The 72,089-nt window shown below is 37.4% G+C and overlaps 3 protein-coding genes, 1 long non-coding RNA gene and 1 pseudogene across 6 annotated transcripts in view; 2 read left to right on the plus strand and 3 right to left on the minus strand.

Moving 5' to 3' along the window:
- LOC148699121 (uncharacterized) overlaps positions 1-1,852 on the minus strand; it is a 7,260-nt gene extending 5,408 nt beyond the window's left edge. Inside the window, exons 1-3 of the mRNA XM_088681005.1 lie at positions 1,761-1,852; positions 890-961; positions 1-588 (exon numbers count right to left, since the gene is read on the minus strand). The exon at positions 1-588 is cut by the window's left edge and continues 842 nt beyond it. Coding sequence (XP_088537131.1) covers positions 1-584 — 584 coding nt within the window. The 5' untranslated portion in view covers positions 585-588; positions 890-961; positions 1,761-1,852. The remainder of the gene's footprint in view (positions 589-889; positions 962-1,760) is intronic.
- Positions 1,853-21,577: 19,725 nt separating this feature from the next.
- On the minus strand, positions 21,578-27,149 carry LOC137719617 (jasmonoyl--L-amino acid synthetase JAR4). 3 transcript variants are annotated; one of them, XM_068458649.2, is made up of 5 exons: positions 26,788-27,149; positions 25,413-25,723; positions 25,192-25,293; positions 24,208-24,986; positions 21,578-22,425 (listed from the first exon to the last, which is right to left on the minus strand). In XM_068458649.2, the coding sequence occupies exons 2-5, from the start codon at positions 25,703-25,705 to the stop codon at positions 21,887-21,889; spliced, it is 1,713 nt and encodes a 570-aa protein (XP_068314750.2). In that variant the 5' UTR covers positions 25,706-25,723; positions 26,788-27,149; the 3' UTR covers positions 21,578-21,886. The 3 variants fall into 3 exon arrangements, with proteins under 3 accessions (XP_068314750.2, XP_088552917.1, XP_088552919.1); XM_088696791.1 differs by having other exon boundaries at positions 26,698-27,032; XM_088696793.1 differs by lacking the exon at positions 26,788-27,149 and adding an exon at positions 25,876-26,697.
- Positions 27,150-38,657: 11,508 nt separating this feature from the next.
- LOC148699122 (uncharacterized) lies at positions 38,658-39,919 on the plus strand (annotated as a pseudogene).
- Positions 39,920-41,469: 1,550 nt separating this feature from the next.
- LOC148699123 (uncharacterized) lies at positions 41,470-43,832 on the minus strand. The gene is made up of 2 exons (XR_015964184.1): positions 43,561-43,832; positions 41,470-41,765 (listed from the first exon to the last, which is right to left on the minus strand). It is a non-coding gene; the product is annotated as an uncharacterized LOC148699123 (long non-coding RNA).
- Positions 43,833-58,854: 15,022 nt separating this feature from the next.
- On the plus strand, positions 58,855-62,866 carry LOC137720532 (mitochondrial adenine nucleotide transporter ADNT1). Its single transcript, XM_068459618.2, has 8 exons — positions 58,855-59,482; positions 59,919-59,967; positions 60,088-60,251; positions 60,478-60,515; positions 60,859-60,971; positions 61,152-61,265; positions 61,509-61,853; positions 62,494-62,866. The coding sequence occupies exons 1-8, from the start codon at positions 59,322-59,324 to the stop codon at positions 62,575-62,577; spliced, it is 1,068 nt and encodes a 355-aa protein (XP_068315719.1). The 5' UTR covers positions 58,855-59,321; the 3' UTR covers positions 62,578-62,866.
- Positions 62,867-72,089: the final 9,223 nt, after the last annotated feature.

Here is a 72,089-nt window from a genome sequence, read left to right on the forward strand (position 1 = left end):
TGGACAGCAGTCGCCATCGAACGCCATTTCTTCTTAGTACCTTGGCGGAAGAGACGGAGCATCTCCGCCGGATTACCAGCGACATCAGGATGATAACGAGACAAATCCGTAAACTTGCGGTAGTACTCATTCGCCGACATCTTCCGCTGCTTCAGTTCAGTAAACTCCTGTTTCTTTCTATCGATGTACTCAGGGGGCACATACCTCCTTTTGAACAAATCTGTAAAAACATTCCAATCCGTCCTCTGCTCTGGAGTCAACCTACGAAGCGCCTGCTCCCACCAAGCTGCAGACTCAGTATCCAGGAACCATGTGGTCGTCTCGACCCACATCTCCATAGGGAGATTTCCCTGGTTATGCAATACACGGAAGGTCTTCTCTACGTGTTCTAGCCAGCGCTCTGCATTCTCATGCCCCTCACTGCCCTTAAACTTATCCAACTTCAGATTATACATAGTCTCCAGAGGAGTCCTCTGGGGAGGGCGCATCACTGACTGAAGGGCTGTAGCAAAAACTTCCCCCAACTGAGCGACATCGGGGAAGTTAGACTCGGAAGTACGACGTGGTTCCCGACGAGGAGGCATAATTCTGACAGAAGACACCAAAATCATTAGAATACTCACAAGGACACAGGACTGCCAAACCTAGGCTCTGATACCAAACTGACACACCCCGACCGAGATCGGAGCGTGCTGGCCGTCACACGAAGGTGACGTAGCCATGTGCACGTGCGGAAGCTAAAAAAGTAGTAATATAAAGGTACGAATAATTTAAAACTAGCATACAAAGTCCTAGAACAGGTGCTAGCACAAATGAAATAATAATTCAGAGCAGGTCTATAGCAGTCCAAACGAAACGACAATAGTGGTACGCTCGAAGGCGACCCTACAATGGTGAGTGTCTGTCAGAAACGCCGAAAAGCCCTCTGGGGAAACCACCGCAACGGCTAAGCAACTAGAACCTGGAGGGGCGCAAAACAAAAGCGTGAGTGGGCAAAAACAAAGCTTTCGAAAACCATTTATAAAATACTTTCTAACCCCTCGCCGTAAAACCTGTATACTTCCCAGAAAATATATATACGCATAGTACATGTGCTAAGCATGCTCAAATATATGCCATAAGCTTGATAATATGCCATGCCGACATCTCATAAAGATATGCAAGTGCTCAGGTATAATCATATCAACATCGTGTAATCTGGCAGCCGGAGTCACCTAACGTGACCTGTACGGCTGCATATAGAGCTCTAATCTCAATCTCAATATCTGAACCTGACCACGAGTCGGAACCACCTAAAGTGGTCTGTACGACAGGACTGGGTGTAAATAAGTGCTACGATCACGTGAAGCCTGGGCGAATAATCGCGGGTCACCTACGAGTCGGAACCACCTAATGTGGTCTGTACGACAGGCCTGTGCACCTAGCTTGGATCCAAGCTGAGCCTAAGGTGCGAGAGGTGAACATCACGTGAAGGCCTGTGCCCTGCTCAGGGCGGAAGCACTAACACCGGGGGTGCAGGTTATGAGCTCTCTAAACATCTCAAACTACTGCTGAATGTAAATGCGAATACCACTTACCTGGCACTTACCTGTGCGTCCACAGCACCCAATATGCATAAGTATAAATATATGCAACTAATAACGTACTCAACGATGCACGAAAAACGATAATGTAATGCATGGCATAATGAATAAACATTTACTCAAATTCTGGGAAAATATAGTATATAGGTATATACGGAAAACCAAAAGCCCACTCACTGATACGTGGAAGGGTCGTAGCCCCCCTGCCTCGCGTGACCACGCTCGTCCTCGGGGTACGTGTCACCTAAATGCGAAACAACTATAAAAACGTTAACTTTAAAGCACATAACCCATTTCTCGTAAAAACTTCTCATACATTGCTCAAAATGGACAAATGAATATACCAACGTGCTCTACACAACCTCAGGATCACAACCATATTTTTAAAATAATTTTTGGACCCCGCACGCGCCCCCACGCGCCAGGACAGGCACGGACCCACGCGCCCCCACGCGCGGCCACGTGCCAGGCACACTGACGGTGTCAACAGACGCCGTCAGGAATATTCCGTTAAACTGACGGAATATTCCGTCAAAACTAACCGGATCCGTTAACGGCGTTAGGAATATTCCGTCAGAATTGACGGAATATTCCGTCGCCTTCTTCATTCGATCGCCGGCGACGTCGCCGGCGCCGGAAACTGGGAAAACCTGCAACTTGGGTTTTCTCGCTCATTTTTCATCCGTTTTTCGTGATTCTTGGACCAAATGAAAGCCCTAGACTAGTAGAACATGTCCCAACAAGTTTTAAGGGCTAAAACTAAGAGATTATACCTGTGCAAATTCTTCAAAACCGGCCAACTTCGAACAGGACGATCCCGACGTCCAATTTTGTCCAACGAAGCACTCCGAGGCTCCTTGGGACCTCACCAACACATCTACAAGCTTCAAAAGCCCAAAAACTCAATGTACAAATCTTGCATGAACAATACTCAATTCGGCCATTGATGAAACGACGTGAAAACGAAGTGTTTCTCACCTGAAAAGGGTATGGCTGAGCTCGTCTCGACCTCACGAGTCGAATGGTGTAGTTGGTTCCTTCGATCTGTGGTGGTTTGAGTGTTTTTGATGTTTGTTCGTACTTCGAAGGGAGAAGAAGAAGAAAGGAAGAGAGAGAGAGAGAGACACGGGACAGAGGCAGAGGGAGAGGGAGAGTGTGACAGTGTGTGTGTGTGTGTGGTCCAACACCTACCACCCCACACAAACAACCCACAACGTGACAAAGAAAACGAACTAGGGGCAAAATCGTAATTTCACACGTGCGTTTCGAAAGTTCCGGGACGGGATGTCACACTAATTTCGACAGTTATAAACGAAAAATCACGATTTAACGGTTATTTTAACTCCGATTTTGATGATTTTTTACAGCTACACTCCTGACCCTATATGAATACAATGAATGGATTCGATCTTCAAATTAAAATATTTACACAAGTGGATACCACAAAATCTTATGTTATACTTAATGAAAGTATAAATAAACTCTAAGTGTTAGTCAATCTATTGTTTTGATGGGATACAAATTCTCCGAAACTAATTTCAACGATCCCAACCATCAAACTTGTTTGCATATGCTTCGAGATCACATCAGCAAAAAATCACAAAAAACAAACATTCAGAGATCAAGTAACGGGACAAAGCTTTTCGACGGTTATAAACGAAAAATCACGATTTAACGGTTATTTTAACTCCGATTTTGATGATTTTTTACAGCTACATTCCTTGACCCTATATGAATAGAATGAATGAATTCGATCTTCAATTTAAAATATTTACACAAGTGGATACCACAAAATCATATGTTATACTTAATGAAAGTATAAATAAACTCTAAGTGTTAGTCAATCTATTGTTTTGATGGGATATGAATTCTCCGAAACTAATTTCAATGATCCCAACCGTCAAACTTGTTTGCATATGCTTCGAGATCACGTCAGCAAAAAATCACAAAAAACAAACATTCAGAGATCAAGTAACGGGACAAAGCTTTTCGACGGTTATAAACGAAAAATCACGATTTAACGGTTATTTTAACTCCGATTTTGATGATTTTTTACAGCTACACTCCTTGACCCTATATGAATACAATGAATGAATTCGATCTTCAAATTAAAATATTTACACAAGTAGATACCACAAAATCTTATGTTATACTTAATGAAAGTATAAATAAACTCTAAGTATTAGTCAATCTATTGTTTTGATGGGATACGAATTCTCCGAAACTAATTTCAACGATCCCAACCGTCAAACTTGTTTGCATATGCTTCAAGATCACATCAGCAAAAAATCACAAAAAACAAACATTCAGAGATCAAGTAACGGGACAAAGCTTTTCGACGGTTATAAACGAAAAATCACGATTTAACGGTTATTTTAACTCCGATTTTGATGATTTTTTACAGCTACATTCCTTGACCCTATATGAATAGAATGAATGAATTCGATCTTCAATTTAAAATATTTACACAAGTGGATACCACAAAATCTTATGTTATACTTAATGAAAATATAAATAAACTCTAAGTGTTAGTCAATCTATTGTTTTGATGGGATACGAATTCTCCGAAACTAATTTCAACGATCCCAACCGTCAAACTTGTTTGCATATGCTTCGAGATCACATCAGCAAAAAATCACAAAAAACAAACATTCAGAGATCAAGTAACGGGACAAAGCTTTTCGACGGTTATAAATGAAAAATCACGATTTAACGGTTATTTTAACTCCGATTTTGATGATTTTTTACAGCTACACTCATTGACCCTTTATGAATAGAATGAATGAATTCGATCTTCAAATTAAAATATTTACACAAGTGGATACCACAAAATCTTATGTTATACTTAATGAAAGTATAAATAAACTCTAAGTGTTAGTCAATCTATTGTTTTGATGGGATATGAATTCTCCGAAACTAATTTCAACGATCTCAACCGTCAAACTAATTTCACTATCAATTGATGGACAGAGTGTGGAGTGTGTGTGCTGTATAGCGCACAAATATGGCCCTCAACTTTTATTATTTTTTTGCTCTTGTGTAATACAAATTCTTAGAAGTATCCTTCCAATTAATTGAAGAGATCTTATTTTGGGACCAGGAGGTATTATACGGAATATATGTTTTCTTTTTTAGAAGAAAAAACCAGGTGGTTTGACTTGTGCAAAAATGGTGCTTTGCACACCCAAAAACCTACCCTTATATGAGTGTCGCTTATAACCGACACTAAATTATTTTTTTAAATATTTTGAAATCCAATGTCGCTTTAAATTAGTTTTTTTAAATATTTTGAAACCCAGTGTCGCTTTTAAGCGACATATTGATTTAAATTAGTTTTTCGTTTTATAACCATCGAAAAGTTCCATAGAATTTGTATCCCATCAAGTTCAATGGTGTGTGTGTATATATATATATATATATTAAGTAGATTTAAATTTATTTATTTTGTATGTATAACACTTAAAGAAATTGAATGGTATGTATATTGAAACTGATCCAACGGTCACCAATTTTTAAAATTTAATTTAATATATATATATATATATATAATTATTATAGTTTTTAGGGGTATAAAATTGTTACATTAATATATATAATTATTATAGTATTTTTTAGGGTTATAAAATTAATATATATAAAATTATAGTATTTGAAATATTAGGCGGGAAATTTCCCGCTTGTTTGAATGGATGGAGAGACTTAGTGTCGGTTTTAACCGACGCTAGTGTCATTAAAGCGACGCTATGTGAATTTCAAAAAGTGTGTCAGAAGTTGGCGTCGGTTAAAAGCAACGCTAGTTTCATTAAAGCGACGCTAGTTTCATTAAAGCGACGCAAGTTTCATTAAAGCGACGCTATGTGAATTTCAAAAAGTGTCAGAAGTTTGTGTCGGTTTAAAGCGACGCTAGTTTCATTAAAGCGACGCTATGTGAATTTCAAAAAAAGTGTCAGACGTTTGCGTCGGTTTTAACGGACGCAAACTAAGTACCCATATTTAAACCCCTCTCTTTCCCATTTCAACCGTGCTTTCATTTCTCCCCCAATTTCAGACTTTCTTCTTCCTCCTTTTCATTTTTTCCTCAACTCCTTCCCCGTTTGCTTTGGATCACCAGTTTGAAGATCAACATTCTGAAGAACTCCAATTCGAGGAGGAAGAGCTTGAAGGTGGTTCATTTTTAAATTATTATGATTATTAATTTTAGTTTCTATTTTGTATTCTAAATAGTTTTATGCTTAAATTGAAAATTTATTTTTGTTTCTTGGTTTTTAATTGTTTTTTTTTGTATTTATGCATGTTGGATCTGAAGAGCAAGGACACTGGAAATCGCAGATCCATAATTTTTTAAAGGTATAAAACCTGAGTTTAATCTATAGAGATTAGAGCCTTAATGTTGAAGTAGTAAAGTATTGGAGCACTGATCTGATGGCAAGCATGGCAGCATGGAGTTGCTAGTATTATATATGGCACTATGGAGCTACAAAATATGTGGTCTTCGACAAAGGCAAGCACAGGAAAGCATGGAGGATGAATTTTTGTAAATTATATGGAATGTTAGATGTAAAATATTTGTATATTATGGCACTATTTTTCTTTTGAATTATTTTTATTATTGTTTGTTTTGGCCTAAAATTGAAATTTATTATTTCGATTATATAATTTTTTTGAGTTATAATTATTTGAGAACGAATACAGAAACAGATTTCGGCTTTTTTTTAAATTATTATTATCAAAGGTGGTGTCGCTTTAAATCGTCACTAGTTTGCATATTTTATTTATTTAATTATTCTCTAACGTCGCTTTAAACCGTCACTAGTTTGCATATTTTATTTAGTTAATTGTTGACTAGCGTCGCTTTAAACCGACGTTAATGATAGGAGCATATTCATGCAACTTAATTAGCTTGTTCTCGTGCATTTATGTTGTGTTTACTTAGTTATTTTAGTGTTTAAGGCCACTTTTGTGTATTTTCAGATTATAAGGCCAAAGTGTGCAAGAAGATGCAAATTGGAGTCTTTTGGAGCGAAAGAGGAGTGAATGAGTTGAAGACTTGAAGAAACGACGAATTCCTACTCCAACGATGAATTCTTACCAAAACGAGGAATCCTACTCAAACAAGGTTTCCTATTTGATATAGGAAAGTTAACCCTAAGTTTCCCGTTTTGGTAACCTTTCCTAAACTTAAACGTCCGTATTTTCTAGCCACTTTGTAGGCCTTGTATGCACTTTAGTACACAAGACCAAGGCCTTAGCCCAATTCCCTTCCCTTGCCGTGCAAGGGGGGGTAGTTTTGTCTTATTTTATGCACCTTTTTCCTAACCCTAGAGATTTCATTCATACTTCCCATTCACACTAATCAAAAGCCGCACCTAATTTTTAGTCTACACAATTCGCAGCCACCATCTACCCTTCTCTCCAATTCCCTCCTTCAATCCGTGCATCCATACACTAAAACATTGATTCTTCCCATAAGCCGTGCCCCCCCCCCCCCCCCCCATTTAGCCATTCACCATAATAAAGTATTCTATCATTTACCCTAAGAAACCAAACAAAAGTTTCAACCCGTGGCCACCATCCCATTTTATTTTTCTTACCTTTGCCGTGGCCCCCATTTATCATGCACCCAAAAATCCCATAAGCCGTGACCCCCCCTCTCATTGATTCTACACACTAATCAGCCATTTATCCTAATATTTTACAACAAAGCCGTGGCCCCCATTGATTATTGACCCTAATAAACCTTTTCTCCATCACAGCCGCAACCATCCAACTCTAATTCAATCATCCACATCCTTGCAGCCACCTTTACACCCAGATTCAATAATCATTCCAGCCGCACTTCCTCCCCACCAATTTCAGCACCCATCCAACACAGCCGCACCTTTCCTCCACCCTCGCAGCCACATTCTCACCCACTCTCTCCCTATATAAACCACACACACTTCATTCATTTGTCATTCATTCACTCCCCACTCCATCTCATCTCATTTCATACACAACACGTTACAAACACTTCCCCTTAGAATCCAAAACCGTGAGTCCCCCTTACACCACTCCTCATCCATTTCCATCTCTTCCCTATTAATCCAAACACCACTCCCCAAACCATTCACACCATCAAACTATCCTTAGACCTTGTGCTACAACAACGAGGAAGAGAAGAGTGCCTAAACGTTCATACAATTCAAGTTTGAGTTGTTGGAATGTTTAGGTGTTTCTTTGATTTCAAAGTTATGAGGAACTAAACCCCCCTTTAGCTAGGGGGTGATTCAAAATACATGTTTATGCTTGCAATATGAATTGATTACTTTTGGTTGGAATTTCATAAGTTGTGGATTCAATTTGTTTAACCGTTTGAATGAATATGACGCTAGAATATAAGTGAGTTTCACCTAATAGTTACGAACTTATATTCACAAGTAGTGGAGGTTGCTTATAAACAATCGCGTTAAACGAATTCTTGGCATAAGTTTCATGCGTATTCCATAGTAACGAATGCCTCGTCAATGTTTATGATTTCCGTTGAACTTAATGATCTTTGTTGAATGTCTCTATCATGCGTATTCCATAGTTAGGGACTTTGATTAAGAATAATTTGGTTGTAATGCGTATTCCATTCAATCCAACGAATCTAGGGAAATCTGAAAGTTAATTTAAGCGGACCTAATTAACTTGGAGCATTGAGTTTCATAATTTATCGAAAGACCAACCGAAAATCAATCTTGTATGCAAGTGTAACATGTGTGGAGAAAAACCCCTTAGCTATTCCATCATCCATATTTTCATCACATTCATCTTTACTATCTGTTTTAAATTATAATCTGTCCGTTTAGTTTAATCTCGTCCAACCACAATCCCCCCCCTATTTTATTAAGTCTTAATCATTTGATTTGTCTTATTTTATGTTTTTAAGTATTTGGAGTTTTTTTGAATTCTTTGAGTCTAGTTTAGTGTTTTATATTGTTTTTACGTTTTTAAGTCAGTTTCCAAGTGATTTGCAATCCCTCCTAATCCCCGGTCCAGAACGATCCCTACTTACATCATTACTACAATTGTCAAAAAGAGGGTTTAATTTGTGTGCGTATAATTCTCGCATCAAATTTTGGCGCCGTTGCCGGGGATTAGAAAATTTGCTAATCCCTTGGATTGTTTTATTTTCGTTTGTTTTTATTTTTCCAGATTCTTAATTTTGTTTTGTTTCTTGTTTTAGGTACTAGTTCATGACTCGGAGTTCTTATCCGATTCGTGAACATATCCTGGAGTGATTGGGTTCTTTGTCCGGCTGCAAGACGTAAAAGAAAGCGCTACTTGGGAGGCAACCCAATGCACCGAATAAAACAAAGCATGTTCAAAAAAAAAAAAAAAAAAAAAAAAAAAAAAAAAAAAACATGGCAGAACGATGGAGGCTTCACAAAGGTTGCTTACTTAAAGACCCACTACAAGGCAAAACTCTTGAAGCGGAAGGCATCGGAGCAGAAGACATAGGAGCAGAAGGCATCGGAGCTGGAGGCATCGAAGATAGAGCATTTGAGGCCTCAATACTTGGCCAAACGCTGGATGATCCAGGAAAAAGGTGCCTCTGGAGGAAAGACGAAAACCTTTGACGGTCACTTTGAATCCGACCTTCAGACTCTTGCAGTTCATCAAGCTTCCTCTTCATGCCCGTCGAATAGTTGTTGGCAAGCACGTGCAAACTTCTATTCTCATGCTTAAGCAGTTTGATCTCCTGCTTAAGACTTTCCACCTCTGCCATCAATGATTCTACCTGACGGGAGCGGGCAAGCAGGCGTTGGCCCATGTTGGACACAGAACTCGCACACTGAACACTAAGTGCGAGGGACTCTTGAACGGCCAACTCATCGGACCGTCCTGACAGCAGCCTACTATCTTTTGGAGTGAGGAGGTTCCTAGCTACTATTGTAGCTGTTGTGGCGTCTTGCATCACTGAGTCTTCACCTGTGAGAGGACCGTTAGAAGATAAGAAAGAAGGGCGCCATACGTTACCTTGACGCGGTGCGCCCGTATCACTGCTAAGGCTCAATTCCAAGCTAAGGTTCGATGAGTTTGCCATTTTTCAAAAGTGTTCAAAGAGAAGGGATGAAGTTAATTCTCAAAGGGCCGGAGTCGAGTTTCAGGAATGGGAAATCTTCAGAGTGTGTGTGTTGGGGTGATTGATAGCTCTATAAAAAGCCAAGACGACGCGTCCACCGATTCAAAGAGCCGGATTTTCCAGCGTAATTTAGGCGACGCGTTCTCGGCTTTTCAGAAGGCGCGTTCAACTTTGTCAAAAGATTTCTTCTTTTCAGACAACACGTGGAGGCCATCATCGCAACTACACATCTTTAGCCGACAAGCGCAAAGTTCGGCGACGCTTTCTCTGCTTTTCAGAAAACGCGTGTAGCTTTGTCAAAAGGAGCCGCATACGCACTACTACGTGTCGTTCAGAAATCGAAGGGGCGCCTGCTCAGAAATCGAAGAGGCGTCACTATTTCAAAAAGCCGGATTTGCGGGATCAAAACGTCTGTCGACAAGGGTAAAAGAACAGTACCACCACTTGCTATTATCTCTATATATGTCGACCTTCGTTTTTATGGCAAGGAAAACCTGAAGAAAATGTCCAACTCTCTCTCACCTCTGAGGGCGCACTCCCAGCAAAGCCTCTTGAAATACTCAATTTTTTCTCCCCCAAAGAAGATACCAGAAACCTGGAGAACAAATGAGGCAGAAGGAAACGGTCGATCGAAGCATGTGGAGACAACCACAACAAATACATGTGCTGCTTCATTCGCCGTTTCTTCAAAAGCAAAGGTATCTCATATCATCAAGGTCTAAAGCAAAAGTATCTCATATCATGCTCTTTCCCTGTCCTTTTCTTTGTCCTTGTTCTTACTCGCATGGCAAAGTGAAAGAAGCAATCAGCGGGCACTTGGAGTCAGTCTTCCGATCTGGAGCCAACTGCCTGGAATCTATTCCTGATTGCTTACCTAGCGTTGCTCTCGAGTAGTCATCTTCAACGGTTGATACACTTCCGGAGAAGGGACCACTTCTGCAAAGGGGCGCGAGTAAGGCAAGTGAAAATGATACATTGAAGCATGTGGAGACAAACATAGGCTGAGTTATCCTCCAACCCTTTTCAATACGAATTGGAAAGATTGAACAAAGAAACAGACCAAAGGGGTATGCTCAGACCTTCGGGGGAGACCAAAAGAATCCTGCTGCCCATTTCAAGAGTAGCACAAAGGAAAATCAACGATGGGAGGAACCCCTGTGGAATCACCAAGATCAATGCCTCAATGCAATCACCAAGGAGAAGAGGGAATTTACACTCCATAACCAGATTTGCGTCCCTAAACTCTTCTCTTTGTTAATTACATTCTGCCATGTTTAGTATGTTTAGTTGTTTTTTGTGTGTTTACTTATGTTTTGTGTGAATCTATGCTTAAAACATTGAGGACAATGTTTAATTTAAGTGTGGGGGGGTAACTAATGTTGTTGATACAAATTCGTGAGATTTTATCACCCATAACTTCAAATGTTGTTCCTTACTGTTTTAAGGTATTTTTAAGTTGTTTTAGAGTGTTTTAGTATGTTTTGTTTTTATAACTCCGAAAATACCATAAAAATTTGAAAAAAAAAAATTGTTTTGAAAAGCCTAAAAAGAGTGTTTTGAGTCGTTTTTGTGTTTGTGTCTTAGGATACCTTCCAACACAATGATAAGGATTTGGTTTGTAATTACATGACTGTTAAAAAGAGTTATGAACATAGAGAAAAGTTTGATTTACTCTTGGTATATGCTTGGTTATGGTTATAATGTATAACTTCACATGCAATCATAAAAGAAAAATTCGTTTTTGTAACATGCTTGAAGGAAGGAACTCAAACAAACGCTACAACCCTGTGAGACTCGAGCCATTACTTTCTTTGGAGAGTTATTTTCTGTGATTCTTTGTTTTCTTAAGTTGTTGCATGATCTCATTATTCCTTGCTCGGTTGCTACTTAGAATGCAATTGTATCATGATAGAACTAAATGCTAGAACTTATATCCGTTTCATTCAAAGCATGACATTGAATTGCATAACATATATCAAGATGAAGTTGTGTAGTTGCCATCATAGCCAAATAGCCTTACTTTCTATATTTCGTATATATTGTAAGTCTTAACCCCGTTGAGCCTCGTTTAGCCTATTTTCTTTGCTAACCACATCACCCCTTACCTAGCCTAGATTAGGACCATCTGTACCCTTGTTCTTGAAGCATAGTAAGCATGACGGAAAATGAATTCCTTTTGAGTTACATTATGCAAGAAAATGAGTGTGGGGGAGTAAAAGTTTGTTCTTAAGTTTATATATATGTTTTGAGATTCAAAAGAAAAAGAAGAAAAGAAAAAAAAAAAAAAAAAAAAAAAAAAAAAAAGAGTGAAAATAAGTAAGGATGAACTCACAAGCGTTGATGGTTGAAGAAAGGATCCAAAAAAGTTGAATATGGCCCTAAGTTTTGTGTGATTCCCCCTTGGGTGTTCAAAGTTGATTTTTGCGTTCTAAAGGGAATTCTAAATGTCTAATTCATTACTTTGCTCACTATTGCTTAAAGAACCTTTGTTTTCCATACTCCTTCTTTGTTATCCAAACACCCCAAGCCCCATTATAACCCGTGACTTCAATCTTAAGTGTTATGTATTTCAATTGTGGAGTTTGAACTTGGTATGAGCATATGGTGTCACTGGTTCTCGCATCTAAGTAGTAGCATTCCATTCATGAGATCATATCTAAACATGCTTATTAACTCCAGAAATTGCTTCCTTTGAAATACATATATGTGAGTGTTCGTTTTTATGTTTACATCAATCTTCTCACATATAACTAGTTTAGGGTGTGTAGTCAGAAAATCTGTGTGAAAAACGAGTGCATATCTTGTAAGGATTTGAGCAAATTCTCTAAGGCATGTTACTACATTCAAAACATGGTTTTAAATGCTTATTTGTGAAATAATATGTGGTGACTATGAGTAAGAATGTACTTAAGTGTGAAGATGAAAAAAATCTATGGGACTAATGATTTTTAACTTGTCATGTGCATTGGAAATCCATTAGACGATTGTTGGAAGGTTTAGGTTATGTTTTGTTTGTTTTGTTTCGTTTTGTTTAGTTTAGTTGTTTTGTTTTGCTCGAGGACTAGCAAAAGTTAAGTGTGGGGGAATTTGATAGGAGCATATTCATGCAACTTAATTAGCTTGTTCTCGTGCATTTATGTTGTGTTTACTTAGTTATTTTAGTGTTTAAGGCCACTTTTGTGTATTTTCAGATTATAAGGCCAAAGTGTGCAAGAAGATGCAAATTGGAGTCTTTTGGAGCGAAAGAGGAGTGAATGAGTTGAAGACTTGAAGAAACGACGAATTCCTACTCCAACGATGAATTCTTACCAAAACGAGGAATCCTACTCAAACAAGGTTTCCTATTTGATATAGGAAAGTTAACCCTAAGTTTCCCGTTTTGGTAACCTTTCCTAAACTTAAACGTCCGTATTTTCTAGCCACTTTGTAGGCCTTGTATGCACTTTAGTACACAAGACCAAGGCCTTAGCCCAATTCCCTTCCCTTGCCGTGCAAGGGGGGGTAGTTTTGTCTTATTTTATGCACCTTTTTCCTAACCCTAGAGATTTCATTCATACTTCCCATTCACACTAATCAAAAGCCGCACCTAATTTTTAGTCTACACAATTCGCAGCCACCATCTACCCTTCTCTCCAATTCCCTCCTTCAATCCGTGCATCCATACACTAAAACATTGATTCTTCCCATAAGCCGTGCCCCCCCCCCCCCCCCCCCCATTTAGCCATTCACCATAATAAAGTATTCTATCATTTACCCTAAGAAACCAAACAAAAGTTTCAACCCGTGGCCACCATCCCATTTTATTTTTCTTACCTTTGCCGTGGCCCCCATTTATCATGCACCCAAAAATCCCATAAGCCGTGACCCCCCCTCTCATTGATTCTACACACTAATCAGCCATTTATCCTAATATTTTACAACAAAGCCGTGGCCCCCATTGATTATTGACCCTAATAAACCTTTTCTCCATCACAGCCGCAACCATCCAACTCTAATTCAATCATCCACATCCTTGCAGCCACCTTTACACCCAGATTCAATAATCATTCCAGCCGCACTTCCTCCCCACCAATTTCAGCACCCATCCAACACAGCCGCACCTTTCCTCCACCCTCGCAGCCACATTCTCACCCACTCTCTCCCTATATAAACCACACACACTTCATTCATTTGTCATTCATTCACTCCCCACTCCATCTCATCTCATTTCATACACAACACATTACAAACACTTCCCCTTAGAATCCAAAACCGTGAGTCCCCCTTACACCACTCCTCATCCATTTCCATCTCTTCCCTATTAATCCAAACACCACTCCCCAAACCATTCACACCATCAAACTATCCTTAGACCTTGTGCTACAACAACGAGGAAGAGAAGAGTGCCTAAACGTTCATACAATTCAAGTTTGAGTTGTTGGAATGTTTAGGTGTTTCTTTGATTTCAAAGTTATGAGGAACTAAACCCCCCTTTAGCTAGGGGGTGATTCAAAATACATGTTTATGCTTGCAATATGAATTGATTACTTTTGGTTGGCGTTTCATAAGTTGTGGATTCAATTTGTTTAACCGTTTAAATGAATATGACGCTAGAATATAAGTGAGTTTCACCTAATAGTTACGAACTTATATTCACAAGTAGTGGAGGTTGCTTATAAACAATCGCGTTAAATGAATTCTTGGCATAAGTTTCATGCGTATTCCATAGTAACGAATGCCTCGTCAACACTTAAAGTTTTCATGATGCTTAATGATCTTTGATTGTATCTTTATTGTGCTTTTCACGTAAAGGACTTTTGGAGAATGTTGTGAATTGCGTTGCGCTAACCCATCCAATTCATTAACTTAAGGAAAACTTGACGGTTAATTTAAGCGGACCTAATTGACCCGGGGCGTTGAGAATTAATGATTTGTTGAAATGCAATTGGAAATCGTTTTATTATGCAAGTATAACATATGTGGAGATGAACCCCGTAGCTAACTTTCCATCCATTCAATTCCATCCATTTGTTCTTTCTTTTCTTGTTTCTGTTTTCATGTTTAATTTAACTTGTTGTTCAATTATGTTAAACATGTGAAACTAATTTCTTTTTAGTTAGAGGCGAATTTGAAGCCATGGACATATGTTGGTTATGATTTGATTTACTCCAGTTATGAATTCATGAACTTTAGATGTGGGTTACTTTTCTGTTTTGATTAAGAACTTGTTTATGTATGTGGGTTGAGGGTCGACACTTAATTTGCATGTCTAAACTTGATGCTAGGATATAAGGGAATTTCACCTAATTGTTATGAACTTATATTCATGAGTAGTAAAGATCGCTAGTCACGATTGTGTTTAGTAAACCCTAGGCTGGATTAACATGCGTATTCCATAGTTATGAATGCCTAGTCGATGATTATGATTTCCGTTGAACTTAATGATCTTTGTTGAATGTCTCTATCATGCGTATTCCATGGTTAGGGACTTTGATTAGGAATAATTTGGTTGTAATGCGTATCCCATTCAATCCAATGAATCTAGGGAAATCTGAAAGTTAGTTTAAGCGAACCTAATTAACTTGGAGCATTGTCATTCATCGTTTGTTGAAGTCATAACTGGGAGTCAATTTATATGCTTATGTTCATGTGTGGATAAGGAACCCTCTAACTAGTTTTTCATCATTCTATTTCATTAATTTCGTTTTTAGAATCTGTTTTAATTCCAAGTTTCTGTTTTAGTTTAAATTCATCCAAAACCAATCCCCCATTTATTTTAAAGTGTTAGATTAGTTAGAAATACATTTATTTTGTGTTTTTACGTTTTTGAGTCAAATCCAAGTGATTAACAATCCCTCCTAATCCCCGGTCCAGAACGATCCCTACTTATACATATACTACAATTGTCAAAAAGAGGGTTTAATTTGTGTGCGTATAATTCTCGCATCAGTTAACATCAGCGTCGCTTTAAACCGACGCTGCGTAGTGGCGGATTAAGCGAACAAAGCGACGCTGAAGCCCTTTAGTGACGGTAGCAATGGCGTCGCTATTCCAATCCGACATTGCAGTGTTTTATGTCGGATTTTTGCCAAATTTCCGACAGAAATCGGGGTTTCTTGTCGGTTTTTGGTCCGCCGGTGATAGCCTATATTGTAGTAGTGTTGGTACCAAGATTAATGTTGTTATACTAGTAATTATAAGAGAGTGTAATTTTAAGCTAAAGCAAGCATATTTTTTGTGTCCAACTGCACAGGTTCTCTTGTATATTTATACGTTAATTAGAAATGAATAGTTTTTTTAGGCTGGTATTTTACTGGGCACATGATGTTTTAGTGGATGCACCCCTTCAATGGTTAGGATAGCAATACCATTGGAAATACTATATTGCCCTTTATAGGGAGAAATGTTAATAATGAATCTCACACTGATGAGAGGAGAAACCATGCATGTGCTTATTAGTAGTTAGGTTACTTCTCATATTGCCAATTGGTTTTATGATGGAACCTTAACTCACTAGTAAAAAAAACCCTTGCGAGACGAAATTTTGCGCCACGAAACACACATCGTTTCGCAAAGTAACTTTGAGCGATGAAATTTGAACTTCGTCGCACAAAGTCTTGCATAACGAAACAAATATTGTCGCATAAACCAAATTTTAAACTTCGTCGTGCAAAGTCTTTGCAAAAATTTTAAAACCTTTGCGCGACGAATATCAATATTTCGTCGCCTAAACCCTATTTACTTATTTTTTTATTGTTAAACTAAATTATTTTCTTTGTTTGACGAATCAACATTTGATCTTCTAAACCCTATTTATTTTAATTTATTTATATTTTAAATTGTAAAATAAATTTTTTTTTTATTATTTATAATTTTTTTTTTTAAATTTTGCGTGACGAACCTATATTTCGATGCACAAAATCCTTAAATTTGGGTGGGCACCAAAAATGGGATGCGAAATTTTTTTTTTTAAATTTTTTAAACTTTGCATGACCAACACTTCGTCGTGCAAAACCCTAAAAATTTGGGTGGGCGCCAAACATGGGACGCATGAAATTTTATTTTTTTAAGACTTTGCACAACCAATATTTCATCGCGCAAAGTGATACGGTTTTTAAAACCAAAATAACTCCTCCACAATTTTCTCAATATCTTTCTCTATTCTGTTACCTCTCATCTCTTTCCCTCTCCCAAAATCTGACCCTCTCTCTCACACTCACTCCTCACTTAATCTCTCTTCTCTCTCTTCTCTATCTCTCACTCTCACTCACTATCTCATCTCTCTCCCACTATCTCCTCTAACTCTCTCACACTTAGTCCTCTCTCTCATTCTCACTCACTGTCAATCTTGCCAAAAGGTATTTTCTTCCCAAATTTTAATTTGTTTTTCATTAATATGTGTTTTTTAATTAATTGGGTTTGGTGTGGGGTGGAGTTTAGGGTAGGATTTAGGGTATGCCAATTTTAGGGGAGATTATGCCGAATTTTTGGTATTATTTTATATTATTTTTTTGGTTATTTGACAATGTTTGTTTTGTTCATAGGGAATCATCGACACTTTGATGGCAAAAGTTGAGGATTACGACGCTACTGGACCATATCCCCCGCCACTACCACCACAATAGACTTGTATTAGGAGTTTATTATTGTACTTTGTTAATTTACGTGTACATTTTAAATATATTATATATATTGAATAATTTGATCACTATTTTTTGACACGCCCCGACTGAAATCAAGATGTGCTCGCCGTCACGTGAGAATGACGTAGCCATGTGCATAGTGCGGAAGCAAAATATAATAATAAAAGTACAAATAAATAAAAACCAAACTACTAAATAATGTAGTTAACGTACAAGTGCAAGTGTGAGTGTGAAAAACAATATTTAGAGCACAGAAAGCCTATTGCATTCCAAATGAACAAATACTAACTAAACACACCCAGAGATGGTCCTACACTGGTGATAATCTATTAGATATGTTGTGGATTCCTCGTAAGCCACCAAAAGAGCAAACCAAACTAGAACCTGGAGGGGTGCAAAACAGAAAGTGTGAGTGGGAAAAAACAAAGCTTTTCAAAATCATTTCAATATCAAAAGTTCTAACCCCTCGCCGTAAAACTTGTATAGTTTCCCAGAAAATAGAATATACACATATATCGAAAACATGTTCAGAAATATGCCATGTCGAATGCCTCCACATAAAATGTAAGTAACCCAGGTAATGTCAATCAATGCAAGTAAAATGTCAGCCGGAGTCACCTAACGTGACATGTACGGCTGAATCTAGAGCTCAAATCTCCAACTCACTAACTATACCTGCACACAAGTCGGAACCACCTAAAGTGGTATGTACGACAGGACTGGGTGTAAATAAATACGCTCAAGTGCTACGATCATGTGAAGACTAGGCGAATAATCGCAGGTCACCTACGGGTCGGAACCACCTATAGTGGTCTGTACGACAAGACTGTGCACCTAACTTGGATCCAAGATGAGCGTGTGGTGTGGGAGGTGAACATCACGTGAAGGACTGTGCCCTACTCTGGGCAGGAACACTAACACTGGGGGTGCATGTTATGAGCTCTCTATGCATCTCACATAACCACTAATTCACAATCATAAACCATAAACTTACCTGGCACTTACCTGTGCGTCTGCAGCACCAAACATACATATATGCAACTACTAATGCATAAATAAATAGGCAAACGCTATGCATGGCATTTAAAACATATAAACATTCCATTACATTTTCTAGAAAAAAATCACAAGTAAATAGGTATATATGGAAAAGCCCACTCACTGGTATATGGAAGGGTCGTAACCCCCTTGCCTCAAGTGACTACGCTCATCCACAGGATGGGTCTCACCTATATGCAAAATTTAAAGAACATAACCAAAACTAGGTAATAACTTCTCATACAATGCTCAAATGGGATGTTTGGATATACCAACGTGATATACTCAACCTCACGAACATCCCCATATTTTTAAAATAATTTTCCGACCACCCACGCGCCGGCCACGCGCGGGCATGTGCCTGACACACATGTGGTAATCCTAACAGCGTTAGGGAATATTCCGTCCAAAAATGGAATATACCGTTATATATACTTGACGCTGTTAGTATATTCTGTCAAAATTGACAGAATATTCCTTGTCTTCTTCGATGAGTCTCACTGACCGCCGCTGTCAGCCCTGCCGTCTGCAACTTGAATTCTCGCCGGAAACTGAAAAATTTTCAAAACTTCATATCTTCTTCATTTCCCAACCAAATTCCATGAAATTGTACCAAAATGAAGCTTATGAAGAGTAGAACAAAACCTTACCACTTTGGGGATCCAAAACCAACGGAATCTCGCCAGAAACAGCCACGATATTCCGGCCAAACCTGCAACTCACTGAGCTGGGCTTCCCGACGTCCAATTTCTTCCAAAATGCTTCTCCGAGCTTCGTGAGAGTATTCTAAAGCTACCTATGATCTTAAAATCCACTGAAACCTTCACAATGATTAGTGCATGAACAGTGCATGAAAATTGGGTTCTCGGGTTCTAGGTTTTCGAGGGTTTCAAGTTCTAAAAATGGTATGGATGAACTCAGGAGCTTGCAAGGAGTTTGAATCTTACCTTCTAGACGTTGATCCGTGCGTGAAAGGTTGGTTTTGAAGTTCGTCCGTACACTTGCAAAGGAAATGGAAGAAAATCCGAGAGAAAGAAGAGAAAGGGAGTCACGGGAGTGTGTGGTATGGGTGTGTGTGTCCTGTAGAGTCAATCACCAAAAACCACAAAACAATCACCCCAAAATGACAAGTACCCACCAAGGGCAAAATCGTCATTTCACACCTACGGTACGAATAATTCAGGACAGGCTATCACATTTTTCATATGTAATTTTATTTTGAATATATCAATTTAAATTAAATTAATTATAAAAATAAAGTCATACAATTAAATTAAATTAAAAAACTAAAAATTTGAAAAATCTTGCGCTACCAAATATTTAGTCGCGCAAGCAATTAATATAATTAAATTAAAATAAGAGAAATAATAAAAAAAAAAAGTAAAAAATCTTGCACGGCAAAATATTTCATCGTGCATAATATTAATTTAATTAAAAAAAATTGAAAACCAAAATTCTTGCGCGACGAAATATTTTGTCGCGCAAACCCTATTGTCATGAGCTTTGTGCGACAAACCATGCGTGACAAAATCACACTTTGCGCAATAACCTTATTTTGTCGCCAAAGTGTTGTTTTGTAGTAGTGACTTCTTCATAGTATCAGAGCAAGTTGTCCCACGTGTGAAGCCAAACGACTACACGCGCTTCACGTCACCCCATTTATGTTGTCCACGTCTTAGGCTTGAAAATTCGCCACACGTGAGAGAGCGTGTTGATAATGAATTCTACATTGATGAAAGGAGGGACCATGCATGTCCTTATAAGTAGTTGGGCTACTCCCCATATTGTCAATTAGTTTTATGGTGGAATCCCAGCTTTCATCATAGTATCAAAATAGGTTGTCCATGTGGAGCCCAATGGCCACATGTGCCCACGTCACACTAGTTGTGTTGTTTACTTGTAAGGCTTAAAATTCACTCCACGTGAGGGGGTGTGTTGAGAATGAATCTCACATTGATGAGATAAGAAACCTTGCATGTGCTTATGAGAAATTGTGCTAGCTTTGCCAATAACTCCATGAAATAGTATAAATACCATTGTAAATACTATATTGCCCTCTATAGGGAGAAATTCTCTCTTTTTCTTATTAATGTTATGGGAAGATTGAATGAGGATAGCATTGTATATATAAGAAGCATGACAGATGCAACTGATAATTCATATGGGAGACAATAAGCAAACCATGTGGTCCTCCAACTTTCACGCACTGGTTGTCTTCACCAATCTACATTTAGAAATGTGTATGGTTTTAACATACTACAAAAGGAGAGAGAGAAATTAATTTAGGGTATCAATAATGTATCTTGTATTTCTTCTTAGGCTAAGATACTGATGACAGTCGTTTTCATATGTTGAACTATCTTATACATTGTAACAAAATTCACATTAACATTGTCTCCAAAAAGATAGATGGTATGTGAATGTTAAGCCTCCATTCTGAAGACCACACTTGATCTCAAAATCCAATACTTGTTCTTCCGACTACGCTTGCTTTCATGATATGCATGCTTTCGTAGTGTGAATATGTGTGTGGAAACTCATTTCTACCAATTCTTCTTTGGTTTTGCTTTCTTTAGTTTTGTCGAATTGCTTGGCGAGGATGACTTTATCTAAATCCCATAACTGAAGTCAGACCACTACTCTTAAGTATTATCTGTAGCAACCTAATTGAGATAATAATCATGAATTTCTTTGAAATGAAAAAGAGAATTTGAAGTTCTTTGAATTAGCTCAAGTTGTAAAGAAAAGTAGCGTGAACGGATTGTATTGTATTATCGACGAAAAACAAATTTCACCTTGTATTTGTTTATGTGAAATTAATTAGACATGCACGGATAGCATTGAATTATCAAGGTTTCCGTTGTACTGCAGTTTAAATTAGGTTAAATTTTTGTCAATTGTGAAAGAGAGTGATCCAGAGTCATGTGGCTCCATTAAACAAAATGGGGTCGCACTTGGTTCAAAGCGTGCTTTATTGCTCATAGTCATAGTTACCTAACACCACGACATTGCATGTGTATTGGGTTTCGATTGTCAACACCGTGCTCATGAGAGACCCACACTTCCATGAAAACAAAATGCTTTCAACTGTAAAGCTGTTTTTCTTGATCATTCACATGACATGTTATCCAAATGAAAGCATGAAATTGTGTAAGTTCAAAAAATTAAACAGCTATTACTTTTAGGTTTAGGGTTAAGATATGTTCAGAGTTGGATGACTGCCAATGTAATCAAAATACTAATTTCTCCACTTATTTTGAGTCGAAGACTGATACAAAGTATTTATGACACTTTAAAAAATGCTCATAAAAACAACACATAACAAAGTCAACTAACTTCATGAGCATATTTGTGTTTACAAAGAGATTTAAACCTAAAATCTACGATCGTCCCACACCACTTGAGCTCGCTAAAGCCGCAAGAGACATATTTACTGGCTGATGATAGGAAAACTAGCACCTTAAAAAAGATAAAACATCTGCGCAGTGATTTTTGGAAACCACCAATGTGTTCAGTTTTGAGCTTGTACTATTCACTTAGTTATAGGCAGTACTAAAGAAGCTCCTTACCACATTGCCACACAAGAGTTGCAAAACCTTGTTGTTAGGCCCTACACATCTTGGTGTTTTGAACTGGTTAACAACAGCTCCTTGAGCTATGTAATAGTTTAGAATCTCTTGGAAGGTTCCCTTACGAAGAATTCGAAGCTCGAGCGGGCCTATGGTATTGACCTTGCGCGAACTCATGTATCCCGGATCAACAAAAGATTTGTCCAAACAGTTGCAGCACTCACGAAGAACCTCATGGCTTGGTTCACCATTGAGTTCCAAAAATATGACATAGTGACCAGGATCCGTGGACAAGTCCACATGGCTTGAGAAATCGACAACTTCCAACTTTTCTGCAGCTAAAATCTTTGCAGCTTCTTCAACGGATAGTTGCAAATCTTTCTCGGTGTTCTTGTCAATGTTAATCGTAAGCAAAAGATTGCTCCGGCACACGAACTTGAGCTCCGGAGTTGAGTTGTAGAACCCCACAACCTTCACTATATCTCCTAGTCTGTAACGGTACAAACCTGCATGTTAAATTTGATCAGTTTTTTAAACACAAGAAGGGATAAATGCACATGAGATGACAGAACGTTTGAAAGCACTTCATGAGAAAGCACTTATTAGGTGTTTCTCTCATTAAGCCCTACTAAGTGCTTTTATAATTTAAAAACAATTTTAGCTGAAGGTGCCTTTAGATGAGCCGATTAGTTTGACAAATGAACTTCGATACAATAAATTAATTACAACTTGGCATATAATACAAAGCCATATAATTAAGTATACAAAACGTTAGATATAGGCTGAATAATAAAACAATTTAATCTAGCCCCACGCAGAGTGTTAATTATAGAGAAGCTTGGCGTTCAAAGCAATGAAATTATCTAGAAATAGTATTGAAAAGGCATTTCAAAACTCTTTGATGTTGATATATGTATGGGGGCCATCAAATATGCCAACTTCACATATAGAAGGATCATATGCAGGAGGTATCTAACTAATAAAACAATTGAATTATTTAATCAAATGCCTTGTCATTGTTTTTTTTTTTTAAGGTTATTCTATGATTCAAAGCAATAATGGAGGCCTGTGTGAACCAACTGGTTGGTCAACTCTCATCTTGTGAGAATTAAGAATCTCAATGGAGACAACAGAGATAAAACAAAATAATAATTGGAAAGAAAAATGGAGTATGGAGAGGAGGAGGAGGAGAGGTAGGGCACAAGGATACAGAAGCAGATGCCCTAGACTTTTTGGGTCACATGGTTAGCAATTAACAAAGCAAAGTTTGGGTTTCTAGAATCCCATTTAACGGGATATTGGGAATAGCATGAGAGGCAAAGGCTGGAGAACTGTCCTATTATGTGGATTGTTTAACTACTCTCATAAAATAGGGTTTTTCGTATTTTGAAGGTGTCACCCGACTCATCTAAATTCATGTGATGTGAGAATTATTCTAAATTGACAGTTTTACTCAAGTTTAGCTCTAAAAGTTAAGATAGTTTTGGCTCAGTTCATGCATGAATAACAAGATTTGTATGAAGAACAGTACTTGGAAAGAGAAAGACCTTGTGGATAAGAGTTGGATTATCTGTCTATGTTCAACAAATAGGACAACTGAATCACGTGTATAAAACACCAGCGGAGCGACACCAAAGGCTACAGTGGGTTGTGGCATTATGTATGTACTTTAATGTATAGCCTAATATAATCGATAAAAGAAGTGCAAGAAGAATTATTTTTTAATGAAACTAGCCCAGTGAGAATTTATAGCACAACTAAAAATGTAAACAACACAACGGAAATTGTGATGTCATTTTATTCAAGATTATTCTAACTTTATATTATTTCCAATCAATTTTTTTAAGATTGCCTTTACTTCTACTTTCATTGTTTTGTTTGTGCTTGTTGTGTGCTTGTAATTGAGATAGTCCATTTATCAAGTTTTCTATCTTCTTCTCGTGTTTGCATCTAAATACATGTGAAACTGGATGATTTATTGTAATTTTTGCAATTTGCAATTGCAAAGCTTATCGAGTTAATGCCAACCAAATTTTGAAGTATACAAATACAAAAGTTACGCTTAAAATTTTGCATACAATAAAATATCATTGATTTTAGAGTTTTTATTTTTTATTTTTTTTGCTAGTCGACCTATAAAAAAAAATTTATGACTCCGCCCTTGCGTGTCATTATGGTTCCACCGAACCTACTAAAGATTATCTCCTAAGTTCAAATATGTAGATTTCAGACGCACACGTTCACTCATAGGAAGCAAACCCCAATTATTAACAAAATAGAGGAATTACCTGCAACATTAGTGAGGACCACCTCATACTCTTCACCAACCTTGACTTCAGTGAGTCCCACTGGCTGCTCACCACGGTTGTTCTTCATAGGGATGAACTCAAAGTACCCAATATTTGGGAGCACAGCAAAAGTGGTCAACTCAGCGGGCAATGTAGGGTTGACATTTGCCCCAATCCACCCTTCAGAGGCGCCATAATCTGCACTCACCAATGGCAACTGCCCTGCATAGTGCCTCAGTTTCTTCAAATAAGGCTCCATGGACCCTGTCATGATCCCATAAATGTACTTGGCATTGGGAAAAAGTGCTGGTATCAATCCATACCAGTTACTCAATCCTGAGCATTTTCCATGAATCAAATCAGCCAATTCAGGGTTCGGCGTGAGCAGTTTCGACACAGCTGATCGGATTGATGGCACTGTGATTCGGTCGCTGAGTACCCCGTCTCGAATGTTAGCACACAGTTCTTCCCACAGCAGCTCGAAGGTTCCGAATGCAAGGACAATGCTATGAGCAAATGTAGAGGATATCAGCTGAACTTCATCGTTGAATATTAGGCCACACAAGAGATGGCAATACAACGATTGTTGGAAATCGGGGCCGAATATCACTTCGTCTGGGCTGCAGCATTGAGACTGCACTGATTTCATTGTGTTTTTGAACCCCTGATTGCGGTAAACGTTGGTGGTGGCAGTTCCGGTTGCCAAACCACCTCGCGTTTTCAGGTGCTTGCTGCCATAGATAAACTGCAAGGCCTTTCCATTCGCAATGGGGTACTCCCTGAACAATTGGCATCGACCATCAGAAAAGCGAAGGAAGAAAGTTGAAAGATAAGAAGGTACTAAGCTATTTTTCCTAACAATAATATCGAGAGTAATATAGGATTAGGTGAGAAGAACTACACATGCCCAAATCATCGGACTAAACCTAGTCCCAAATCCTCCAAACACCCACACACCAGCCAAAAAAGAAAAATCATCAATACCTGTTTCTAAACGCGAAAGAAGTTTGAAATATCTGCATGGTAGTTTCCATCAATTCATCGTTGAAAGGCACGGACTTTGGCCTTCCCTGAGTAGTACCAGAGCTGCATATATTGTACAACGTATCAGAAACCGAAAACTTTGTCAACATAAAATTAAAATCCAGTCCAATAGATGAAGCAACAAAGAAAGAAAATTGATGGATTTCGGAACTCGAAAGTACCTCAATGAGAAGGTTGGGATTGGTTTTCCAGTGAGGATGGGAGAGGAATCACCATCTGCAATTCTCTGAATATAAGGGTCCACATCCTGGTGAGTAACAAGCGGAACACAAGCCTTGAAACTTTCTGGATCAGTTCTTCCGTTAAGTCCGAAACCCTGCAAGTACTCCACGGATCCGTTTTCTTCCAAAATCTTCTTCAGGGTTTTTCTCTGAACCCTCTCAGCATCCTTTGTCATTGCTTCAAAGTCCTCTATGATTTTTTCCATATCGAACTCGTCCACCTTCTCCAACATCTTCACAGATTCTGACTTCTGCAGAGCAAAAATTATTCAGCACCAAATACAGCTACAAAGATACTTAAATTCAATACCAACAAATCAAACTATGGAAATATAATTGAAATAATCAATTTTCAGGGTGGCAGACAGAAACAAAAATAGCTATGAGCAGGTCAAGAAAAAACCTAATAATTTAGATGTTCAGGCACCTTGGAACAAAACAGTTGGGATATTCAAGCAAACTAAAGAGATAAACCGGTGGAGAATATTGACCAGAAAGAAAAAATTGGTTGGAAAATTAAAACCTTTCACAACCAACAAAACCCAAGATTCAGAAAGCGAAATAAAACAAAGTTTCTATCAAACCCATGCTATTTTCTCAGATTTTCTCAGCAACCAAACAGAGTTTAGATAAAGTTGCAATCATTCAAGAAGGAGATAACAGGGAGGAAGGGTGAAAATGAAAGAATACAGCTCAAATATGTGATTCGAAGTAAAGTCAAAATCTCAAAAAGTAGGGTTGAAAATCAGGTTCACCAGCAATTAAAAAAAGACTAGTCCAATCTCAAATATCAGAAGAGTCTTGTGCTACAACTCGATAAACCATAACTGGAAGCTTCTAAGTTTTCATCTTCCACTAATTATAGTCAACTAAGTCAACCCTCAACACAGTTCCAGGAAAACTTGTTTGGTCCTCAGTGAAAAAGAATAAAAGATAAAGCTCTCAAAGGGGTTGTAATTCTTGCTTCAAAAATCCGATTGGAATTGGAAATTAAGAACCAAACCATGTGGGAAACGAGCTTGAAAAATAGTTCTTATCCACAAAGAACAAGAGAAGAGGAATAGATTTCTAAATTTGAAAACAGACAGGCCTGTCCAGTAAACATAAATCACTTTCAAAATTGGAAAGAAGACTGAGAAATCCACACAGACAGAAAACCAACGTGCTCAAAGTCTACTCTGCTTATTTCGCCGGAAAATCGGATCGAAAACAGAGAAAACCACACCTGAAGAGGCATAGACTCCTTTGCTGTATCAAAATCTGAAAACCCAGTTGAATTCTAAGGTAAAGACTGAAAAATTAGGTAGAAAAGTACCTGCAAATCGAGGTCTGAGGGAGAGACAGAGGAAGAAGAACAGAGTGTTCTGTTTTTTTGGTTGATAAGCTACGATAACAGACAGAATTTAATCTAGTTTTTTCTTGAGTGAGAGCAGAGAGAACACGTTGGTGGTTTTATTTTTGTAGAGAGAGAAAGGAAGTGAAATGTTGATTTTTGAGAGGTTTGGATGGGTGGACCAAAGACCGAGTGAGCGACGATTCTTTGTGTGGGTGGAATAATATATAGATCGCCTGAAAAAAAGAATAATATATAGAGCCAAATTATCAAGTTTGCTATTTTATTTTGGGATTTCATGTGATAATATATTTTGGGTCACCAAAAATTTAATTGCTCAATTCTATAAATGATGGGAGTTACAAAATATATTAGTATAGCCTTAATATTTAGCACTATTGTGTAAGTTTGAAGTGGATTAGGTTTAGGATTACTATGCCACTGATTCTTCTTCATTAGATTTTATATATTTTTTACAGTATACCTCATGATTTACTATAAATAAAGGTACTGGCATAGAGACATATATCCAACAATTTCCCTACACCTTTTTCTCTCCACTTTATGTCTCGCCGCACCATCTCTCCCATTCAGTAAACTACGTTAAGGAATTTGAAGGGTATTTTCTAGCTACAAACCAGTTCACAATTCTCATCACGCAATTCTTGTTCTTTTAAAATACGATCTTACTTGTCGATATCTTTTCAACCTTTATTTCATGAAACATTCACCATGATGTATGAACACAACTTTTACGCATTCCGAATTATAGATTTTGCTTAATTGTGTGCGCGTTACTTTTTCATATATATTATATTGTGAAGGAAAAAAAGAAGCAAAATTAGGGGTTTCTTTTAAAGGAAAACTAATGAAAAATGCTTGAAAACTTTTAGTTTTAATGATAAGGACAAAATAAAGGGTAAAGTGAATAGTACCAGGATTGACCTTTTAGTGTAAAAATGTGGTTTTTCGTTAAAGTGAACAATACCGCAGGTTTTTCGTTAAAACTCCCTTTTTTTAACCTGAAACGCACGAGCAAGTGTGCTAGGCCTGCAACTTGTGTCGTTGAGCAAAGGCATGAGACACCTAGCCTTGGAGCCGAGACCTCCAAAACGACGCGGTTTTCACACTTAATGGGAGCAACTCTAGATTTTATAGTGTCACATCCCGGCCTTGGGTTCACCACATCCCGGGCCCGCTCTACCACCATAGCACGATATTGTTTGCTTTGAGCCCCAACCACGCCCTCATGGTTTTGTTTCTGGGAACTCACACGAGAACTTTCCAGTGGGTCACCCATTCTAGGACTGCTCTCGCGTGCTAGCCAGTGAGCTCCCAAAAGGTCTCGTGCTAGGTAGAGATGAGAATATACATATAAGGCTTACAAGATCCACTCCCCTAGGCGATGTGGGATGTTACAATCCACCCCCCTTAGAGGCCCGACATCCTTGTCGGCACACCATGGCCAAGGTTAGGCTCTGATACCAAATTGTCACATCCCGGCCCAGGATCCACCACATCCCGGGCCCGCTTCACCACCGTAGCACGATATTATCCACTTTTGGCCCCGACCACGTCCTCGTGGTTTTGTTTCTGGGAACTCACACGAGAACTTCCCAGTGGGTCACCCATCCTTGGACTACTCTTGCGCGCTACTCGCTTAACTTCGGAGTTCCTATGGAACCCGAAGTCAGTGAGCTTCCAAAATGCCTCGTGCTAGGTAGAGATGGGAATATACATATAAGGCTTACAGGATCCACTCCCCTAGGCGATGTGAGATGTTACATATAGAGGGTTAAATCGAAATTGATAAAATTAGATGGAGTACCAATTGTGAAATTTTGTCTTCAAATTTCTCTATTTACATTTATATTTGTAATTTTACGACACGTTTATGTTTGAGGTGTAAATCTTTTTGATAAGTAAAAGGACAAAAATACTCTTATTGGGCTTTGCGAAATTTTACGTGGACGTATTTGATCATTTCGTGTTTTATCGCATTTTTTGATACATTTGGATAATATGTTTCAATAGGAACGTGTGGAGCGCAACGAAATATAATTTGGAGTCAGAACGAAGATTTTACGAATTTTGGAACGTAAAAAATATTTTAGTAATTTTACATTAATTGGAACACATGTGACCTTAGTGTGAATGTGAGACCCAAGGACTGGTTTGCATTATTTTGGGGAATTCGATCGTCTCTGAGGCAAATCCTCGGGATCCTTCTGACTTAATAACACGGGTCATTGAATTTTGATCCAACGACTACAAATAGAGGGATCTTCTAAAAGTTATAATAATTGTAACCGTTTGATCAATATCTAACGATCCGTGTTAATAAATTAGGAGAATCCCAAAGATTCATCTCGGAGAGTATCCAATTCCTTATTTTAGAACCCTCTCCTCTCTTTTTCCCTCAGCTCCCTTATGTCTCTTTCTCTTTAATTCTCTCCTCGTTCCAGACCAACAAATCCACCAAGTCACCTCCCCGACGAATTTCTTACACCAAAACTACCATCAAACCTTCCTATCGTCCCCAGGAGCATGACTATAGCATTTGTTTTTTGAAATCCATGCATAGATGCGAGTTCGTGGACCTTCATTTGTACGAGAAAATTTTTATTGTCATTGGAATATAGGTGGTACATCAAGCGTTTTTACATAAGTGGTGGAAAATTTTATATTGGATAAATTACGCAAAGCTCTCTTAAAGATCGAACCACAATCTCATACCTTATGTTTTAAACATTGTAATATCATACTTCAACTTATGAATTCGTTGCAATGTCAAACCTCTGTTAAATTTTCTATTAATTTAACTGTTAAATGATGACATAGCAGGAGAGGGATCCACTCCTTCAATAAAAATTAATTAATTTTTAATATATATTTTTATTTTTTATTTAACACTTAAAATTAATTGAAAAACGAAAAATCTCTCTCCCCAAAACCCCTTCGTCCTCCCTCCTTTCTCCCCAAAACTCTCTCCCTTAATTCTTTTCTGAAAATTTGACAATACAGTTTATCCCTCTTCATCTCCCCCGAATCACTTTCACTAGTTCGCCGGAAACTAATTTTCCGGAAACATCGAAATTTCCGTCGAACCTCTGCCTCCAATGCTTCATTGGAAACCAGAACGACGCCAACTCCACATTGACTCTCTGACAATGCATCGCCTCATCTGTCAACCTCTACACCTTGTCTTCTCCGTCTTCGTCTGTCTGGTTCTCAATCGACCACCGTTCGATCTCTCCCAACCATCTCCTACTCTCCGTTTGCAGGTGAGATGTAGATGCGGCGGAGATCGAACGGAAGCGAGATCGAAAGGTAACTGAAATTAGGGCTTCGATTGAGAATTAGGATCGCAGAACAAATGGATAAGGCAACACTTACCTTGAAGAAATCGGACGCAATTAATTGTTAAATAAATTTGGGGGGGGGGGGAGGGGGAGAGAGAGATTTTCTTTATCAATTAATTTTAATTGTTAAATAAAAATTAATAATTAATTATTTTTAGTCAAGAAGTGGATCCCGTACTTGCCCCATCATTATTAACCGTTAAATTGGTAGAAAATTTAACTGATGTCTGATATTGTAATAAATTCATAAGTTAAGATATGATATTGTGATGTTTAAAATAAGGTATGAAATTGTACTTTAACCTATAAAATTAGGGTAATTTTAATACACATATCATTTGTACTGTGCTTCATTATTATATTTACTCGTGCGCCTTCTTTCTCTAAAATCAAAGATTTCATCATTGAAAAAGCTGTACTGAGTTGGTACCGTTGTCGTAATTGTGTTTTTCTTGGCCTATCGTTATCGATTAAAAAAAAAAAACATAAAATTTCATTTTATTCCGTTAAAAAAAAAAAATTGTCATATATGAATTGTTCATGTAAATGCATATTTCTTACAGACACCGTGATTGCTATAATGTCTATATTGTATATAATTCGATCGAATGCGGAAAATCTGGCATCTCGGAGGCGGCACCACGCCATGCATGACATATGATTTGATCCACTCCACAAGCGATAATACTTGGTCGTAGTTCGCAAAGAAGTTTGTCCTATTAATTACATCATGATGCTTAATATATTCCAAACTCACACAAATTATTGTAAACGGATTAGGTTTAGAGTTTAAAATTAATCAGAGAGAAATGCAACGAAACTAAAAATGATGTCTTATTCAAATGCCGAGAGTTTAATATAATCCCCGTAAAATTCTGGCTAATATGTACACAAGCAACCCAAAACTCAGTAGCTCAATGATCTAATCACCCTAATCCTTGTTGTAATGATCACCATTTTGTGATTCAAATTGGGAATGCGAGGACATCCCCTGTTAACAAAATGCATGTGGATGGGGGTTAACCCCTAAAAAATTGTTAAAAAATGTGTTGACTAAGTTACAGATTTTTAAACATGATTCAATTGATATGTTACAAATTTCTTCACAACATTCTTCTATATATGATGATTAATGCGTTGGTAGCCTCTGAGAAAAAGAGGTTAGTGGGTGTCAAAGTCCGAGCCTCACCAATATAACAAAAGAAAATGTCAGATTATTTTTTAAATTTTAGTTTTTAGAACAGTTAAAGAAAGTTTTGATTCGAACGTAAAAGTTTTACGTACGTGATGACGAATTCATACACATTCAGGCAGTACTTTGGCAACTTCCACCGCCGACGGTCGCGACTCCACTATCCATGTATATATATACATGTCATCCAACTCAGCTTGATAAGTAAGCAGCAACAATAGTTATAGTAATTAACGAGTTAATAGTTCTGCATATTAACTTTAGATGAAAAAGTCAAATTTCTCCGATTAATAAAGTGATTTGATTGCCATTAAAAAAGATAATATGATTCTCTACGTTTATCGGTTTTCTAGAAAAGTACATAGAATCTCATTAAACCTGGACATTGTATCAAGACTTTGAAAATCTTTGTGGTGAACAAAGAATTTCAAGCACTAACATGGAAAAAGGAACCGTATCTGAATATTTTGCAAAATATAGATTTACTTCCAAAATGTACAAAGTGAAAGGATTATTCCTAGCACAAAAAAAAAAAAAAAAAAAAAGAAGGATTATTTCTCAAGCTTGATGAAATAATTAAATCAGAGGTCATTTCATCGTTTTCAGTTTTCGTTTTCGCTTATTTAGATTATTTTGAAATCTGCAAACTGAAAACTCACTTGCTAACTGCTTTTCAAAAAAATAAAAACTGAAAAACGAAAACAAAAAGCTACTTTGTTCAGATTTCAATTTTTTACATTGAGTGAAAACTAAAAGTAGTTACTAACGAGTTTTTCAAATTTCAAATTAAAAAAAAAAAAAAAAACCCTTAAAAACTAAAAATTAAAAACAAAATAAATTATTTCTTTATGTCTTTTTTCACCTTAGAAGTTAGAACCGTTAACTATTGTAGTGTGAAGGAAAAGTGATTAGTATTTCAGTGGGAGAAAAGTAGAAGACTGAGAGGCAGTCCTCTCTGTCGATGAGAATGAAGCAAAAGTTCTTGTCTGCCTTGGCCCCATACTGATTGGGATGATACAAAATTCAAAAGAGTACTAATCTTTTTAACCCCACAAAATAGCATTACACTATTGCTCAGTTAAATGAATCATATGGTGAATATTAAGCACTACCAAATTTTGTGTGACCATTATGCATGCACATACATGCGGTTTTATTAAGTACGAGTACCTGCAAATAATCGATCTTATCATATGATGCAACACTAGCCAATGAGCCAAATGTGTCACTCAAAAGTCGAGACATTGTCGTTGAAGCAGACCCAAACCTTCCACTATGTCGCCACATTTACAGAAGGGGCAAATCCATAATTTCCCCTAGCAAAATAAACAACAGGCAATAAGAGAAACTGAAGGGCAGGACGGTCAATTCACTGTTAATAAACAATTTTTTCGACTGAGCTTTGGTATAGGTATAATATATCTTTTATCAATTTAATGAACATTCAAACCAGCAATGCTTTTATGAAATTTAATTTAATATTTTGGTTTTTTGTATTCATATAAACTACAAAAAGAGGATTCAGACTAGAGTGCATAAAGGAAACACAATATTCTAATCAACTTAGATGAATTCATTGTATTAATAATAGATTTTGGAAATACTTTTCAGTCTCTATATACCTTATAGTTACCATGTTACTTTAATTCAATCATTGTATTCAAAATTCTTTCATTCGTAAATGACTTATAATTTAAGCAGTTAAGAGTATTTATCTATGTACTTGAGATTCTTCTAGGTTTGCCTCTCTCTCAATATTACTTTAGATTCTTGTAGGTGTGATTCACTAGCCCCTCTCATTTATTCGAATATTTTACTATTAATTTAATTTTTTGTGTGACTATTAATTAATTATTTTTAAAGTATACTTTAATTTTGTCCGAAATACTAAAAAGTTCCATTGTAATGTTATTTTATATTAGTTTTAATAATATACTGAAGAGATTGAAGTAATTATTCTCCAAAAAAGCAGGGAGGGAAACCACTTTTCTCATATCCAAACATTTAATATGAATTCGACCTTTCCATGCACGCTCTCGTAAATTCAACTGAATGTCTTAAGGAGAGATGTATCTAAGTCTAACCCTAGTTACTTGAAAATGATATTTTCTTTTGGTTTAATAACTTAAATTTGTAAACGAAAATTCAGGAACAATTGGAAGGATATATTAGGGTGACAAGACATCAGATAGTTACAAGTCTCTCCAGGCTACCACTTGCCGAAATATCAAAAGGCAAAGCCAGTTTTTACACATCTGGCTTATCAGCTTTCCCTCTCAGCTGATCAAGATCCCCTACATTGTGCGCCCAAGCCGATCTATTTCTTGTTTATAGTGGGTATCAACGTCACTTAAGGCAGCGGCCACTGTCTAAACACTCAGATAAGAAATAGACATTCAAATTTACAGAGAAACAAAAAAGTATACATTGAAAGTGAAATATAACAGTGTTACCTATAATATTAATTTATGTTCAAGGTACGTTAGTAACAAAGTATTCTTTATATCTTATATACCTTATATTTACCATGTTACTTTAACTCAATCGTTGTATTTAAAAATACTCTTTCATTCATAATGACTTATAATTCAAATAGTTAAGAGCATTTACTTATATATTTGATACTCTTTTAGGTTTGATTCACTAGCCTCTCTGACACACCCCGACTCGGAATGTCCATTAGGACCCAAAATCGAGCTGTGTTGGCCGACACTTGGAAGGTGACGAAGCCATAAAGTGTGATAGTGTATAAAATATGCATAAATTTGAACTAAAAGTGTCTATACCAGAGTGCGCTACGAGTGGGAGCGAACCCATTTCACACGTGATGTCAAAGCATAAGTAAAGTACAGTAGTGTGGATAAGAATATATATCCTTGTCGATACGAACTCAGCAATTAAAACCTGAAAGGGTACAAAACAGAAAGTGTGAGTAAGCTGTAAAACCAAGTTTCCCAAAACTATTACCTTTCAAACAGTAATAACCCCTCACTATAATTCCTTTATCGTTTTCTATAGGACAGTATGTCCCATCCCGGTCCGGGACGGATCAATTCCCGGGCCCACTCCATTACCGTAGCACGATATTGTCTGCTTTGGGCTTACCATTCCCTCACGGTTTTGTTTTTGGGAACTCACGAGCAACTTCCCAGTGGGTCACCCATCATGGGATTGCTCAAGCCTCCTTCTCGCTTAACTTCGGAGTTCCTACGGAACCCGAAGCCAGTGAGCTCTCAAAAGACCTTGTGCTAGGTAGGGATGAGAATATACATTTAAGGATCATTCCCCTGGGCGATGTGGGATGTCACAATCCACCCCCCTTAGGGGCCCGACGTCCTCGTCGGCACACACGCGACCAGGGTTAAGCTCTGATACCAAATTTGTCACATCCCGGCCCGGGGCGGATCACTTCCCGGGCCCACTCCACTACCGTAGCACGATATTGTCCACTTTGGGCTTACCATTCCCTCACGGTTTTGTTTTTGGGAACTCACGAGCAACTTCCCAGTGGGTCACCCATCATGGGATTGCTCAAGCCTCCTTCTCGCTTAACTTCGGAGTTCCTACGGAACCCGAAGCCAGTGAGCTCCCAAAAGGCATCGTGCTAGGTAGGGATGAGAATATACATTTAAGGATCACTCCCCTGGGCGATGTGGGATGTCACAATCATATTTGTCACATCCCGCCCTGGGGCGAATCACTTCCCGGGCCCGCTCCACCACCGTAGCACGATATTGTCCGCTTTGGGCTTACCATTCCCTCACGGTTTTGTTTTTGGGAACTCACGAGCAACTTCCCAGTGGGTCACCCATCATGGGATTACTCAAGCCTCCTTCTCGCTTAACTTCGGAGTTCCTACGGAACCCGAAGCCAATGAGCTCCCAAAAGGCCTCATGCTAGGTAGGGATGAGAATATACATTTAAGGATCACTCTCCTGGACGATATGGGATGTCACACAGTACAACATATATACATATATCCAAACCATACTCAGAAATGACCAAAACCACGACTTGCCATCAACTCCACCATGCATTAATAAGTAGGCCAAATGAACTTAATCAATACAAAATGATATGTCAGTCAGAGTCATCTAAAATGACATGTACAACTTATCCATATCTCATCAATCATGGCTAGCATATAAGTCGGAGTCACCTATAGTGACTTGTACGACTTATCTATATCTCATCAATCATGGCTAACCAATAGCTCAAAGTATACCTGCACACGAGTCGAAACCACCTAAAGTGGTCTGTACGACAGGACTGGGTGTAAATAAATACGCTCAAGTGCTACGATCACGTGAAGACTGTGCGAATAATCGCGGGTCACCTACGAGTCGGAACCACCTAAAGTGGTCTGTACGACAGGACTGTGCACCTACCTTGGATCCAAGGTGAGCGTAAGGTGCGGGAGGTGAACATCACGTGAAGGACTGTGCCCTGGCCACGGGCGGGAACACTAACACCGGGGTGCAGGTTTATGAACTATACTATATCTCAACACAATCGCACTCACTACCATCACTAACATCAACATGTACTCACCTGAAGCTTGCCTGGGTGTCCTGCGTTCACCATTGCACTTGAAAGCATTCCCAATGATTATATGCAAGTAGTATACATATGGATATACCATGATGCAATCTAATACTCATCCATGTTCTAGCATTTTCAATTATAAACAATACGGTGTGAAATGTACAATCAATAACGCCCTACTCCCGAACTACTTATTTTCAAGGATAATTATCCATGACAACCCAATTAACACTAATTAACTAACTAATTCACAAAACTAAAACTTACCTTTACCAATTTCCTTCGCATTACTCAATTTCCCAAATAAGACTTTTGTTTCAAATATATTATGGCTGCATCTAACGTCTCGTTAGACTGCCTACGTATCCTAAACAGGGATCAAGCCATTCGTAGTTCATATAGTACTTCAAGCATTCACAATAATTATATATGAAAGTAATATACCTAATCAATTTAAAAGTGTCGATAGAACTCTCAATAATATGTACGATAAAAAGGAAAAGATGCACTCACCTGGAGTCCACGCTATGATTCTCTAGCGCACGCATCGAGACGTCCCGAATGATTGGTCCCTGACACGAAGTCCAAAAGTGGATGGAAGATGGTCAATTTTGCCCACAAAGCCGGCGGGTGCCTAAAACTTCCCGATGTCGATTCGTCTTCTACAGTGGTCCAACGGGGTCAAGGTTGGTTGGGTTTTGCTCCTGGAATCATGGGCTACAAAGCCCAAGTGGTGGCATCGGCCATCACTTTGCTGATTTGCCGGAAAATCAAAAAGGGTGCCCAGAGCACCGTGAGAACTGCCAACTTTCATGGCCTCAAACCGCCACATACCGTGGTTAATCAGGGTGGTTCTTGGGTGGGTTTTGTAGAGGGGAATGAGAGCTTCAAGATGGTGGTGGTGACGTCGAAAAACACCACCGGACTTGGCCGGAATCGACCTTGGAAAATGGGTGGTCGCGAGTTGGAAAAACCCAAGAGAAAGCTGGGAATTTTTTTTTTTTTGTTTTTTTTTTTTTTTTTTCTTTTCTTCTTTCTATTTCTGATTAGGTCTCACCCTCTCCCTCTAATTTAATTGGTTCCTTCCTACTTGTGCCTAAAATCAGATTGGCCACTTTCCCACAAGGTGGGAATTCAAATAATTTATAACTAAACTTTAAATAGTCATTTTCAAACGTCCATAACTATACCGTTATAATCCGGACTCGCAAACGGCTTTCGTCTATGCATTCACATCCACGAGTACTACGAGAATATGTTAAAAGAATAAGTCATACGTCTCTCTAGACGATGGTCAACCTAAGTCAAAATCTTTGCCTCTATGGCATTTTCGTAAATTCACGCTTTTAAAATAAAATAAAAACGTAAAATTTGGAACGAGTTGTCACACTCTCTCTCAATATTCTTTGTATCAAAATTAAAAAGTAATATTTTGTTCGAACATATTACTATTAATTTAATTTTTGGTTTAAAACACGAAAAAGTTCAGTTGTAATGTTATTTTATAGAGTAATGTTATTCATATCATATTTTCGTACCATATTTTCATACCACCTTAGATGGCATTTGATGTGAACATCCACATAATTTGAATTAATTAGATTTTTAAATTTAGTTCATTATTTAATAAACTAATAATTAAGAAAAACTAGTTAATTAAATAACGATTATGATATACGAGGAGTCTTTCTTCTTTATTTCCTTGGTTTTGCAAATTTTTCAAATGATGTGACTGTCCATGTCATCTAAGATGGTATAGAAATGTGGTACAAAAATATGATATGAATAGCATTACTCTATTTTATATAGTTTTAATAATATACTGAAGAGATTGAAGTAATTTATTCTCCAAAAAGCAGAAGCAGGGAGGGAATCCATTTTTTCTCAAATCCAAACATTTCACATGAATTTGACCTTTCCATGCACGCCTTCGTAAATTCAATTAAATGTCTTAAAGAGAGATGTCTCAAGTCTAACACTAGTTACTTGAGAGTGATATTTTCTTTTAGTTTAATAACTTAAATTTATAAAAGAAAATTCACGAAAATTGTGAAGGATGTATTAGGATGACAAGACATCACATGGTTGCAAGTCTCTCTGGCAACAACTTGCCGAAATATCAAAAGGCAAAACCACTTTTAACATATCTGCATTTTGCTTTCTCTATCAGCTGATCAAGAATTCAAGATCCTCTACATTGTGCGGCCAAGTGCTTCCATTTATTGTTTACAGTGGGCATCAACGCAGCAGCCACTTTGTCAAGAGTCAGCTAAGAAATATATATATGTATGTATTGGAAGTAAACTGTTACAGTGTTACCTATACTATCAATTTACACTGAGGGTACGTTAGTAACAAAAATGTAATAAAATTTTTGAAATGATGTGAAAAACAAAATTACGAAGAGAAGTCGAGGACTCGGGTACGAAGTGTTGTTATTCATGAAAGTTTCAAACTCGTGTAGATTGTGTATTATGTTTCAATAATAACTTTACCTTACATGAAAAATAAGATCTCATACGACTCTAGTCTGCAAATCAAACATGCTCGTGTTTATACTGATTAGAGAGTACTAGTCGTGAGAAAGTAGCCATTAACCAAAAATAAAAATGAAAGGTCATTGAAGCAAAAAGAAAAGAGAGATAAAGTCCTTTCTTGTTTAGCTTTTGTTTTGTAAAGAAGTGAAAAGGAAAGGAGAGTAAATGATGTTCAAGTTTTGGACCAAGGTTAATCATCAAAACTAGGGCTGGGCACGGGCCGGGCCGGGCCCAATTTTGAAGGAACCGGACCGGACCTAAGTTCAAAGGGAACGGGCCGGGCCGGGCCGGGGATTACATTTTTTAAATTAAGAACCGGACATTACCCGGCCCGGTTGAAACGGGCCGGTTCGGGCCGGGTCCACGGGTCCTTTTTTTTTTTTTTTTTTTTTTTTTTTTTCTTTTCTTCAGAAAATCACTACAGCTTCTGATCGCCATATCCATGGAGGTGAAGCTCCATCAGAAGGAAGACGGCCCACGAGTTCTCAAGGTCCTAGAAGCTCTAAAACAAGCCTCCCACGAGCTACAGACCCACCTGATTCCCCACTCAAACTCATCCTCCGCCATTAACGCCCTCCTCGAGCTCGAGACCGAGTCCGACAACATCCTCTCCCGGGACCCACAACTCTCCGCCCTCTCCCAACACCTCGCCACCCTTAAAACCCTCGTCGAATCCCTCCGCCAGTCCAGCGGCCACCTCAGCATCCGCTCCTTGCTTACTCGCTGCTGCTCGACTCACTGCCTCTCCAAACTCGCCCGGTCTATCGAGTCCGAAATTCAAGCGTGGATCGACCGCGAGTGCTTACATAGCTTGACGCGAGCTCTGGAAGAAGACCCAATTCGCGACGAGGACGAGTTGATCGAACTACTGACTCAGTTCGAGGACCGAGTTGCGCAGGGGTTCAACCATGAGTTGCAAGATTTGATCTTGAAGTCCAAAGTTGTCACCTCGCTCGAGTCAGTTCTGTGCGAGTCGACTCGGTCATCGAAGCGAGTCAAAGAACACACTGCTTTCGCCATTGCAGCTCTGATCAAGTTCAATCAATCGGTCGGCCGACGATCAGCTCTCTGATAAAAATCGCGTCTCCGAACGCGATCAGAGTACTCTGCGCGCTCGTCAGGCTGATCAAATTGCCGCTCGTCGACGAGATCGAGTTCAACGGAGAACTACCCCAGATCATAAGCTTCCTGAATTCCGAAGATTTGGAAATGCGAGTGATGGCTATGGTCTGCGTGTAGCTAGTACTCATGAGGTCGAGGCGTTCGAAGAACAAAACGATGTCAGGTGGACTTTTTCTAATAAATTTCTTCACAGAGAGCATAATCTTCTTATTTCTGCGGAAATTACCAGTACATGAAGGCAAAAAACCAGGGGTATCGATGATAGTTTGCTTGGGAGTCTGGCAGGCAGATACAGAGTGATTAGATTAAATCAACGGAAATTTGGAAGGTGGAAACGGTTCGTACCCGCCCCGCCCCGTTTCTCAGCAATTAGGATCCGTCCCGCCCCACAAATGACATGGACCCGACCCGCCCCGCCCCGTTTCAGAATTTTAAAAACAGGATCCGCCCCGTACCCGCCCCGAATCGCTTGGACCCGCCCCTACCCGCGGGTCCAGGCCCCGTTTGCCCAGCCCTAATCAAAACAAGTGTATACCAAGACAATTTTTCTGCTGTGCTTTATTAGATAATCGAAATGGTTTTGTTTAAATATGAATTTTCACTTGTAAAGTCTGACTTTACTCACCAACTGCCATATACTTTTTTATTAGTTGTTATGCTTATGTCAAGAAAAATACTGCTTAACATCCATTAACTATATTTCTAATACAAAACCGAAATATCATATATTGAACACTTCTTTTAATATATCAAATGATAATTTTTAACATAAATGTACATCTTGCAACACATGGATATTAAATTTTGTCAATTCTGCTTATGTACCACATTTCATTAGGGAAGAGGATCCGGTCCAAATCTCTCCCATCAAAGGCCTATGATTAAGTGATCTGGGCCGTTGAAATTTAATTCAATTGTTACAAATAGGAGGTTCATTTAAAAGTTTGTAACTATTTGATTAAATTTCAATGGTCTGGATCACTTAGTCCTGGACCTTTGCTGAGAAAGATCTAGACCGAATCCTTTTTCTTTTATTAGAAGGGTCAAATGTAGGTGTCGCATTCATATTCGTTCCAACTTTCCAAACCCTAACTCAACGTATGTGAAACAAAAAACAAATTTGTCTTTTCCAGTATATTAAAGACCCATCACCAATCTTCCAGTTGGTCTTCGTTTTCATTTCCAACTTTTTTTTTTTAATGAAACCAGTTTATAAATACTCCGTTTTCATGTCAGGGAGAAATAAAAGCATCTGACTTGTATCAGTTCTTCCATCCACGTGGAAAGGAACAGTGAACCCAGCCGTATTTAATTTAATTATCGACGATAGAACCGTTATGGTCTGCGACAATTGGATTGTAGTTGCAGATGCAGGATTTTTTTTTTAAAATGAAGAACTAGACTGCTAACCAATCTCACATGGCCAGCATGAAAAACGTTGTGTATTTTCTTGGCCACTTAATTTCTGTACCGACCAAAATAGCTGCAAGTGAACCAAAAACCAAAACTACAACGATATCTCAATATCATCCCTTTGTTTTCCGTCTTTTTACATCTCTTTAGCATCTAGCTTTGTTGAACAACATTATATTCGTTGAGATTGACAAGTAGAATAAAGTTAGTCCTCAAGAATACTGTTCAATACAAATGTTTGATATCATGGCCCCGAAGAATCATGAAATAGGTACCGTGCCATCAAATCAATGGTACATTGTTAGACATGACCAATTTTTCAATTCGCTATCAATATTAATCTCCCAAAACGTCTTAGGCTTCGTCGGCAGGAAAATCATGTTTCTTAATTAACCTTTTTGTCCTTGGAATGAGACGACAAATAGGCCTGTAAACGGATCATTCAAACTCAACCCATTAAGTTAACAGGTTTTAATGGGTCACCGGTTACTTGTTTTTGTTTTTTTACACATTTCATCCAAATCAATTACAACCCAATTTTATATAATAAAATTTGACTTTCTATTAGTTATATGTTTATCCGAATCTTAATATGGATATGAGTAAAACACAGTAATTCTTTTTCTTAAATCTCAACCAATGTCTCACTACAGACTACAGTAGCTCTCTTTCTTTTTCTTGCATTGCATCCTCTGTTTGCATTTTTGCCAACCTTTTTGCATCGCATCCTATGCTACTTTTTTGCCTTCAACATTCACCTCTATGTGACAAATGTTTCTGATAGACATGCTTGCATGCATAAACATCAAGGAATAATTAAACTAAATATCAGATAACCCATCACAACTGGTTCATACTCGCAGGAAAGAAATGAAATTGCAAATCGGACAAAAGAAACAGAAAACACAAACACCCACCATAGATTTGAGCTTATAACAACACAAGAAAGTATCAAATGTGTCTTAGCTACGGCATGTACAAATCCCAAATCTTTCAAGCATTTTATCAGAAAACTTTGCACACAATTCACAACAAATTGCAAATTGAATCCGAAAAATTGGAGACACACATATGAATACTAACAAGTTGAGATGCAATTTGAGAGCATAAAAGAAAACACTACTATACTCAAAGAGAGATTCTGATACATGTCAATACACCATGCCAAAAAACGAAAAGAAGAATACAAGAATCTTGATGATGAAAACATTAATGTCTGTAAGGAAATGGCATGCTATCAAGTTCTACTCCTTTGGCTTATCTAGTTACAGTCCAAACTAAAGATTTAACGGTTCAAAAACCCGAATAATCAAATGCTACAAACTAAAACTAACTACTATATATATTTTTCCTAAAGCAGGTCATGTCCTCTGAAATTCCAAATTCAAAAGCGAAGTGCTTTTGTTCAGGACCTTTTGTCACATCCTGGTCCGGGGCGGATCACTTTCCGGACCCGCTTCACCACCGTAGCACGATATTGTCCGTTTTGGGCTTACCATTCCCTCACGGTTTTGTTTTTAGGAACTCACGAGCAACTTCGCAGTGGGTCACCCATCATGGGATTGCTCTAGCCCCCTTCTCGCTTAACTTCGGAGTTCCTACGGAACCCGAAGCCAGTGAGCTCCCAAAAGGCCTCGTGCTAGGTAGGGATGAGAATATACATTTAAGGATCACTTCCCTGGGCGATGTGGGATGTCACAATCCACCCCCCTTAAGGGCCTGACGTCCTCGTCGGCACACCACGGCTAGGGTTAGGCTCTGATACCAAATTGTCACATCCCGGCCCGGGGCAGATCACTTCCCCGGCCCGCTCCACCACCGTAGCACGATATTGTTCGCTTTGGGTTTACCATTCCCTCACGGTTTTGTTTTTGGGAACTCACGAGCAACTTCCCAGTGGGTCACCCATCATGGGACTGCTCTAGCCCCCTTCTCGTTTAACTTCTGAGTTCCTACGGAACCCGAAGCCAGTGAGCTTCCAAAAGGCCTCGTGCTAGGTAAGGATGAGAATATACATTTAAGGATCACTCCCCTAAGCGATGTGGGATGTCACACCTTTCCTCTTACTCTCCCCCTACACTACATTAGCCTAATGCCTCCTTTTTTAAAACCAACAGTCTGCCAAAATCCAAAAACAATAGCATCCTATGTCCTGCGATTTGTTAAACATAATGCAGAGACCTAATCAATGCATGTTCTAAAAACTAAAGATTTAACCTAAGACCTAATCAATGCAAAAACAACAACCCAATTCCAATCCAAAAACCAACCAAAACAAAGCAAACTCAATACTTTTAACTTCATGCGGGTAAATTAACAGCTCCAATTTACCCAAAAATGGAAACTTTAATTGGAGAATATACAAATAAACAATTTTTACACAAAACCCATGAACAAGAAGCAAAACCCAATATCCAAAACACAACCAAAAAAAAAAAAAATTACCGAAAAGGGTCGAATCTAATCTGCAGAGACCAACTAAAATCAAGCTCAAGTAAAATTTGAGAAATAATAGACGGATCTAATCTGCAAAAATGAAAAGTAATCGAAATGAAAGAAGAGGGGGAAGGGAATCAGAGCTTACCAGAGAGAGAGCGGTGGAGTTTAATAAAAATTTTGAGGGAAGAAGATGAGGGAGATAACCGGAGCCAGAAGGACGGAGCACATCAATCTCTCAGTCTCAGAGAGAAACGGCGTGCGAGGCAGTGAGAAAGTCAGGAACTTGAGGGTTTTGGAAACTATTGAAATTACACAAAAGTCCTTACTAATGGGTGTTAACGGGTTTCGCGGGTTCACCCAAACTGATCTGTTATTTAACGGGTGATTAACGGGTTGACCCGTTAACCACCCGACCCATTTATCATCCACCCGAATACTAATTTTAACGGGTCGGGTTAACGGGTTAGGTTGAAAATGTCAGGCCTAACGATAGAAATGGAAAATTCTATTTACATCCAATTTGTATTTCTGACACCCTTCAATTATTATTATTTTTTTTAAAAACAAATAATATTATTTACGAGGAGGGGATGAACTTAGCCTTCAATGGGTTAACAATAATGTGGTTCAAATTCACATTTGGAGAGAATCGAGTATAAGACATTTCACTTACAAATGAAGATAAATACCAATATACCGTAATACTTAATGGCTTCAATTATTTTTAAAATAACATGAAAAATCACATAAAGCGTAACATGATGTTGGACTGCCTTGCTAATCTAGGAAGTGGCCTTGAGTTAGGCCTCATTGTCTATCATGACTCCCTTGAGAGCAATTGCACCCCTAAAAAAATGCGCCAGCACTCAGCCCATTTAATCCACTCAGTGAACAATGATAGACCCCAATGAACAGTAATAGGCCAAATGCATCTCCATCCCTAAAAAAAATGCGTTAACACCTAGTCTAAAAAATGCGCTGGCACAAACGATCTCCACCTGTAACATCCCACATCGACCAACGGAGATGTGGTGATGTGCCTTATATGTACATGCCCACCTCCTATAGCACGAGCTCTTTTGGGAACTCACTGGTTTCGGGTTCCATCGGAACTCCGAAGTTAAGCTAGTTTGGGCAAGAGCAATCCTAGGATGGGTAACCCACTGGAAAGTTCTTGTGTGAGTTCCCAGAAACAAAACCGTGAGGGCGTGGCCGAAGCCCAAAGTGGACAATATCGTGCTACGACGGAGTCGAGACTGGGATGTGACAGAATGGTATCAGAGCCACTCTGTCGTGTGGTGCGAATGTGCCGACGAGGATGTCGGGCCCCTAAAGGGGGTGGATTTTAATATCCCACATCGACCAACGGAGATGGGGTGATATGCCTTATATGTACATGCCCACCTCTTATAGCACAAGGCATTTTGGGAACTCACTGACTTTGGGTTCCATCAGAACTCCGAAGTTAAGTGAGTTCGAGCGAAAGCAATCCTAGGATGGGTGATCCACTGGGAAGTTCTAGTGTGAATTCTCATAAACAAAACCGTGAGGGATTGGCCGGGGCCCAAAGCGGACAATATTGTGCTATGGCGAAGTTGAAACTGGGATGTGACACCACACCTACAAAATGCGCTGGCACTCAGCCCATTTAAAATATTTTAATTTTTTTAAAAGAATAAATAAATAAAATAGTTTTAATTTCGGATAGGATTTTTAACCAATCTCGTCACGCCACATGTCATTATTTGAACTTACTATTTTGTGAATAGATTTCCGCTAAGATTTTCAACCAATCCTGACATGCCATGTGTCACTATCTGTTTACAATAATTTAGCCAAGATTACAATAAGATTTTCAACCAATATTGTCACGCCACGTATTATTATCTGAACGTACTATTTTGTGGATAGATTTCCGACAAGATTTTCAACCAATCCCAATGCGCGATGTGTCACTTCCTATTTACAATAATTTAGCCAAGATTCCGATAAGATTTTCAACCAATCACGTAGTGTCACGTGACATTGTCCAGAACCTCATCCCTTCTTTTTTTGTCCATATAAACCCTACATCCCTACATCCATCCTCACACCAAACTCAATCCTTCTTTTTAGCTCAGAATCCTTCTTCATCGTTTTCAAATCTTGAGTTCTTACAATGTCTTCTTCAAGGAGAGTGTATAAATAGTTTGAGGAGCAATAGAAAAGATTGTTGGACAATAAGAATAATTGGTCAATCTCGAGGAAGGTGGAGGTGGAGATGAGGCTTTTGCAATGGAGGAGGATGAGGATCATGACCATAGAAGGTAGAGGGCCTCACATTCCGTCGTGTCATGGAAGCTGTGGGTCAGATAGCCAAACCCAGACGTGCCGCAAAATTCGATAGAAAAAGGGAAAGACAAGGTAAAGATCTCTTGAAAGATTATTTTATTCCCAACATCGTATTCCCTGATCATGTTTTTAGACGTCGTTTTAGAATGCAACGAAGTTTGTTCGACAAAATTATGAGTGCTATTTGCAATCATGATCCATACTTTGTGCAAAAAGATGATGTTTTTCATGTTCTAGATCTTATTCCTAAGCAAAAAATTACGGATGCTTTGCGAATGCTTGCATATGGAACATCTAAAGATCAAGTGGATGAGATCGCGAGGATGGGAAAAAAACTGTTCTGGAGTCCCTGATGCGGTTTTGCTCTGCAATTGAAGCCCTCTACACCAATTAGTACCTCTGGAAACCCACACCAAGGGACATGCGAAGGCTTCTGAGGAAGGGTGAGATGCGAGGCTTCCCTGGCATGATTGGAAGCATCGACTGCATGCACTGGACTTAAAAAAATTGTCCAAGTGCGTGGCAATGAGCTTATAACGACAGAAAATGAGCCAAAAGTATCATTTTGGAAGCAGTGACTTCATTTGATACATGGATTTGGCATGCTTTTTTTGGTGTTCGAGGATCTCAAAATAACCTAAATGTCCTTACCCAATCTTCAGTGTTCGACGAACTGCTGCAAGGAAAATCGTCGAGATGCACATATTAGGTTAATGGTCATAAATACAAGAGACCATACTACCTTGCAGATGGCATTTACCCAAGGTGGTCAATGTTTGTCAAAACAATGCCACATCCACATAGTGAAAAAGAAAAACACTTCGCAAAATGTCGAGAGAGGTGTAAGAAAGATGTCGAGCGTTGTTTTGATATCCTGCAAGCTCATTGGGTGATTGTCAGGGCTGCTGCTAGAATGTTTGATGTTAAGGCTCTTCGATCCATCATGATGACGTGTATTATTCTTCACAACATGATTATGGAAGATGAGTATGATTATGATGCCGTCGATGAATACTAGTCGGATTCGATGAACAACTCAAGAACACGTATCTATCGTGCTCATGACCGGATCGAAGATCCCTGTGAAACACGAGCCGTTGGAACGGGATGGACGTTACAATGAATTGATCGTTCAACGGTACATTTCAGTGCAAAAGCCATACTGGCATGTAACTCGCCAGAATGACTTGATTGAGCACTAGTGGGGATTGCAAGAAGGTGAAGATAATTAAAATGAGCTTGTGGTTGAAGAATAAAGTGTATTTTTTTAAGTTTATGTAATTTTATTTAGTGTGTTTTTTTTTAAATTTTTTTTTAAGTTTATTTGGTGAGGTTATGTAAATTTAATTGGTGTTTTTTATTTTTAAGTTTATTTGGTGAGTTTATGTAATCTTATTTAGTGTATTTTTTTTAAATTTATATGGTGATGTTATGTAATTTTATTTGGTGTTTTTTTTTTTAAGTTTATTTGGTGAGTTTATGTAATCTTATTTGGTGAGTTTATCTAATCTTATTTGATGTGTTTAAATAAGGTTCTAATAATAAATAAGAAATTACACAAAGTACTAATAATAAATGAGAAATTACATCTATTAATAAAAATAAATAAAAAATTACATAAATTACTAAAAATAAAGATGAAATTACATAAAAAATTACAAAAGAAATTAAATAAAGTACTACAAATAAATACGAAATTATACAAAGTCTTTGGAGTTAGGATATGTGGTGCTAGGATCTTCGTTGCTAGGATTTGTGTAGCTAGAACCCCATCGACTTGTTTCCACATCTCTTGCACGCCTCATTCGCACGACGTCTCTTTTTTCTGATGTCCAAAAATATTTTGAAATCGAAGACATTCCTAATAAAGGCTTGTTCATTGTGTCACGATCTGCTTGAACCATCATCTCTTCTCTAAGCATCTTATTTTCTCGATTAAGTTCTTCTCTAATCATCTCGTTCTCTCGATTAACTATTTCTCTTTGTCTCTTAGCCGTCACATCACGTCTCTCAGTAGCTACTAATATTGCTGATATAGCAGCAGCTTTTTCCTCATCTCTAGTCGTTTCGCGAGCCATGTTCAGTTCACCTTGGCGAGCAAGTTCGTCCATATATTTCATGTAGTCATTTTTGGAAGAACTACCTTTTTTCTTTGATGCCTTTTTACCTTGAGGCCTGAGGGACTGACAAGTCGGTTGGGTCTCCGACACTTCTTCAGCGCGTCCCTTTCGTGTCTTCAAATGTGTCACCTTTTTGTTCGACCATGTCTGCTTCTGGCTAACTTTGTAGACCCATGCCATGTATGACAACTTCTAGACATGTTGCCACAATTTTGTATCTGGGGCAATCTTTGACAATTTGCCAACATTCCCATCTGCTGAATGATTTTGTTCTAATTCTTTGCATTGTAGAATGTTTGTGCTTGTAGTGTCTATAAATGTGGGATAAGATAGTATTAAAAAATGCAGGTGTAACACAAATAAATAAATTAAAATATTGATGTGGGTGGAATGCATATAAATAAATAAAAATATTGTCACCTGATCCGCTAAACTTGTCTCACTACGCAGATTACTAGAAGCATGAGAGATGGCGCTTTTCCAACAAGTAAAGGATGCGTTGAGTTTTTTCCAACGACCTTCAAGACCTTGACTACTTCTGGCGTCTTTTCCATGTATATGGCAAAACACTTTCATAATTTTACTCCACATTTCTCGCTTATCCATCTCATTACCCGTAATCGGGTCACGAGTAGTGTGAACCCAACATTCACACAACGTAACATCTTCAATGAGCTTCCATGAAGTCATTTTTTTCTCTCAAAGTGTAGAAAATATTGAAATGTGGTGTAAGGTGGAAGATGAGGGTTAAGTATTTATAGAAAAAAATAAAATTTTTAAAATTTTTCTGTATTTTTTAAAAAAAATTCATAATTTTTTATTAATTTAGTTAACTAATATGAACCGTTGAATTTGAAAAATATTCAAATCCAACAGCCTATAAGGTGCCACATGGCCAACGGTCATAATTTTGACCGTTGTGCCTTTAAAAAAAAAAATTGGGGGAAAAGCGTGGACTGTTGGTCTATGATTAGACGATCGAGATCAAAATTCAAATTCAAATTTTTTTTGACCGTTGGAAATCCAACGGCCTAGGCCGAGCCATGTGGCCTCCCCATCTAATGGCTGAGTGCGCCTACGCATGCGGGCCCCCGTTTGATTCATTGTCGACTACTTGCGCCCAGTTGCGCTTGCTTGCCACTCGCCCTCCGATGCCACGCTGGGGTCAGCATGGCGTCATACGGGCCAGTCCATGCCTCTGTCGATTTTGGGCTAGGTGCTAGCCTATCTGCTGGGCTGGAGTGGAAAGCCTGGGTGCCGAGCCATTATTTTGGTTAGGTGTCGGCCTATCAGTTCCTCGGTGGAATTGCTCTGATTGTATTAGGTCCTTTAAAACAAGTCCACCCTAAAAAAATGTGCCAGCACCCAGCCTATTTAATCCACTCAGTGAACAGTGATAGACCCCAATGAACAGTAATAGGCCAAATGCATCTTCACCCCTAACAAAAAATAGTCTAGTCAATTTTATTAAAATATTATTATTTTTTATTATAAAATAATAAAAAAAAATAATTTTATTTTACAAAATGAGAAGAGAGCCTAGTTTCCTCCGCTAAGATAAACACACCCCCCCTCACCCCCATCTCCTTCTCCAATTTCTTCCATCAAAACCTATAAAAGAACATCTTTCCCGATTTCAATTTCTCAACTTCTCATTTTCTTTGCCGATTATTGTCGAAACCCTAGATTATTGAAAGCTAAGAAATTGTGGGCAAAAGAGGTTGAGCAGATCTGATTGAGGACGATCATAGACCAATTGCCTGGAACCCAGAAGAAAATTTAAAGAATTAAACTTTGATTTGATTTATTTCTTTACCGGCGGGAGGTTGAAGGTTGTGGGAAGAGCTGGCGTCGGCATCGACAACATGGATCTGGTTGCGGCGACTGAGTTCGGGTTCTTAGTGGTGACGCTTTTGGGTGACAATCTATTAGGTTGGGGTGGAGTGATTTGGTTGGGGGTTGGCCTGTTTTGGGTGCTGGGTACCGAGCAATCCACTCCCGGTGGAACTGCTCTTATGGACGAAGATGTTTTAGGTGTTTCTAGGCCGCTTGTCATCTTGTATTTTTCTAGGCTTTAACCCTACTCCTCACCAAAAATAAAAAGGAAAAATAATGAAAATGACTTAAAAACTTTAAGTTTTAATGATAAGGACAACATTAAGGGTAAAGTGAATAATACCACGATTGACTTTTTAGTGTAAAAATATGGTTTTTTTGTTAAAGTGAACAGTACCAAGAGCTTTTCGTTAAAGTTTGCAAAATAAAATATATTTCTATCCGACTTTAAAAATACTATAATGGTCTTGTTTTAACATGTTTTTCTTGAGCATTTATCAAGCATACGGCTACATCAATCTCTTTATCGTCTCTGAACAACCTTTTTTTTTTCAAATTTATATTTACATATCATCATGTTACTAAAATATTTTCATAGGAGCTTACCCTACCTAATGCTAATATAGAATTACCATGAAGTACCAAATTATGAAAACCCAATTAAGCTGGAATAGCATCAAAATGTTTTCTTCCATTACAGGTAAATAATATTTCAGAATTATATGAAGATTCAGTTGATAATTTCAACAATATCTGTTTCTAAAACTAAAGGGTATATTATCAATTTCCCCCCTGAACTTGTGACCATTAGCCAATTTCCCCCCTCAACTTTAATTTTGGCCAATTTCCCCCCTGAACTCTCATGATTAGTCAATTTCCCCCCTCAACTTTAATTTAGCCAATTTCCCCCCTCAACTCTTATAATTAGTCAATTTGCACCCTACTGTTAAATTTTTAATTTGATCATAATTAAACAAGTGTGTGTAAGAAACTAAATAAGATGTATGTTAATCATGTTCCTATATCTTTATCCTATTACAAATAGATTAAAATTTAGAATTTTACAATTTATCGTGGAGTAATTTTATTTGATTTTTGACTATACAAAATTGATAACAAAAAGGATTGATGTGTAAATTTTTGTATGTGAATACAATTTTCTTTATAAAAGTGAAAGCTAAGTTCAAGTAAATTGTTGAGAATCGAGCTTTAGTAAAAAAACGGCTAGTTTATTCATAATTTTCGACTCCTTATTAAGAATAACCCATTTTATTGAAATAGGTTTGATCCATGAGTTTAGGATTATTATTTCTTTTTGTTATTATTTCTTCTTCTACATGCTTTAAACCCGATTCATAACTTTTTCTTATAATCAACCGATGTCACATACTAACTGTATTATGTTTTTGTACATTTTACCCTATATTATGCAGGTGAGTTTATGTTAATTTTAGTACTTTGTTGGAAGCTATTAGAAAGATTGAAAATTAAGAAAAGAATAGATGGAAAATTAAAAAAAAAAAAAAATTAACAGTAGGGTGCAAATTGACTAATTTTGAGAGTTGAGGGGGGAAATTGGCCAAATTAAAGTTCAGGGGAGGAATTGACTAATTATGAGAGTTGAGGGGGGAAATTGGCCAAAATTAAAGTTCAGGGGGGAAATTGGCCAATGGTCACAAGTTCAGGGGAGAAATTGATAATATACCCAAAACTAAAAGGCTTCGATGCCCCTTCAAGCAGAGGATATGGTTTATTGATCAATCAAAATAAACAAAAAATAATTATATAGAGATTAAAGAGATATACGAAGAAGACCAGCAAAATATAAAAATAGAGATATAAATCCCGAACTTGAGAAAATGTATACCAAAATGGAGTCGAGGGCTTGCGCAGAAGAAACTTTGTTATGGGTAGAGAAGATGTAATTATCATTTTAGGGTATAACAGATTAAAAATTGGGTGTATTAATTTGGAGCTTTCATAATTAATTTGGGTGTCCAAAGTATTTTGAAAAACTAATGTAGCCGTGCGGAGTTAAAAGAGTGTTTAGCGACAAAAGTTCAAGTGCAAACAGAATTTCCCAAGAAAAATTTACCCTCAAAATATATATTCTTATTTGGAACATTTGAATTGCGGTCCAGAATCCTTTTTGTTTTTTTTACAACCTACAACCTCAAGCTAGAAGGACTAACATGTCACCTAATTGCCAGATACAACCGGTATGGATTTACGTAGAAATTTACAGATCGCGGGTATTTTATATTAACCTAGGTTTATGTTTCTAATTAATAAACTTGTTACGTAGGTTTGTAAAATAGTGAAGCTTTTTTGTGGGTCTTTTATTTGCTAATCCTGTTCGCCACCAGAAGTCAATCTTGAGTTCTGCTTCCATCCATGAGTGATTTTCGTGTTCCCAGTTGCCGTTTTTATTATGTTGCTTTCTTTGCCAATTTTCGTGAGCATATTATTACGGCTCTCAACTGATCGAAAACACAATAAAATAGAGTGGAATTAAATCAAGCCTGTGCAAAATGACACCATCTTCACCGAGCAAACAAATATCGGAATCAAATCAAAGATCTAGAGCAACAAGTAGCTAGTGGCAAACATAGATAGCTGGCAACCCCATTGTCAACGAACAAGCCTCCACTTAAAAACTGAAACATGCAGTCACAGGCCACTTTGGACGCCAAAACAACTCAGTGACATGATAGGTATTAGTGAAAAATGTGACACAATCTATTAACTTAAACTGACAAGCAAAACAATTTGGAGTAAACCTAATAAATGACGAGTAATGCTACACTTACTCTGTATTCCTAAGACAATACTATCTTAAATGGTTTCTTAACTGGACAGCCACATCAATTAAAAATTATTTTGACAGTTGAGATGGATAATATAGAAATTAATCAAACACCCTCAGTCCTTCGTCCTCCCTCCTCGGCTCCCATCGTCACCTTCCTTCTCACCCTCTATCGGTTCTCTACCCCTCCTTCTGCAGCGGCGGACCACCTTGGGCATTTGCTATTTTACAAGTTTGGAATTAGATGGTTTTAAGGGGTTCTCGAAGTACCGCCATGCCCCTGCGCTCTGTCCCAGCCAACACGCCATCCTATTTCATCCATACTTTACTTGTTGCTCCTATGAGATCTTGTTTGTTTGTTGCCCCGAACTTTTTGTTCTTGATGTTTTAGAAATTCATTACGCCTCACTATTTTTTGTATATAATTTTTTGCTTAAATTTCTGAAGCTTTCATGTTCGTTGACTTTACAACAAGATTTTTCCAACAAGAGTTTTCCCTTTGTTCCATCATTAAAAATATGAGAAACAATTGATAATGATCATGAGCGCTATTTTTAATATCAAGTTATATCAATCCGGAGCCTGAAGATGATTTCTATGGACATGGATGACAATCTGGAGGAAAAAAAAAAAAAAAACTTATCTTGAGAAGCAAGATAATGATGGAGAGAGAGGAGAGGGAGGAAGATGCAAGGAGGGACTATAAAACCTAAATATTAGGGTTTAATTGATATCTAATTTTTATTTTATTAATTAATGAAAAATTGTGGTTTTTAGTTGATATGATTATCCACTTCAGCTGCCTCAAGATGCTTTTTAATTAACGTGTCTGCCTATCTCAAACGTCATATTAAATGATATAGAATTGTGATACATTTATATGAAAAAAATAACAAGTGATTAGATTTTTGGAGTATTGTATTTTTAGTCTCTTTCGTCGTATTAATTCCGCTCTCAACACTCTTTCACTTAAAATCATATTGAGCTAAAAGTCCTAGTTGAACTCGAAATATGTCTTGACCTAATTTTTTAGGTGTAATGGCAATTCCTAGATTTTGGCTCCATTGACAACCCATCTTGATTCCTTGCATGTTTGGTCATATGATTGTGATAACCCAAGCTCAATTTTGTATACGGTTGATTGTGTTGAATCGCACGTCCACCATATATGTGCTAGATCGAACTAGGCTACAAAAACTAATCTACAAGAATCTTCTTAGTGATTAATGATTTTGATGTATGACGTCGATATAGCGATCACTTGATAAATATTTAAATTGTTAAAAACAAAGATTTCTAGTTGATGCATGAGATTTGCTTTCTCTTTTTACTTATTCGAGCTTTTATGTTGTATTTAGAGAAGTTAATAGTGTAATATATCACATAGATCACACGTTTTGCCTTGATTGTAAATTTTTTTTAAACCTAACACTTGTTTGAGTTCACACCACATTCGAAAATACAACCCGAACGTTTACAGGGGCCCAAAGGTTCCATCTCTTTTCTTTCCTTTATGCATATATTACGTAGTTCTTTATCCCATGTTTTTATTTTTTTGTTTTGTCAAACGCTAGATTTTGTTATATTAAATGTTAGATTACTCACCGATGGGGTTCGCACTCATATCGTCATACAAGGCCTCAACATTTTTTCATCACTGTAGTAAATGATCACTTGCTTATCCTATATTTTTTTTCAGTGAATGAAATTTTAGGAACATTTTTTCATCACTGTAGTAAATGATCACTTGCTTATCCTATATTTTTTTTCAGTGAATGAAATTTTAGGATATCTATTAAGCGAAAAAATTAAAAAAAAAAACATCTTCTTTGATGAATTTTAGAATTTCTTTTCAGTGGCTCATGGACATGCTTTGGGCTGCTACTAAACAGATGTGCCCTTAAGGCAACAATCGTTATTGAGCCTCCACTAGAAAGCCCCAATTCCCATTGTCTGGGCCAGAAGAAACAAATGAAAAACAGTACATATTTATAGCCCAGCGTCGCCCATGGGGCCTTTCTATAGTTCTTTGATTTCATGCGGTAATTTCACCTAATCCCTTAGTTAAAATGATAAAAAGCAAATAAAAATAAAGGAAATTTAACGAAAAGCTCTTGGTACTATTCACTTTAAAGAAAAACCATATTTTTACACTAAAAAGTCAATCATGGTACTATTCACTTTACACTTTATTTTGTCATTTTCGTTAAAACTTCAAGTTTTCAAGCTCTTTTTATTATTTTTCCTTTAGTTAAAAGGATTAAAAGTAAATAAAAATAGAAGGAATTAACTTGGCTCCTCAATGATTGAGGAGCAATTCTGGAACTCCATGTTTATAATTGACACCGGTCATATTCTAAACTATGTACAAATTATCTTTGTAAAAAATGAAAAATATATGAATGGTTCCGATCATAAACACAAAATTTTGTGAATACGTTAAAGAATGTTAAAGTTCCACCATCATGTCAATGGCAATATGGGAAGTAACCCAATTACTTATAACTACATGCAACGTCTCTTGTTTTCTCAACGTGAGATTCATTCTCAACATGCCCCCTCAAGTGTGGGCTATTTTTCAGTCTAACACGTGAACAACAAAAGTCAGGTGATGTGAAGCATGTGTGGTCATTAGGCTTGACACATGAGACAACTTGCTTTGACACCATGAAGAAAGTTGAGATTCTACTATAAAACCAATTGACAATATGAAAAATAGACACCACCTCTTATATGGTGAATTTTAAACCTAATACGTCAACACGAATTGAGTGACAAAGTATCTTAAGAAGCCAAACTCTTTTAAAATTTAAAAAAAAAAAAAAAAAAAAGACAATAAAACTGTAAAAGTAATCTTTTTTTTTCTGAACATGTAAGAATCTGAATTAAAATTACAAATCAAGCATTATGGTAATTCAGTTCAGTGCCAACACATTTTATTGCATTTGAACCGATATTCCCCATCAGTATCCATCAAATTATTCAACTTTGATCAGCGCTTTATGTTGAAATAAAAAACAAAAATATTTTCAACTAAAAAGTCTTGCACATTATACGGCAAGAAGGGCATTTCTAGCCACTTTGGCTATATAATCTCTTTCATACGATTATGAATCTGATGTCATTTGGTATACGGTCTAATATTATTCATTTTCACTTACAAAGAGAGATGTTTTAGCTTTGACTCCCGTAAACAGCGAGTTTGATACTAAATTATTATGACAAACCCATTGTGAGAGTTAGCCCAATCTCTCACCTCTCTAGTGTGAATAATATGATTGATCTTCGTTAATTCATTCAATTCGACAAAAAAAAGAAAAAAAAAAAATGAAAAAATGTGTGAGAAAGATAAAAATGAGTGTGAATATCACCATTCGTCAATAAATCCTGACCTGCATTTCTAGGCCCATTTTGGTGTTCGGTAGCCTTTGCCAAAGTGCACATGTTAGGAAGGAGAGTAAACAACTAATTTTTTGTCCGTGCGATGAGATTCGCCCTCGCGTGAAAATATTCTTAGTGGGTCCCGGAGGAGCCCACCAATGATGGTGTGCTATGGCCTCATTTGGCAACTCAAATTTTACTAACTATTTCAGTTAGATAGGATAATTAGTTATCAAATAGTACTGACTAAATTAATCAAGGCGTTTAATGCTCTACCGGATTTAAACATTGACTATTTAGTACTATGTTTGATATTGTGCCGATCATCATTCTGTAATTATAAAACTAATTTTAGATAGAAATTTGGGTGCCTCAACTTTGATTAATTTCACCCAATACAAAAACTTTGTCATGATACTTCTAGATTTGCCTAGACCTTTTGCTTCTCACACAGAAAAGCCAAAAATTCTCCGTCTTCCTTGCAACACCTTTGCTATTCACCAAGCCAAATTCAAACTCAACTCATCAACCTCTACTCAAATACAACCAAAAATTACAATTGTTCAATCTTTACCAAAAATTGAAACTCAAAACTCAAAGCAGATCTGAAAGAGGAAATCCTTCTAGCCACATCTCTTGCTAGATTGTTGCTGCTGGGTTCACAAGAACACCATGAATGGCAGATGAGAAAGAACACACTTAGAGAGATGAGGAGGAATGGGTTCGATTCATAGCCGACATCGATGTGTGAGGACGTTTGACAGAGTAGATCTCAGGATGGGAGAAGTCGGGGTTAGGTTCATGGTGAGGGAGAGGATGGTGCTCTTGCCGTCACCTGCAAGGTAGGGTGGGTAGCTAAGTATTCGGGTTTTTGATGCGCGGGAGATAAAGTGGAGAAGGAAATAGAGAGAACGAGAGACATGGAGGAAGCTAGAGAAAGCGTCTCGTTGGCCCAACTAATTATACCGAGCCTTTTGAAGGGATAAATAAGCGGGCGTGAATTGGACTAAAAAGGTGGGACCAAATAAATTATACTAGTACTATTTAGTACATAATCACACTAAACATCCGAGACTGTATTATTTATCCTATCCGATCTCTTATACGGGGCAGCCAAACGAGGCCTACGGGAATTCAATGTTGTTAATTCACACCTGTCTGTTACCTATTGTTGTTAATTCAGTTGGGAATCCAGTGTTGCGTTGCATAGGCCAAAATATCCATATCATCCCTTCCCCATTCATGTTTCAGTTTATGAGATGGTTTTGGATTTATACATCGTCCTTACTTAGTAGAAAAGTATTTTGTTGTTGTTGTAATAGTTAGTTATAAATTATTACTAGAAAAAAAAAATGTTAAGGAATTGTTTGACAACGTTTTTTGTTTTCAATCTTCGATTATTTTTGTTTTCACTTTTTTTTTCTTTTTCAAATTGAAATACTCAGTTTTGTAATTTTTGTTGCTCTAAAAGAACCTAAAGGAAACTAAAGCCTTTAACTTATGGCAATAATGTGTCCACTTTCAGTATAGGGGTATTCTATACCTCGATCATGTTTTTACATTTGATTCCCCATAACAGAATGAATTTTTAATAAATAAAAGATTGATCAAAATTTATTTGTTGTACGTAGTTTTTTTTTAAAACAATATTTTTTTTTGAACAAACGATATTATTCACATTAAGAGGGTGAAAGAGTGGTCTAAATCTCAAAATGGATTTGCAATAATATGGTGAAAATTCGCCTTTGATGAGAATAAAAATACTACTAGACCGCACTATTAAGTGGCTTTAAAGCAAAATTGTTAGAAATAATAACATGATGTTTATTATAATGTGTGAATGGTTAAAATTGTACAATAACTAGCATCTCTAAATTGAAAAAAATAAATAAATACTTTTTACATTTCTCTCCAACTTCTTCTTCTTCTTCTTTTTTTATTTTTTTATTTTTTTATTTTTTTTAAATATATATATATATATATATATATATTTTTTATCTTTATATATAAAGTCAATGGCCCAATGAACAATATTTTTTGGTGTCACAAGTTTCACCAAAAATAATTGGACAAAAATGCCCCTCAAACAAAAAACTTGAAAAGCAATCCAAAATAATGCATCATATGTGGCAGAGATATCTTCGTCATTTTAACAGTGTTTTTTAATATTTAATTTCTTTTGTACATTTTTTTTAATTTTATTTTTTAATAATTAATACATCACAATAGGTTAGCAATAATGTGATTCAATCAATTCTTCATTAAATATTATTTTCTCTATTTTTAAACATGTTTTAAATATCTTAATAGGCGTGTAATGCCGGTGATAAAAAAAGTATTTCGCACGCGGATAATAATGTGATTAAACTGTCAAATGATTTTTTTTTTTAAACAAAAGATATTATCTACACTAAGGGGGATGAGATGAGCTTAGCCTCACAATAGGCTAGCAATAAAGTGATTCAATCAGTTATTTATTAAATTTTATTTTCTCTATTCTTAATATAAATTCAATAGAGATCAATTTTATTATGTGGATTCAGCTGCTTTAATTGGTTTATGAGAGGTTTCTTCTAGCATGATATACGATTATTCATTTACTTCAAATATTTGACTTTCCTTTTGTCAATTTACGCATATAAATACATTTAAAACGTGTAAGTCGCGCGTAGCACGCCGTGATTCAAAAAATGTCTTCTACACGCACATGAGTGTGTGCATGAAGGCTAGTATATGTTTACACACAATGTGGGTATTGTTTAATGGAAAGAGATAATCTCCAGTTCTCTTCCTCCAAAACCTGCGGATCAAGTGATCCGGACTCTTGAAATTTGATCTAACGGTAAAAAATTATTATCTTTCAGGAGCTCGGATTTCAAGGGTTTTGAATCAAATTTTAAGAGTTCAGATCACTTGATCCGTAGATTTTGAAAAAAGAGATCCGGAGATGATTCTTTCCTTGTGTAACCTATTTCTAATTTCAAAATTTTCACTCAAACCCTTCTCACCTACCACGTGTAAAGCTCTCACAGCGACTCTCACCTCTCTCTCATTTCCCACCAGCCACTCTACTACCCTGCTTCCTCAGTCTCCCTCTCCTCTCTTCCTCTCTCTCTCTCTAAACGCTGATAAAAATTTCAGCAACATAAACAAACGCCGTCACATAACACCCCTGCAGTTTATCAAAGCCCCCTCACCTTCAGCTCCCGAAACCCGTCACCACCCCCCATACCCAGACAACGACAACACACCCACACGCACAACGATGAACTAGGGGCTCGCTTTCCCATAAAACGACACCGTCGCGCTTCAAATTCCGTGCCAATCGATTGGCGCCGGGAACAGAGAAGGCTCACATCAACTGCTCCGACGACCTAGACGGTCGCATCGTCGTTCGCTGACTGATTGATTGCTCTCTCTCTCTCTGCTGAAATGGCTTCGGAGGATGTGAAACCGAGCGAATCGGCGGTCACGACGATCGTCAGTCTGGCCGAGGAGGCGAAAATGGCTAGGGAGGGCGTCGTCAAGGCTCCGAGCCTCGCGCTGCTCAGCGTCTGCAAGTCGCTCGTCGCTGGCGGAGTCGCCGGTGGAGTGTGAGTTTCTCGATTTCTCGAGCTTTCGTCTGTTTGTTTCCATGGAAATGAAGTTCATCGAAAGCAAATATTCCCGCAAAAATTTGATCTTGTTTTTTAAAATTCGTTTGATGAAGCAATTAATGTGGTTGAATCTTTAAATTTAATTGCTTGGTTAATGCAAAAGAAGAAGGAGATCGAAATATTAAATCTTGCTAATCTATTGACTATGGTTTAGCGTCGCCAATGTGTAGTATTTGAAGTTCATGAATTTGAAGTATTTAATCTCATGTGGTATCCAGAATTTGAAGTCCATTAGATTGCATGATGTGAACGAAATTGTTGTATTGTCGTTGCGACAATATCAGGATCAGATTGTTCTTTGTTTATATGTTTTCTCAATGCTATTGCCATGTTGACTCTTCTTGATTACTGAAATGTTTTTTTTTCCATCCAGGTCACGCACGGCTGTTGCTCCATTGGAACGAATGAAAATTTTGCTTCAGGTTCGTTTTTTCAATTAATTGTGTGCAATGTCATTCTCTTGTTTATATAAGTACCAACATATACACACACAATAACACATAGAAGTAAATTTCGTTCCTGACTGGTTGTCTTGTCTGCAGGTCCAGAATCCGCATAACATAAAATACAATGGAACGATACAAGGCTTGAAGCATATCTGGAGAACTGAGGGTTTCCGTGGATTGTTTAAGGGGAATGGTACGAATTGTGCTCGTATTGTCCCCAACTCAGCTGTCAAGTTCTTCAGCTACGAGCAAGCTTCCAAGTATGTTTCTGACAAGATTGAATGTTCATTTCTTTTTTCGTCTGCGATTCCAGTACATGTTTAATTTATCTTGGTTTTTGTTTCGTTCATATTTGCCCATCAATGTTGCATTATTGGTATGATGTAAAATCTTTTACACCTTCTGAACGCATAAAGGTATCTTGTCACTACATATTATGTTGTCCCACATTACCTTCTTCTGAATGATCCTTGCTATCTATGACAGGGGAATATTGTGGCTGTATCGGGATCAAACTGGCAATGGTATGTCCACACTTACCATAAACTGTTCCCTTGATGTGTAATGGTTAGTAATTTAACTGGTGCTTTTGAAGAATTACTTTTTGCATTGGGCCGGTTAACAGTTTGACTCAGTTTGGGTTGCTGTTTAATAATTTATGCCTTGTAAAATGTGTAACAGTGGCTATCTAACATCCACATAATCACATTATAAACTAACAAAGAAACTTTAAGACTGGTATGATGTGAGCATTCGGAAAATGACTTGATCTTTATAGTTCCTTTTCTTGGAACACAGAGACAGACAGTTAGAAGTCCATGGATAATGTAGGTGATTGATATCTCTGTTTCTTTTAAATATCTGCAGATGATGCTCAGCTCACTCCTCTCTTACGTCTTGGAGCTGGAGCATGTGCTGGAATTATTGCTATGTCTGCAACCTACCCAATGGACATGGTACGAGGAAGGATCACTGTACAGGTACTTATTTCGGTCCCTGTTCTTTCGTTGTTCCATAGAACGAATGTTTTAAAGACCTCGATATTTTCCAGTCATATCAGTCATCGATTAATGTTTAATTTCTATAAGAAGTTTCAGAAATTAATGTTTTTATTTATTATTAAAGAAAATATTTATGTTTTGTTGGTTTTAAATTTGCAGACAGAGAATTCTCCCTTTCAGTACAGGGGAATGTTCCATGCTCTATCAACTGTGCTCCGGGAGGAGGGCCCACGGGCTTTGTACAAGGGCTGGCTTCCTTCTGTTATTGGAGTTGTAAGTTTCTTTCGCTACAAAATATGTTTTCGCATATCTACCACTCTACCACCCTTTTGATATGGGTTCCAAATTAAAAAGAAATAAAGTTTGCTGACTTAGCAATAGATGGTCTTTCTAGGATCTAACTCCGATGATTTATCTATGTGCAAAACTACCTATTGCTCCTTTTGTTGCTCCTCTGAAGTCGGATTGCAAGATTTACTTTTGTTGTGAACCCTACACCGTCAATTTTGTTTGCAGGTTCCATATGTTGGTCTCAACTTTGCTGTGTATGAATCCCTAAAGGATTGGTTAATCAAAAGTAGGCCATTTGGACTTGTTCAAGATACAGATTTGAGCGTGACAACAAGGTTGGCATGCGGGGCTGCTGCTGGAACTGTTGGGCAAACTGTTGCTTACCCTCTTGATGTCATTCGTCGAAGGATGCAGATGGTGGGATGGAGCCACGCTGCTTCTGTTGTCAGTGGTGATGGGATAAGCAAGACCCCACTTGAATATACTGGCATGGTTGACGCGTTTAGGAAAACTGTTCGACATGAGGGCTTTGGTGCATTGTACAAGGGTTTGGTTCCCAATTGTGTTAAGGTTAGTATGAACCGTTTGTTCTACTTGTTTGTAGACAAGAGTAGGTTGACTAGTTATCAGTTTCTAAGAACATTTTTGTCAGGGTGGCTAAGGGCTTAACTGGATGCATCTTACACATGAATAGGGTGACTGATTGCATGGTAGTGGAAAATTGGACTATCAAAAAGGGTCTCCCTAGGAATAACAGGAAAAGGTTTAGAAAATAAAGCCCCCGAATTCTTATGGGTTACCAGACGTCTAGAGGGTTTCGAAACCTTATTATCAACGATGAACACTAATCCTAAACTGTTATAGAAGAGTATATGAAAGCTTTATGTTCCATGAACAACGGTGGTTGGTTCATGTGTTCAGCTGTTATTTTGAACTGTGTCCCCAGTAAACGCTTATAAACTTATTTATCGCTCAACTTGTGGTTGAACTATCATATTATGGTTATAAAAAATACATGTAGGAACTACATTCAACTTGTACTGCTTCCAGTTTTCTTCCATAGTTGTGTGCTTGGACTTTTGTCATTTCAGTTTTAGCAAATTTTGTTGATAAAGATAAAGATTTATTCATCAGTTGAGCAGTTGCTATTAGTTATTCATATTTTACACGTCTTTGCCAACATTATAGTTCTTTCTGCTCCAATTTTCAGGTAGTCCCATCTATTGCAATTGCATTTGTGACGTATGAGATGGTGAAGGACATTTTAGGAGTTGAGATCAGGATATCGGACTGATATTAAGGGAGCTCCATGATATTTATCTGTGCGCGTGCTATTTTTGTAGGCCGGGAAATAGAGGTCTGGCAAACTAGGGGTAATTTTATTCCTTTTTCTTTCTGAAGTTAGAAGCGAGTTCAAGCTTGTGTTCATAAATTGCTTTCCCTTGTTTTTCATTTCTTTTCTATTTCCTTATGAACACAATGTAGCTTTGAGCTTCTCATTCATGTGATGTGCCAATAAGTGTTTTGACAATGTAAAACATGCATCTGCATGCCTTCCATAAGCTCTGAGAAAGCATTTTCTACTTGCTGTTACATGTTACTTGAAGGACTTTCTCTCTCTCTCTCTCTCTAGTAGACGTACCACATTAGAAACGATTCTAATACAGTGGAAAATAATGCATTATATTATCATTAATGTAATTAGACGATAATCGGAATAAATAGTTTAAGGATACATTGCGAGGGAAAATTGGAATAAATAGTTTATAGTTATCAGAAGTTGGTAACTTTGCTATGATATCTTTCTTTGCTGGACTGTTTCCTCCTCCGATGTCATTAGTCTTTACACTCTTCGGCCATGCCTAGAATCCCTTATTCTTGTTTGACACCGTTGATTCCGACTCCGAACTGGCTTGACCTCGTCCATCTCCCGTCTGTTGCTTTGTAATCTCTTGGTCGCTTTAGCCCCATCTTTTTTCGTTTCATGATGTCTCTCCGCAGAATTCAAGTTTTCCTCTGTAGATAGAGAAAATAACGAAAGGAACATGATAAGAAGGTTCAACTCGGCTGTAAACTCCGAGTTTGGCAACTGTGATGGCATAGATCGATCATTGTGTTCCTCGTCTGCGTTTTCCAGCACCTGATCAACCTTGTTGTCTGCAACTCCAGCAGGTTGTGCCATTTTACTAATGTGAAACTTCCCAACAAAAGAAATTGTCGATTGAAATTCTGAGTTGTTGAATGGAAGAGCTGAACCAAATCAACACAGAAAATTAGTATAGTCTGTATACTTGTACGTGTTTATGCAGTGTCGTGTTTCACGGAATGAAGTGATTCTTTGTTAGGGCTGCCTCGTGCGGCTGCCCCATACAAAGACTCCGTGGGATGAGGTGAAATGAGAATGAGAATGAGAAACTCAACGTTCCTTCAGGAATACAAAATCGTTATTCTGTTGTATACGCAAAATTTATCTAAATTACAAGCAGAGGGATTCAAAGTTGTGTTTAAACTACCGGTTTTGAAGATTAAAATCATCTTTGACAATAAAATGAAGCATTAAAATAATCTCCTCTCAAAACAACAAACAATTAAAAGAAATGAATGAGAAAAAAGGAGCAGAATCGCTCACCAAATAATATCATCGACAAAAGGGAACTTGTGTTTGCAAACGCCAGAAAACAAAGAAGAATTTTAACCTTTTCACAGGTCTCAATTCAGGTGCTTTGAAAATAATATTTATTTGTTAATTCAGGTGCTTTGAAAATAATATTTATTTGTTTTTACTTTTTAACCAGCCACAGTTTTACTTATCGGTGTCTATTCTGTTCTGTCATAAAATACCAGATTGTAGGTGTAAATTAGATCATAAAATCAAGGCGTACCGTCAATCCAGGTCTACAATTGTGTTGGTGTCGAAGTAAAGAATACTTTAATCGGAGGGCCAAAAATAAATTTTACTAAAATTGCATGTATTGAACTATATTATTAATTTTTACCATATAAAAAGAGATTAAGCAAAATTGTCTATTAACTATAAGGAAACTGTTATTAGTATTCTAAAAATATCATTCTACATTCTTCACTGGTGTATTTTTCTTTCTAATTATAGAAAGTTTGGAGTGCAAAATGAGATTTTTAGAATGCCAATAACAATTTTCAACTATAAAATACCTAATAAAACAAAAAACTAGCAAAACCCAGATGTACCAGTTAAAAACAAGACCAATATGTCAAACTAAAGTAAAAGTTGAGAATATACTACCAAAATTTTACTAAAATTAGTTTTAATATACAATAAAATCTCTGTATGGTGATACTCATCTACTTAAATATTTTAGTACCAATTCAAGCCACTTACATATAGGAATAAACATCATATTGTGGTAAGTTATAATTTTTCCAGGTCTTGTCCATTACATAGTGAAATTGTCAGTAAAACCTTCAACATGACCTTCTACATATCTTTTTATTAGATTTTAATTAAACTAGTTACGAAGTTTGAAATTTTGTAATCAATTATTTCAATTCGTAGACCGTTCGAGGTCACAATTTATATTTTGAATAGAATTCGATCTCAGGAACGCGTAGGAGCAGACCGTTCGTGAAATGGAAAAGAGTTATTAACATTTGAAGTTAGGGACATTTTTGTAATTTGGCCCTCATTTAGAAGGCTCCATATTTTTTGGAGCAAAGGAAAGGCCATGTGTGTGGTTGGGATGAAAGGAAAAGATAAGAAATGGGAGGGATGGACGACTGTGATGGAAAAGGAGAGAAAGGAGGGAAAGGACTGGGGAGGAGGACAAATCAGAAAAGAAAGAAAGGAGGGGAAATGAGGAAAAGGGGAAGCGGAGGATCCCTTGACCCGTTTGCGGTCCTAACCCGACTTGTTCCTCTTCGTCTTCTCCGGCCGTTTTTCGTAGGTTTGGCGAACCACGTTACCTAACCCCCTGGAAAATGTTGCATGGCCTTCCCTCTACCTATTACAACCCAAAATTGTAGAAATTTAGCTTTGAACTCGGAAAAACCGCACTGGGTATGGGTGTTCTTGCCGTTGATCCTCCAAATTTTGAAACAATTTCCTTCGATCTCCACCACCAATAGATTTCCCTAAACCTCAGGAACAAAGCCTATGCATTGGTTGGGGGCGTCGAAGCTGTTTTGGAGTCGAATCAAGAACACCCAAAATCAAGGGTTTCCGGTGGTTTGTGGGCAATTTGAGGTGTTTCCTAGCCAAACTGGAATTGACCACATGTATCCCTCACTGAGATCTACTTGCCTGTAAAATTTGGTAATTTTTAAAAATAGTTGAATTTTTTCGACGAGTTGGGGTGGCCAACCACCTCCCGCGGCGGCGCGTGGCTAGTGGGCCGACGATGTCTTTCTCAGTTCAATTAGATGTCCTGATTTTGTATTTGATATCCGTATGACGCAAGTTGATTGTTTGAACCTAGTTTCGTTACGGTACATTGCTTGATCATTGTATGAATTGACGATCCGACCGTTGGATCGTTACCAAACCTTAATACGTTATAGTACATAATATTTTAGGATAGTAGGAATTGATGGATCAGGAATCTGAAGTACGGATCTTTCTGAATTAGATTTCTAAGATAGTAAAACAAATTTTTGATCCCCACCTAATTCTAGCAATTGGTGGAGATCCGACCGTCGGATCGCCATGAGATTTTAGTAGGTTGTTCTAGAAGCATAATGTGTATTTTAGAAAGTTACGCATATGAAATCCAATGTGTGGATCTTTTGGATTGAATTATGTAGAATTGTGGACCCTACCTTTGATCAAGAGTTGACTTTTGGTCAACATATCTCGAAACGTTCTAAATAATAAAATTAGTACTACATGAGACTAAGTGAAGCCTCGTGGACCTACATTGGTTAGAGAGTGACTTGAATATATGTGATATGGTTATTACCCTAATTCCGTATTTAGTATCCTATTTGAATACTTGAATATATGTGATATGGTTATTACCCTAATTCCGTATTTAGTATCCTATTTGAATATCACTTGATTTTATAAGGTAAATCTATTGAAATGTGATTAGTCATTGATCTATGTTTACTAAACGTGATTTGACTTGTGTAGTGATGACATTGTGAAATGTGATTTGGAATGCCTGTTGAATTGTTTGATGAAATATGATTTGACATGCATATTTGAAATGTGGTTTGATTTGCATGATTGGTATAATGTGATGAAATGTGAGGGCTAGTAGTGGAACATTAACCCATTGCCATGGGATTTGTTGCTTTAGAGCTTGTTTCATATCCCGTTTCATTGTTTCATTGACCCGTTCTAAATTTAGCACTTGTGCTTTGTTTCATTTCTTTGAGCATTTGTATTCTTCGAGCCGTTGATATGTTTCTTGGCCTTCCGCTCGGTTTTGTTGAGTGATTCGGAACTGGGTATCCGCTAAGGTTCTGTTGAGTGGTCCGGTTCCTTGCTCCGTATGGATTCCGTTGAGAGGTCCATAATCCCTCATGATTTGTGATTCCATTGAGTGGTTCAGAATTGTATCCATATTGAATTTTATTGATGGTTTGATATGCATTGTACTCCGCGATTCTATTGAGTGGTCCGGAATCGTATCCACTCGGATTCCGTTAAGAGGTCCGAAATCCCTTTTACTTTGTGATTCCGTTGAGTGGTCTGGAATCGTATCTTGGTTTGGATTCCATTGAGTCGTCCGGAATCCCGTTTGGTATTTTGGTTTCGTTGAGTGGTCCGGAACTTGATGTTGTTGGATTTCGTTGAGTGCTCTGAAATCCTATTTTTTAGAGATGTAGGCTTCGGCGGAATTGTGTCGTTCTAACCCTACATTTTGGTGTATTGTATGCATTATTGATTGATGTGATTGTGGATTGATGTTGGTTATGATTGTTGTAACTATGATTAGACTTGTTGACCATTGTGACTAGATAATGTTATTGCACTTTGCTGAATGTTACTTGACGTGCTGGATACCATGAATCGTGATATTGTGTGGAGTTTTAGTGAATTATGTGATGATTGTTCGAATGTAGTGAAAGGGTGAACTACGAATGGCTTGATCCCTGGTTAGGTTACGTAGGCAGTCTAACATGAGGTTAGATGCAGCCATAAAGCATACGAAAATCATTACGCAAATTGGACCTTGAGTGGTGCTTTATTCATATTTTGGAGGCGGGGTATGTTAGATTTACAAGTATTTGGTGATGTCACGTGTCGATCTTGGACGTAGGTCGGGATAAGGGCGTGACACTATTGCTACAATTGGTTTAAAGTTGAGGGACCATTACTCCAATTGGGTAAAAGTTGAAGGACCATTTCTCTAGTTGGGTTAAAATTGAGGGGTTATGGCTACAATTTTTCTCATTTGGTTTTCTATATTTACCCCTCGATTCAGCCTCATGTGGGTGATATGCTACTCATTTTGACAGAAGTTTTAATGGAGTTCATGAAAAGGACCATAACTACACGTTCTAAGGAGTAGTCAATTTCGGGGTAGAACTCTAATGCAATGGGTCTCGGTAACAAACATTTTCGAAGAAAATCATGTAGGACAAAACTTCGGGATAGGGGGAAAGAGAGCGTTGTACATGTCTTTAACAACTCAAATAGGCATCTTGTATATCACATGTTGACTACTCCTTACAAAACCGCAATATCTTCTGTCTACTTGAGCTATTGTATATCAACTTTCATTTCTAAATACAACTTCTGCTTACTTGAGAAACTGATTGTTATCAACATTTGTTTCTAAATACAACTTTCTTCACACTTAATCAATTGATTGGTATCAATATCAGTTTCTAAATACAATTTCTGCTCAAGTCTTTTTTCTATACGTCAACGTATAATACATGTAATCTTTTATATGGATCACGTTCATCTTAAATTTCTTTAACGCATAGAGAACAATATATGACATAGTGGTTATCAATATCGGTTTCTAAATACAATTTTTGCTCAACTCCTTCTCCTATATGTCAATGTATAATAAATATCATCTTCTAAATGGATAACATTCATCATAAATTTCTCTAACTCATATCGAGCAATATAAGACATATTGGTTATCAATATCCATTTTTAAATAAAACTTCTGCCCAAGTCCTTCTCCTATACACTAATGTATAATATATGTTATCTTCTATATGGGTCACATTCATCTTAAATTTCTTTAACGCATATGGAAAATATATGACATATTGGTTATCAATATCCATTTCTAAATACAGTTTCTGCTCAAGTCCTCCTACTATATGTCAATGGATACTATATGTTATCTTCTAAATGGATCACATTCATCTTAAATTCTTGAACTCGTATAGAATAATATATGACATATTGGTGAGGCTTTTCTTCTACAAAGTCTTATCGCCTTGTAATAGCAAGAGAGGACAAATTTGTAGCACCCTCCACAAAAAACTGGTTGTTCAATCTTTGATTTGAGCTACTGGAAGTGTCATCAGATGATCAGGGTTCCTTCAGTTAAACCATTCCCAAACCCTAAACTCCACTATTAACATAACGCTTTGTATCCTTAGAACTTTCATTAAGGATATCTAAGTTTTTTTTTTTTTTTTAGCTACACTTCTATTAAGTAATAAGCTTCTTATAGTAACAAAATTGATTTAGCCCCAACATTATTACCATATAAAAGTTTTACTGTAAGTAGAAAAAGTTAAAACCAAGTTGCTAAGGGGGGTTTAAGTAGATATACATGAGAGAAGAGGACCATAAGTAATAATAAAAATCTAAAGTCCACAAAGTGTGTATAATAACATAGAAGGGGTATTCTTACTCTCTCTCTTTTTTTAAAAAAAAAAAAAAAAAAAAAATATAGAAATAAGGTGTTTAATCAAATCACCGTAATATCTTACATGGATAGCATAACCGATAGCTAAAGAATCATTCAAATCAAAACTAAACGTAAAAATTAAGAACAAAAGCATAATCTTAATTAAAAGACTCACTGCTTGAAAATAATCATGCGACACAAATAAAAAAGAGCAAAAGAGAAAATAAAACAAGTTTAATAGAAAATAACTTGAAAAGTTAATGACGCCTCTTCGGAACAAACTGCAAAGTAGAACCCAAATGCAACGAGCCTTGGTAAAAAATCTTTGGATTAAGTACCACAAATCCTCCAACTTTTTAATGTCATTCTAAATTGGTCTCAACTTTTTTAAATATTCCAAACAAATACTCAACCTATTGAGAATGTCATATCCATCAAACCCGAATAAATTTTTCAAACATAAGTTATATTCAAAACCCACCAATTTAGTATATCATGGTCAACAATAGTGTTAGTTGCCTCAAAATCTAAATTCAAACTTAGATTATACCAATGTTCTAAAAGACGCTAGGTGCTAATCAGGTGGCAGGTTTGGGTCTAGTGCCTAGGTGGCTAGGCATAGCCCAAGCAGGTGTCTTGGCGGATTTAAATAAATTTATTATATATGTTTAGTATTTTAGCGAATTAGATGGTATAAGATGAAAGTTCATATGATAATAAGTATGTATTACTTAATAAATATTTTTTAAAGATTATTAATTATAAAGTGAACTTAAAAGAAAAGTAAAGGTGTAATATGTTGTGGTTTGTAGTATGTAGAATGGGAGGTGGGGCGCACTGCACCAAAAAGGGTGCTGGGGCGCACCACACCAATATTCAATGTATGTCACTTGTCCCTGCAATTGATTAGAAGTTAATTTAAAAAAAAACAAAACAAAAAGTGGAGTGGTCATGTCTGTCACGTGGGGAAATGGGAAGAGATTTCTTCTTCCTTTCGTCTTCTTAAATGGAATTTGAAACTTTGTAACGTAGAACCAGAACAAGAACGCAACTCTCTGCAGCAAAAAAAAAAAAAAAAAAAAAAAAATCTGAAACGCCTAGACTGCCTAGGCCATTGAGTTGCCCGCCTAGGCCACCCAAACACCACTTGGGCTGCCTCCACACCTACCTAATCGCCTTGCCAATATTTCTCATGATTATGGGCTAATCACTGCAGCTAGCTACCGTGTAGTGTCTATGCAGCCGCCTAAGCCGATTTTTAGAACACTAGATTATACAATATGGAACCTAATAATTAAACAGGTATTGAATTGAATCGAAAATGGACCCAAATTGAAATTACATCAGGAGGGCAATCTTTTAACAAATGAGATGGTTAAGAATTCAAATAGACTTTCAAGGAGCTTATTTCTGCTCATATTTTGTCCTCATATGCTGATTCTTAGTCTTAACTATCTTGTATGAATTGCAGAAATATAAATCTTGACAGGAAGGAAGACCATGAAAAGCAATCTTGTGTGAGAAGATAGAGCCCAGAAAATCCTTTAGAGAGAAACTGTTTATTACAATATATCCTTTAGAGGGAAAAGATATTTATACAAGGTATTTCGAAGACTACTTAATTCTAAAGCTATCGCTGATATGGCAATTGCCTACGTGGCATTTATATCCAATATCCCTCCTCAATCTTAACTGGGATAGGCTAGATTAAGATTGTGACAATGTTTGAGAAAATCAGGACCATGAAGTCCTTTTATAAGGATGTCAGCCACTTGATCCTATGTAGGCACATATTGAACATCAAGATCACCCTTTTGTACCCGTTCTTGAACAAAATGAAAGTCAGTTTCCAAATGCTTGATCCTTGAATGATGAATAGGATTCATGCTTAAGGCTATGGCAGACTGATTATCACACAATAACAACGGAGGATTAGGAAGAATAGCACACATATCTAAGCAGAAGTCGAATCTAAGCTATATCCGCATCAGCATGTGCAAGGGCTTTACATTCATCCTCGGTGGAACTTCGAGACACAGAACTATGTTTCTTGGATTGCTAGGAAATAGGATTATCGCCAAGATAAACAACATATCCTGTAATGGATCTCCTGGTGTTCACATCTGCAGCCCAATCCAAATCACTATATCCTTTAATATCAATCCCACTGCCAACAGTAAATGTTAGACCACATTTTATTGTACCATGCAAGTAGCGAAGAATTCTTTTAACTATCTTGTATGAATTGCAGAGATATAAATCTTGACAGGAAGGAAGACCATGAAAAACAATCTTGTGTGAAAAGATAGAGCTCAGAAAATCCTTTAGAGAGAGTGTTTATTACAATATATCCAACCGACTACAAATGAGAGAGGGAAAAGATATTTATACAAGGTATTTCGAAGACTACTTGATTCTAAAGCTATGGCCGACATGGCAATTGCCTTCGTGGCATGTATATCCAATACTCAGCTTGTAAAGCTTTCAGCTCTTTTTTGTAGGTGGTGAAGATGGTTTTGCTGCATCATGGCAGTGCATAGCATTTCAACAAACTTAATGACCTTCGTCTCGATGTTGGCTACTTGAGTTGTAGGGTGGAGTTAATGGTTTTGCGTGGGTTTGAAGGTGATGACATGATGGGTTGGTGGTGACTGTTAACTAGGGAAGGCTATGCTTCCATCACCTTCTATTGATTTTGGAGACAAAGTAACCCCTAATTAATTTAACAGATTTTAATTCGGGCTTAGCATATGTTACATTTTCAATAGGTTGGGTACTTGTTTAGAATGATAAAAAAAGGTTGAGACCTATTCGGAATGACATTAAAAGGTTGATGGATTTTAGGTACTTAATCCAAAATCTTTCCGAAGAAAATCACGTGGGACAAAACTTCGGGATAGGAAAAAAGAGCATCGCACATGCCTTTAACAGCTTAAACAGGGATCTTTGTGTACCACATGTGAACCACTCCTTAGAAAACCACGATATCTTTAACTCTCCCAAA

This window comes from Pyrus communis, chromosome 1 (genome assembly GCF_041283825.1).
Source record: "Pyrus communis isolate YQ-2024b chromosome 1, ASM4128382v1, whole genome shotgun sequence".
In the NCBI taxonomy this organism is placed as follows: domain Eukaryota; kingdom Viridiplantae; phylum Streptophyta; class Magnoliopsida; order Rosales; family Rosaceae; genus Pyrus; species Pyrus communis.

Excerpts from the sequence above, each read along its gene's own strand:
- LOC137720532 (XM_068459618.2), top strand. The coding sequence starts at position 59,322 with ATGGCTTCGGAGGATGTGAAACCGAGCGAATCGGCGGTCACGACGATC. Across the intron at positions 59,483-59,918 it reads GGCGGAGTCGCCGGTGGAGT|GTCACGCACGGCTGTTGCTC; the intron begins GTGAGTTTCTCG and ends TTTTCCATCCAG. Across the intron at positions 60,972-61,151 it reads GAGGAAGGATCACTGTACAG|ACAGAGAATTCTCCCTTTCA; the intron begins GTACTTATTTCG and ends TTAAATTTGCAG.
- LOC137719617 (XM_088696791.1), bottom strand. Across the intron at positions 25,294-25,412 it reads ATCCCAACCTTCTCATTGAG|CTCTGGTACTACTCAGGGAA; the intron begins GTACTTTCGAGT and ends CAATATATGCAG. Across the intron at positions 24,987-25,191 it reads TCTTTCGCGTTTAGAAACAG|GGAGTACCCCATTGCGAATG; the intron begins GTATTGATGATT and ends CCAATTGTTCAG.